This window comes from Lepisma saccharinum, chromosome 26 (genome assembly GCF_977018435.1).
Source record: "Lepisma saccharinum chromosome 26, izLepSacc3.1, whole genome shotgun sequence".
Lineage (NCBI taxonomy): Eukaryota > Metazoa > Arthropoda > Insecta > Zygentoma > Lepismatidae > Lepisma > Lepisma saccharinum.
Genome location: NC_139254.1, coordinates 32,375,166 through 32,436,113, shown reverse-complemented (window position 1 = coordinate 32,436,113; position 60,948 = coordinate 32,375,166). Strand labels below are relative to the sequence as shown.

Sequence of the window (60,948 nt, the reverse complement as noted above, 5' to 3'; positions counted from 1 at the left end):
ACATTGCATTTATTGCTCTGTCAACTCTTTCATTTCTTTAGAATACTCCTCTATCATTCTCATAGTCTCAATTAACTTAAAGAGGTAGAAAACAAAGTAAATGAAGAAATATTTGCAAAATAGGAAAGTATATACGATGGTGGTGTAGGATCCAACAAATTAAAAGTGTACATGATGAATGTAGACCTCCGTGGCATAATGGTTAGCGTAATGCGCTACGAAGACAGAGGTCAAGGTTCAGACCCTGGTTAGGTACGGTTGTAGCTTCTGTTTTTCAGCATTGAAATCCACTTTGTATACATATCAGAGAGACTTACGGTTTAATGTGCTATCCAAACTACTATGTACAGTCACCGCCAATAAATATTGGACACTTAGATCCTGAAATACTCGTTTCCCTGCAAGGCGTGATGTGTGTTGCCTAGTGTTGCCCACGGGACGAGACGGGACAGGCTTTTAAAAATTCGAGACGAGACGAGATTGATCATGTGTCCCTTTGACAAACGAATATTTTCGAGACGAGACAGCATTTCACAGCATTTCCACGAGACGAGACAGGCCACAGTCTCGTCTCGTGGGCAACACTAGTGTTGCCTAACTTTTCGGCACTGGTAGAAGTTTCCATTGAAAATTGGCTATTGAAATCCACTTATAGTTAGGCAACACACACATAACGCCTTGCAACGTAGATAGGATTACAGGATTTAGGTTCTCATTTTTTGTGGCCGGTGACTGTTCGTACCTTCCACCAGGTCTCGAGCTCGAAACCCCTTGATTACAAGACGACGTTATCACTATACTATAGTGGAGGTGTACCTTGCGTTTATAGTGCCACTTATTGCATGCGTTCTCCATTCATGATCATCGTCGCGATTAGAATAAAAGGGAGGAAATCGATGAAAAGTATTCTTAAGATCTTTCGAGGCGTGCTGACCTGCCTTAAACAAATGCAATGAATCTGAGGTTCGTAGTGAAAAACTATTTGTTTATTTGAATACTTTGCGAAACATAGACTTCACATAAAGAAAGACGTCTCATCTTATTGACCTTCCTGAAACATACAAGAAATTATCAGAAAAAGAAATATGTGTATACAATTCAACCCTGTAGTCTGAAGTCGGAAGATTTGCACGAAAGTGTTGGGTCACTTCTTTACCACTTGAATGACAAAGTTCAAGGCGACGTTATCGCGCAACGTTTAAAGGGTGTTCTGCAGTCCGTTTTGCAACAGACGAAAAGGATTTCGCCTCGAGCTGACAGCTGACGTCTTCCGTTGTGGTCATTCCGATTCTCTGCAACATCCTCGGAGCTAACCGAACAGTCATCTGTTTGCATAAGCTAAAACAGCTAAAACATCATGAAGAACAAGGTATGTTTTTTATAGAGGATTCTTATTCTTCAAGTCATAAACTTCATAAAAACAAATTTTGCGAAAGTAAGCTAAAATGTGTGAGAATACTACATACGTATATTGCAATAGTTTTGTTCTTTTCTGCTTTTTAACGTTGCTTTTCTATGATCTTGGATTCGGGATGACGATTGCTTAGATGAAGCTTATAAAGGAACTCTTTCCCAGGTTTGGATTCGAACCCGAAATCTTCGGTGACGAGATCCTAATCAGGCACCCACACAAAATCTGCGCCTTACGAAAATGCAAGAAACTCTAGTCAAAAGGCCGCGCTGGTCACTATTTAGTTCATATAATATCGCGTTTTCACCATTATTTGTCAAACTCTATTTGGTTTGATAGTGACAATATCTTTTATGAAGTATTCTGGTTCACTTAACAAAAAAATATGTTATATTACTTAACACATCTGGAGCCAACCCTCGTGTCACATCGCGCTTCGACGCGAGGAGTACCGGATTCGAATCCCTTTACATGGATGTTTTCGAGTGTTCATTCATCAATTTCATCACATCATCACTCATCCCCATCTTTGCAATTAGCCAAAAGTGACAGAAAAAGCAAAGTACAATGAACCAAGTCAATTACATCAGGAGTGAAGACATTTTTTTCTTCCAGTGATTTCCATTTGGTTGTCATGAAACTGAACAGGAAAACATCCTAGAATCTTAATTTTGGCATTTTCCTTCCTTCCAAAAATCATAGTGTCTTTGTGGTCTGGACACACCCACTGCTTATATGTATAGGCGATTTTAGAAATACGTACTTACATTCTACATACATAGAAATACTATGTAATCGAATACACTCCCGTCAATGGTCGCGCGGACAACAATTGTGTTCAACTGAAATATGAGTTGTGTGGCCGCGGTGGCTCAGTCGGTAACGCGTCCATGGTTCAATCCCCGGTCGGTTCAAATCCGGGAACTTTTCTAACGTTGGAAGCGGCCCCAGCGCCCACCCAGCCTCGAATAACATAGGTACCTGGGGGAAACCCTGGGGGGTAAAGACGGTCAGGGGCGTGATGCTGATCACATCACCCCAAATCACGACCGGATCAAGAAAGTGTGGCCCGTAACCCCCACACCCCCTATACGCCTTCAGGGCGTGTTGCTAAGCACAGGGCAGCACTTTATCTTTTTTTCTTCTTTTGAAATATGAGTTCCTATAACAAGTCAAAACTAGATATAGTATTTCAAATAACTGTTGAACGAGCACCGTTCCTGGCCGGTTCTAGGGGCGGCGGTCATTAGTGTTGTCAAACTGTAGTAGCACGTGAAAATATACCAGTGGATCACTGTTGTAAACCGCACGACTAATTTCAATGTCAATATGTAATTGCTCAGAAGTCAGAACATGTAAAAATAATCTAATTCACTTTCAACAGTTCTTTCATACCTTAGTGAAAATTATTACTTGGAGAGCCCGGTGAGCATTTTGAAAAAAAATACTAGCTTCCTAACAATAATTTTACTGGCATTTTTTATGGGTACGTTTTTAAATTTGATATTTGAAATTTATCGAAGTGCAATGCCTCAGATATCCATAAACCAAGGAGTTTATTTCGGGGAATAATTGAGTTATAAACATTTTTGGGCTTCAAGTCCCTCCACGTTTCAAAAGTATCTCGCATTTAACTTTAAAATAGCCATAAACAGCGACGACGGGACTCATTCAGCTGACCAAGTGTCCCCCAATAGAAAGAGAGTATCGCCTTTAGAGGTGTGGTACGAGGAAATCTATTTGAATATGACAGGAAAATGCCGTAAATGAACTCAGTTACAAATAAATAAATTGGTATAGGGTCATTCCACATCAAATCAACGCAAAAAAACAAACTAAGATTTTGACACCCTCCAACTCCGATTTCGATGAAATTTCGTATACACCCTTCCTTTATGGTTGAAAGAAACCCTCTATTTTTTCACTCTATCTCAAACGGTTTTCATTTTACAGCACTTTGAAATGTCATCAAATCAGTGTTGTCTGTCACTCTTGAGACCCTCGACACAAGATACCCTTGCATTTCAAAGTGCTGTAAAATTAAAACAGTTTGAGATAGAGTGAGAAAAAATTAGAGGGTTTCTTTCAACCATAAAGGAAGGGTGCATACCAAATTTAATTGAAATCGGAGTTGGTGGGTGTGATGACCTTGTTGAAATGGCGTGGAATGACCCTATTCTAATTATTGAAAGCAAGGTATGCAATACCATAATAATCATGGGTTGAAGAGACTGGGAAAGATATTTGTTCATAAAATCTATCAAAAACATTAAAAATCAAGACAGGAACACCATTCTATTAATATAATATACAACAATCATACATTTCATCGAATGCCCGAGCAAAGTGAAATAATAATCTGAGCAAGAAGTAATTCAAATAATATTATCATTATTAAAAATGTATGGTACTAAGTATATTTATAAAAATTAAAATTCAGAAATGCATAATTTGCCAAAGATTTGTAATTCATCTCATGACTAGAGAGCCGTCGTGCCACGTCTCTACCCTCAGAAGAAGCGCGTGCATCCAAAATATGGTTAAATTAACACAATTACGTACAGTCACGGACACTTCTGGGTTGTAATATTCCCATTGACATTTTATGGGATCGTTACAAGCCAGAAGTGTCCGTGACTGTACAAGGAGATTTGAATCTCGCAATCCTTCAATCCTACGGCCGTCTCAATCTTCGCGCGACATCCTCTGCTGTTCGCCACCTTCTTCCCAGCCATGCTAAACGTGACCCAAGTTGCGCATGCCTGAGGCTTTAATAACGTTTGGGCGGGAAACAGGGTATCAACGGATAGCTGTGCTCACCATAAGACACAAGTCACTTACCGATTTGTAATACCCGTTTAAGAAGTAATTCATGAGAAAAAAAGGTACTAGCTATTTTTGTGTTATTTTGGGAAGAACGAACGTAATATCTTCCTAAGTTTATGTAACAATTTGGATAGATGTGCGCCTTAAGGGCCATCCAGACTTTTAGTTATCGATTTCACTCCTTACGAAAAGATATTCCTTCTTCTCGCACACTTCTCTTCGTGCATGAGACACACAAGACAAGTGTTGCAATTTGACGTCGAAAAAATATTCTAGACATTGTGTTTTTTGTAAAACAAATATGAAGGGGAACTCATACCAGAAGGAGATATTTTACTTTTATATTTTAAAAAATCACGCAAAAAATCTATATATGAATTTCACTTGGAAATAGAATTCAGTTTGTTGTATTGAATTTTAAAGTTTTTTGATCCACATTTCAATTAGCTGATATTAGTGGAATTTTAGCGCTAACCACATATTAGTTTTTGATAACACTGGTTGTGGATATACCATGTTAGAGTGGCAAAATAGCAAACATAGCATAGCAAGGCGAGAATTATGTTTTCGGCTGTGTGTGTGGAATTTTTTGGTGTTGTTTTTAGTGAAGTGAAAGTGTTCGATAGTGTGTGAAAGGTAGTGAAGATGAATCTGATTAGTGAATTATAACATACACTGTCCTGCACGTCACCATTTGGAAATAAATTAAAATTTATCAACTTGTCCGGCCTACTCCTGATTTAAACATTGGTTATATTGAAAAAAAGGTGGACAAGGTGAGAGGCGTCGACGCCGTCGACAGAGGGAGATATTAACTCCGTGTCGGATTGGTTAGCACAGGGTGCTACGATGCCAGGGGTTCTGTGTTCAAATCCCTGCCTGGGCATGGGTGTTCTTTGTGAGCGTCCCTTTTCCTTCATCCATATCATTGTATCATCACTCATCCTTACCTTCGCGATTAGACACAAGTGATAGAAAAGCGAAGTTATTGATCACCAAATCAATCAGTCTTCTTAACTCTGAAATGTTTTCTGCTCGTAAACTTTAAAGAACAAAATGTAATTTAAATACCTCTTTCATTTTATTTCTATGACATACGCCATATAGTTGTTTTTTGATTTATTAATCATGTTTGCACTACCAGTCATATTAGCTGCAGGCCGCCACTGGCGCAAGTAATTCAGTAACATGGACATACTTTTTCATTCATTCATTCTATGAATCTAAATTGAAAACTGCGAAGAGACATGCAAGGCTACTTACTCCAATATCTGTCTGATTACCCTTCTCTTTATCTCTCTGCACACACACACACACACACACATACACACACTCACTCGCACAGCATATCCATATTTGAAGGGCTCTGATGTAAAACATGGTAGTGACATTTTGGTTATTTTTTAGTTACAAAGTAAAATGTACCATCCTTCAATTTTGGAGTGAAATTGCCTATCAAAATGAATGACGTACAAAATATGGAAGAGTAGCTATGTTTAAGCTAATTTTCTCTCTTTCCTATATCTATCCTTTGCTTGAAAAACTTTTTGTCATTAAGTTGTTAATTACCTAGCGCCGAAAATTTGATCAAGACAATTTTCAATCCTGGAAACTGCAACATTTTTATTTTAGTGTTTATGGGGTCTTATCAACTTTATGAGATATTATAACCTGTCCGTAAGTAAGCATGTACCCTCCTGTAGATGACTGTTCTTATGTTTGAGTTTTGTTCATGTTATGGCAATAATTACAATAATTATGACATCAATACTTTTGGCAGTGGGTACTGTACGACCTTCCCCTATACCCAGGCGTAAGTTGGTGGATAATAAATTATCATATTTTCTAGGGGGATCTCTCAGAGAGCTCTGTTTATATCGATATTTTTTTGAGTTGGTGTTTTAAGTCCACTTTATGCACAGTAAAGCTAATCGGGACTCGACCTACAGTTTTTAAAGTTGAATCCGAACCACTATGTGCCTCCACCGGGAATTGAATCCGGGAACACTTGATTTCAAGGCGACGACGCTACCACTGCGCCATAGGAAGCCTTATACTGTTATGCTTTATGATTGCTTAGACAATATTAAAATAGAGTAAAACAATATATGTTCCAATGTAGAGGTTTAAAATTGTAGATATTGTCCTTTCTTTTTGGCGCTCTTCCTTGTAGAGTTCCTGACTGACACTTCTGGCTTGCAAAAATTTTGTTAACTTTCAATGGAATCGTTACAACCCAGAATTGTGTCTAACTGTACAAAGAAATGACAAACGTCCATAGTATATGGTACAGTATACTGATTGATTTTTCTGATTAATCTACCTCGCATATCTGATAGTTTTAGTTAATCGCAAAGATGAGGATGAGTAATGACATAATGAAATTTATGAAGGAAAACTCAAAGAGAACACTCATGCTCAGACCGAGATTCCAACCCGGAAACTCTGGTATCGTTGCCCGCTGTGTTAATCATTCCGCCACGGAGACCGACGAGTGATCATATTATACGTATTGAGTTGATATGTAAACCTTGGTAGATATATTTTTGTTTTGCTATAATAGCATAACTTAGTTTGTAGTTTTAATAATAATAATAATTCCTTTATTTACCGGCCGAGGTTGAGCCGTAAGCAGCTCTTCCACCCAATCCTTGTCATGAGCTATATAAGAAAATATAAAGAAAGAATAAAAAAATAAAGACACCAATGTGAATATTAACATAATGTTGCCTACATATTTCCCGTACTTACAGGAACTTAATTGGTTAAACGTTAAAAATAGGAGAACATTTTTGGCATTGTCGTTATTGTACAGGATCCTCAAAAATAAGGGACCAAGATATTTATATGATCAAATTGCTCCGTACAGGAAGAAAGGAAAACAAATTATCCTTCGTCAAAAAACACAATTCACGATTCCTGTACACAGAACAACATTCTGTGGGAATTCTTTCATAGTCACCGCAATAAAAGAATGGAATGACCTACCCCCACCACTGACCTCAGGGGAGCTCCACCCTGCAACATACAAAATAAATCTAAAGAAGCATCTGCTGTCCAAACAATAGTGCCTGGCTTTGTCTTTTCTGTAATGAATGGGAATGAGGTATTGGTTGTAGTTTTAGCTGTAATAATTGTATTCTAATTGTGGTTTTTGATTTAACTCTGTACCTTCAGTACATTAATTGTTTACATTATAAATATGAATATTTTTTTACTTTTATTCTTTCTACTGCAACAATGATTTTCAAGAAGAGTAAAGTGTCAATTGTAATATATTTTTTTAAGGGTTTGTTGTAAGAACGGCCCGCGAGGCCGAAACACGCCCTCTCAATAAAGACGATATTATTATTATTATATTATTATTATATAAGAAGACTCGCGTACTTTCGACGTGGCCTTTGGCCACGTCTCGTACGCTCGCCGACGTGCTTGGCTTATTTGGAAAGTTTTGAACGTAACTTAATATGGTACAAATATTCAAAATACTATTGCCAATTTTCTTAATAATAAAGTGAGTAAGCAATAAACGTTTCAAGATAGTTAGATTTCTTGTATAAACAAATTCACTAGCGACACTAAATTGAAAAAGCAATATTTACGTCTTTTGTCATCTTCACATTTGTAAACGTAATTGAAAAATAATTGTTTTCCGTCTTTTCGCATCAAATTCTACCTCTCCTCTGTAATAAATTCTAATGCTCATGTTTTTAAATTTGAAAAGTCTAGCATAATTCTCTTACAGTAGTTTTGCGGTTGAAAATAAACTTTCTTTAAGTTCCCTAGCAACGTCCGTTTCCATGGACAACAACATGCACGGCTAGCTCTGAAGAATTGTTTGTTATTATACCCCTAAACATTTAGTTGAAACAAAGACGATGGAGATATTTTCGCATTGAGTATAATAATGTATGCGTAATTGTGTACGGACAGAATTTTCTTCTTATGTAGGTGCCACCCTTGTTTGAGGCACCTTTTCAAAACCAGGAGTTGATTCATCTGTGTGTGATCTGTGAGAAATATAATGTAGCTAGACAATTAAGAATTGAAGGAAACAATGTGAGCAAAAAAGAAAAGCCATGGAAACGGTTGCTACGGACGTGAAAAAAGGGCATTTTCACCATTAAAAAATGGCTAATTGAGCGATTTCTTAATTTTCTCGACCTTTTGGGACAATTTCATGGGGGATCGTAATCGGGCATTTTTCGCCTCCGGAGCTTCCTTCATTGAGAACATTTATGTCAGTGAGTCAGTCAGTGATGGGATTGGGGCTATATATAATATTGGACTCGCGTACTTTCGACGTGGCCTTTGGCCACGTCTTGTACGCTCGCATGATTGACCTTCGGCCACGTTGTGAATGCAATCACGTTATAGATGGGGTTCCTCAATTATCTTAATGACTTTGAAAATGTCTGCATGTTGTATTGGATGATGGGGAACATATGTATAACTTTGAAATGTTTAGAAAGTAACTTTATGTGTGTATGGGCTCTAATAAGGTACAAATATTCAAACTATTATTGTCTATTTTCTTCATAATGAACTGAGTAAGTAATAACCGTTTCAAGATAATTAGTTGGATGTTTTGCATCAACGAATTGAATAGGGACTAAATTGAAAATGCAATATTTACGTATTTTGTTATTTTCACATTTTTGAAAGTAATTGGATAATAACTGTTTTCCGTCATTCCCCTAAAATGCCTACCTTGCCTCTGTAATAAATTCTGATGCTCGCATGTTGAAATTCGAAGAGTCTAGCATAATTCCCTTACAGTAGTTTTCGGGGTGAAAATAAACATTCTTTAAGTTCCCTAGCAACGTCCGTTTCCATGGACAACAACAGGCACGGCAAGCTCTAAGGAATTGCATGTCATTATAGCCCCTAAACATTTAGTTAAAACAAGCACGATGTAGATATTTACGCATTGAGTATAACAATATATACGTAATTGTATCTGGGCTGAAACTCCTTATTATGTAGATGTCACCCTTGTTTCAGGCACCTTTTCAAAGTCATGAGTTCATTCATCTGTGTGCTATTGATCTGTGAGAAATATAATGTATCCCGACAATTAAGAATTGAAGAATTGAATGTGTGCAAAAGAAATGCCCGTGGCAACGGTTGCTAAGGACGTGAGAAAAGGGCATTTTCACCCTTAAGGAAGGGCCGATTGAGTGATTTTTAATTTTCTCGGCCTTTTGGGACGATTTCATGGGGGGTCGTAATCGGGCATTTTTCGCCTCCGGGGCTTCCTTCATGGAGAACATTTATGTCAGTGAGTGGTGGGATTGGGGCTATACATATATATGAAGATGAGGTATATGCCGTAGTCGAATGTTGAGAACTGTCAAGTTCGTTGTGACGAAGTGTCCAATATCTGTGAATTGTGTTGCGATTACACAATTTTTCAAATAAGTATACAGGTTTACGTTCAGTTTGCTGATCATGAATAAAAGATAGTGCAGTATCCTTCTTTTGGCCATTGTTAAAATATTATACCTGTTTAAGATGGGAAGGATTTGATCGCGCTTATCCAGGCCAAAAGTTTATCTGAAGCATGCATTTTGTGCGATTTGAATTTTCCTACTGAGTTTTCTCGGAAGTTTGGACACACATACAATGTCACAATAATTAAAAAATGATATAATTATAGATTGAACTAGTCTAAGTTTACATTCTGCAGGTAGTTGATCTTGGTAACGGTAGAGGTTTCTCAGAATGAAATATGCTTTTTTACATTGTGCATTGATGTGATACGTCCAGTGTCAGTCCAATTTATCGTTAACAATGAAGCCAAGATTTTTTGCTGAATTCTTACATGGGATAGTTTCACTACTAATTTTAAGTTCAATTAGTACAACAATAGAATTTATTTCGATTGTTTCGTTCCAATTAGCTTATAAAGTGATTTTTCAGAGTTATCTTAAGTCCATTTGATATACGATGTGTAAACATTATATAAATCGGTGTTGAGGGAGGAAATACTACTTTCTAGCGCTGTACGTCTAGTCGAAAAATACAGTTGTGTATCATTTGAAGGATGAGAAATGGAATACAATACATATTATAATTGTTTTGTAAAAAATTAGTTCAACTAATTAATTCCACCCCAATTGCGATGATAATTATGCACTCCCTGGTAGCCTCGTCAGATATGTAATCAATATGTTATCCCTGTGTTCCCACGGAAGCTTCCCTCTCCCTGTAGAGTTTATTGTAACGTTGTAGAACTTGTACAGTGCACATATTTTAGATAATCTTATTCTTTTCATGAGCAATGTTTTCTGTACTCTGTCACTTGCACAATTGATAATGGTATCTACTTCGCAAACATTTACCCTCAAACGATTGTAAGGGAAGTTTGCACTAGAAACAGGAAACATTACGATATAACCCCTAATTTAGCTTTGTTTATTTTCTTTAACTTTGTTCAAATAGAAGTTCCTTATGTGAACTTTACCTAACAAAATGTTGTCTTTCCGATAATTCTCTCCGATTGATAAGGAGCTACATTACGAATGTTAATTTGCTGTGTAACGTTAACATAAATTTAAGTAATATACAGCAGTATTTGATCCACGATATTTATTGATTAATTTGATTTACTTTACTTCGGATTTCTGCCTCTTATAGCGAAGATGATTTTTTTAATTGATTGAGTTGGTGTTTTAAGTCCACTTTGTGCACAGTAAGGCTAATCAAGAGTACACCTACAGATTAAAGTAGGATCCGAACCACTATGTGCCTCCACCAGGTATCGAACCCGGGACTCCTTGATTACAAGGCGACGACGCTTCCATTTCGCTATCGGGTAAGCCCTTGCGAAGATGAGAATGTGTGTTGATATGATAGAATTTATGAAGGGACACTAACAAAGAATACTCATGACCAAGTGCAGATTTGAAGCGGGACCCTGGCGTCGTAGCGCGCTGTACTAACCACTCCGTTACGGAGTTCGGCCATAACATTGTATTTCAGTATTATGTCTCTCGGGACGATAATAACGGATTTTGAAATGACCTAAAATACAACTTTTATGTATGTGTGTGTGTGTGTATATATATATATATATATATATATATATATATATATATATATATACGTATATGTATTTATATTTTACGAGAATTATAATCTCCGACTTGGCAAACAAATAATGCTAGCTAGCCTGTCATCTAGGCCGATTGGCCCAACAGTAATTCTCTTGGTATACTACTGTCTCAATTTACTCTTAGTTACTTTTTGCATAATGTGGTAACTAAACTAACAGTTATTTTGTTCTTAGTTTCTGTTTTAGTCTAGATATACTGGGATTCTGGTTCGAAGTTATCCTGATGGTAAACGGCTTTATGTGACTTTCTATCTTTTCACTTTCGCTTCACACCATGGTGTTAATTCGAAAAGAAGAAATGGCGAGTAGCAATATACAGAAAGTAACATTACTAAAGCTGCTCAACAGTACTTAGTCAGCAAAAGGCTTTGAGAATGAAAAAAAATTGATTAATTGATAAATCAGCTGGTACAGTGGGATCCATGAGTATTACCCTGCAAATTGTCCACGACTATTTTAATTAATTTTTCTCTTACATCCTATGTGTTTTAAAACGATGGATTGATATGTATGCTGGTGCAGAAGTTGTCAACAGCTTGTTTTGAGTTTTATTTTAATTCTTGAAGCTCTCATTGCTTCAAATAAAGTGCACGAACATGGTGATGGACAATTTGCAAGGTACTACTCATGGATCCCACTGTACAATATCTTGGCTTTATTAAGTAATTACTTAATGAGTCTTTAAATATGTATGTAAAGTCTAAACTTTTCCTGAAGTCGGAGTTAAATATTTCACAAATGTTTGGATCCAAATGTGCGCTGTAAGCGATAATTGTATTAATAATGATAACCTGTTGATATGTTTATTCATTTGCAGAAATCATTGCATATTTGAATTATTGAAAAATTTCATTAATTATTTAGAACATATTTTTATGGTGTTTGATGTGTATGAGTCTGCAATTTGTAAAACCTTCGTTTATCTGGTTAAATAAGTGTGTATATATATAAAGTTCCACTTTTGACATGTGTATTTATGTTTATATCAGGAAGATTAAGACATAACACACGTTCCACATAAACGAAGGTTTTATACTGCACACATTAAATCATACATAAAGATTCATAAACAAGGTGCATCATAGTTACTATGCACAGACTATTACATTGGCCATAGCTGCCAGATCACCATACATAATAATGCATATTTTGGTATGTAACAACGTGTCCACAAAATATTTCATTAACGGGAAAATAAATTATTATGAATATTATGATTTGAAGATGTTAATATGTTAAGACCGTATTATAAGTTAGATTCATGACTTCTAATTTTCCTATGACGCAATCATAATGTATTTTTCACACACAGCCTTCAATTTCAACGAGTATAGAACAGACAAAGCCACCACGGACCAAAAGGCCAGCGATTTCTCACTTTTCTGAAAAGAAATACGAGTATTACCTCCCGAATGAATGGATAGAGAGAGCCAGGAAAGAACTAGGAGAGAATCCTGACACAGTGCATCAGGAAATACAAAGGTTCAGAGAAAGAATACAAGGTTTGTGAATTTTCATACTTATCGAATAAAGCAAAGATAATGTAACAGGTGCTGATTGCCATAAAGGCACTTAAAGTTAATAATGCTTCATATTAACGATCTCGACAACTTTGGCAGTGATGCACGCCCCGTCCACCTTTACTCCAAGTGTTGGCCCCAAGTACCTATTTATTACAGGCTGGTGAACCCCACAGCTGCTTCATGCTGGATCATTGATGGAAAATTCCTATATTAGATCACCGGAAAACAAACCCGGATCTCCCACGATACGCACTCTCGAGTTGACAACCGAGGTTTCTTCCATGTTAGGCATTACCTTATTATCAAGGTGTATTGGTACTTCAAAAAATAGAACACGTTTGTTAAGACTGATTTACACGTAAAAAGGCGAGTCCAGCTTTGAATAGGCGGGAGAACCCCTACGGGCTGAACCTCACCATTCGTTAATAAAATTTAAATTTGAATAGCTAAAACGAAAACAACTTTGATGCAGGCGAACACGTGTAACAACTGTGTTTGATTTCCTTTTATCAGTGAATCAAATGAACACATGAGTGTTAATGATTGGAAATGATGATGCACTTTCTTATTTGCGGAATCTAATGGAATCCACAACTGATTTTCTGCTTGGTAATTAGTGAAATGGACTAGCATGCCGTATGACTTCACACTTTATTCCTTATGTTTAGATCTATCAAGAGCATTTTTTTTCTCTGAGCTGTAAATAAATATCATACAATTCGTTAAAAGATTCGTAGTTTTAAAAATGTACGAGTTATGTAAGTTTTGATGAGATGATAAATACTAGATATTATGCACACGTACAATGGCATATATATAAGTGTGTGTGTGTGTGTATTTATATTATAGCTATTTTCAGTTCTTACGGCGGGCGCTCTAGAAGCTGGCAAGGGAAGTGGGGAGCGGGGATTCCGCCGCAGACCAACCAGACAACAGCAGTGGGGCCGAGAGATATGCCGTGGCGGAAATAAGTACTACGTGAACCTCGGTCTACAAGCTGCTGCCATTCTTATCGCGCTGGATTGGTCGCTTCTCCGCTCCCCACTTCCCTTGCCAGCTTCTAGAGCGCCCGCAAAGAACTTAAAAGAGCTATAATACTGAGTACTATAGTGGTAATTCATGCTTAAAAATGGCAGAATGAATGATTTGTTAATGGTAATAATTGCTTTAAAAGAATAAATTCAATCATTGCATGTTAAATAAAAACATCAGGAATAAAAATATAGATTTGTTAATTGAAGACAGCTCATTCTTTATGTGCCTTATCTGCCATATTTTATTATAAGATTAACTTTCCAATGTATACAAGTGATATGGAATGAAAGCACAGAATATTAATATTTATAAAGTATTTATGTTTTTTAGTTGCATGTATCGGTAAATTACATTCCTGTTAATGCGGAATTTATGATGCTTGGGAAAGTTTTCTTTTAACGAAAGTTTGGAGACGTACATTATCCTTAACGGTAAATTTATTCTAACACGACGAGCATGTTTGAAGCACAATTTTGTTCTTGCTTTGCAGCTGAGAAATCTATAAGATCACGATTGGATGATTGTTTCTGTCTCGCCTTCCTTAGAGCTAGGAAGTATGATCATGATAGAGCATTTAGGCTGGTAAGTCACATTGAGTCATCTTCATTAGTATGTACTTTTAGATTGTAATGGGAATATATAATGTATTTTATGTTACAACCAGTAAGCAAGCTGAAAACAATACCATTCTAGTGTGTCCGATAGTTCTGTAATATCAGATATCTCAGAAATAAATGGAGAAAGCAACGCAACATTCACATATACTCTGTCCGGGTATCTCTGGAGCAAGAGAACAGAAACAACTCTCGGCGCAAGCAGTGAAGCCAGACGGCTCTACCAACGAATACGTGAGAGAGAATGGGATTGCGTGAGAGGGAGAAGACAACTATAGTCACAAGCCTTCGCAGTAGCGTGAACAGCTTCGCTGCACACTCGATTTGTCCCTCTCCCTTTATCCCGCTATGTACGGCCTTCCTCCACAAATCTGGGGAGAGAGTATAGTAGACTGATTGATTGATTGGCAGATTTGGTTTATTTAACTTGGCATTTCTGCCACTTTTGTCTAACTACAAGGATGAGGACGAGTGATGTTATGATGAAATTAATGAAGGGACACTCACAAGGAGCACCTGGCCGGGCCGGGAATCGAACCCGGAACCCCTGGCGTCGTAGTACTCTGTGTTTACCACTTCGCCACGAAGGCCGGCGCATAGCAGACTGGTAGGCCTATTTCGATGTGCAACAGTACCACTCAATTTGTCTCGATCAGTTCACTGCTTGTAAACAATGTGTGTATTAAACTTTTGTGCTTGGTGAGTGCCATATATTCTTAGATGTGCAGTTATTATTAAGAAATGTTGATATCTGCAAGGGATCACTAATTAAAACCATACATTTTTCATGTACTGACTAAAATCTTTTATTGTTCAACTTCTCCACACAATTTCATACGAGCATTTTTCATGTGTTTGACACTGAATTTAAATACTTGGAACAGACACATGTAATATTGTGTTGATGAGTTGAGTAATACATATTTAATCACTATAAAGAGAAATCAAATCTTTCATTAATGCTACTATAAATATGACTACATGGATAATACTTTTGAAAGAAGTAAATAGGCTTTTTATTGTTGTTAACAAAGTACAATAAAAAATATTGCATTGGAAACCTCATAATAACTCATTCAATTCGTCACATATATTTTGCGTACCCTTACTCTTGGCTGTCTTTATTTATTGAAGAAATGTAATTGAATTTTGAAAAATGAGTTCCTTGCACATTCTATTCCGAAACCAATTTTTAGACCAAGTTTTCAAATTAAATAATTAAAATATATTTTTATCTTTGATACATGTGAATTTACAGAGAAAAGTTCATAATTTTTTTGTGCAAATATCAGATCTTACAATGAATTTGATTTATTGATTGTCTGTTTTGTGACACTTTTAGCTAAATTACGAAGATGAGGATGAGTGATGATCTGATGAAATTTATGAAGGGATACTCACAAAGAACACTCTTACCCAGGACAGGATTGAACGCCGGGACTCCTGGTGGAAATTGTTTTGAATTTGGCGTCTTACATGCTCATTGCTTTACATTTATTAGAACGCTGCTATGTTTAAGCCAACATGAACTAAAATTCTTGAGAATTTCTTGATCGCAAGCTCCATATTCATATATATATTTAATTTTTCATTAGTTATATGTTGTTGTCAGCAATTGTGTACTTGTATAAAATGATTCTTGCTTAATTTTTACACTTGGGAAATGAAGGTAAAAATAATGGTTTTGGAGGGCATTTGAAAATCACCCCACTTAAAGATAAAAAAATTAACCCTACCGTCGGGTATAGTATAGTGGCCGCGGTGGCACAGTCGGTAACGCGTCTGACTACCATGCTAAAGGTTCAAATCCGGGAACTTTTCTAACGATGGAAGCGGCCCCGGCGCCCACCCAGCGTCGAATAACATGGGTACCTGGGGGAAACCCTGGGGGGTAAAGGCGGTCAGGGGCGTGATGGTGATCACATCACCCCCACTCATGACCGGATCAAGAAAGTGTGGGGCGTTACCCCCACACCCTCTATACGCCTTCATGGCGTGGTGCTATGCACAGGGGACCACTTTACGTTTTTTACCTTTTTCGTCGGGTATAGTCCGGCCATTATGGGGACAGCGTTAGAAGCACTTTTCGTGTTTATTCGCAAATTGTTTGTAAGGGTCAAAAATAAATTCCATCAAACATATAAATGTCTCGGGAACTAAACCTAATTTACACTTACTGCACTTAAATATTCGCCACATTCTACCTCAAAATTTCATCCCACTGTGCGTTATGCTTGACGACAATAGATTAAATTAGATTTAAATTAACCATAAGGTGGTTTCAGATAGTCCCAACACGCTAAGTATACAACAGCTTCTTTGGTGGTTGTATGTAAAGCTAATGAAATGAATCTGAGCAATAGTAAATATTGAGCATTTCTCTTCAGTGCGGGATATGTGTCATATCTCTAAGCTAATTAGAGATAAAGAGAGAAGGCTCGAAATCAAAGTCTCGGTAGAGTAGACATTGTCTTAATTTGTTGGTGAATCCCGATACTTTCTTTGGGAAGGTTCGACACCCTGTATATTTAACAATTTAATGATAAATAAATATATTCCAGAACACTGAAGTAATAAATGCAATTGTATACAGTAGATAAATGAAAGGTCGTAATGAGACTTGATGTTTTACAACTGTATGTAAGAGAGTAAATGTATTATGCTACAAAGACATCATCGCAGTTCTGATCCAGAATTTATCTGAGAAAGTTTCCAAAGGTGTTTTCTTGATGTGGTGCTGATCGAGTTACACCAAATCCATTGTAAAATTTCCTTGGGAGGCTTAAAATATGAAATATTCAATAGTTGCATCTTGTGCGAAAGGAAAAGGCTAAGAGTCGTAAATCGGTTATAGTGGGACCAAATCCTACACCATCTAATCGTAGAATCCTTCCCTCGAATTGCTTCTCTTTTTCATAGGAGAACGTAAGACAACGACAATGTTCCTAGGCACATCTAACTTTCGAGCTGTAAGTGCAAGAGCCATTCCATTTCTTACATCTTCAACCGTAAACTTCATATTTTCCGGCAGTCACCTGCATTTGAAGTTTTTCTTTTATAATTTCGTACCTTCTCCCTAAAGTAAACAAATAATAAGACAATTTTGAGCTTATTGATCAATATAATACTTCTTTCTGTTTTGGTAGTATGTGTGACTCACGAACAAAAAACAAGAAAGATAAGAAAAGTGTCGAAATTTAATGAGTAAAGTGCCTGGAAACGCCACAGGTACATATATTACTTAATACCTTCGATTCGAATCACTGCAAGCAAAGTCTTATATTATCATGTTGCACAGTCAAGGACACTTATGCGTTGTAGCGATCCATTGAAAGTAAATTATGCCATTACAACCCAGAAGTATCCGAGACTCTACATGACAAGAAAGCAGACGCAGTGGTTCATTTTCTCCACTTCGTTCCATCTCTGAAATTAAAACTTAGAAAACACAATTCTGATTATATATATGGCTATTCCTTAAGAATGTTACTAGATAACTTACCTAACTTATACACTCATTTCTACGCATAAGTGTATACGCAAAGCTTGTGGACATTGCTCAAACTTCATTCTTTGAATTCCAACTGACATTGTGCTTCGTTTACTTTTCTCAAGCGATTTACAGCTGGAAGATTTGAAGTGTCGGAATTTCCCAAATGTCGTGACTACCTCAAACCAGCCTATACCATTATTACTACAGATATATAATTTGATGACGGAAAAATGATGGAATACTACAGTGGCGTTTTTTTGAAAATGTTATATGGTGTACAGCAACAAGTCCTATTTATTGTATGTATTTGTTATCTATTAATTAGAAGTAAAGCATGGAAGTAAAACAAAAACAAAAAACAAAAACAAACCTACAATTATAAATGTTTGGGCAATATCTAAAATTGGTGTACTGGCAGTAATCCAGCTAACATGAGAGAAAAAGCACCTGGAATTATATTAGCCATTTGGACCCAAAATTTACCGTCGATCTTCTTAACAATATATAAAAGAATAGCAATTAAATTAAACGATAATAGCTGCATAACCTATATATAATGTACTGGATGGCAAGTTGCTGAGATATAAATTAAGATTTTCGAACCATTGCACCACTTTGTTCATGCATATCAAAAATGTACTTAATTCTACGGGCATATCAGTACAATAATAAAAACAGTGCCTTTGCAAACATTACAAATGGCATCAGAAGCCAAAATCAGAAACTTTCATAGTAATAGTTAGTGAATTATAAAAAAAGGTGAAATGTAATAATTGTGTTCGAAACATGAAAATGGAAACAATTTATTCAACTCTAGTGGTCTTTCAGAGCCCCAGTATAATGTATTTCAATGTTATCTCGTGAGTTATAAAAGCTTGATAGATGTGTGCTTAGCGTAACGACAAACCAGTCACCTTGTAACCAACTAGCTTCGCTTTCCATTCACGGTAGCCCGACCCTGTGGCCGAGTGGTTAGCACATCGCGCTACGACACCAAGGGTCCCGGGTTCGAATCCCGCTTGGTTGTTTGTGAATGTCCATTCATCAATTTCATCATTTCATCACTCATCCCCATCTTCGCAAATTAGCCAAGAGGCACAAAACGCGAAGTAAAATAAACTAAATCAAATCAAAATCAAACCATTCACGGTAGAGGTCCAATGTACGGTGTCTTGGATTCTCCATTAAACTATAGCCTACGTTCAGTCCCGATTAGGCTATCTGACCATAAATCTGACTACTTCTAATTAAATACTTTACTTAAGACTTTTATGTATAATCACTCAAATTATTATCTATAGTTATTTTTCTATCGAAATTGAAGATTACAGATTCACATAATTGAACCAGGCTGAGTTTACTGACCATATATTTTTTACTTAACACCCTGCCTCTTTAGATTATAGGTGACTTAAGTATGGTACATTTCGTTTACACTCCAAAACACGGTGCATAATGTTGATTCTCTTTCAAGATGTATTTTTAATCTTCAAACTTTGAGTTATTCTTTTACGTCTTACATGTTTACGTTAACTGCTAAAATTTATATCAAGTTGATTTTCAAAATGTCCTTTCTAGTTGATGTTCTCAGGTATACCATATGTTATAACAAGACAATTCGTCTATAATTTTAGTAAACATTAGTTTTCGTGGATATTTTTGTGATGGATATCTGTTAAAAATTTTTCTTGCTTAAAATGAATTATATGCAGTCTATGATAGCTAATGATTTTAGACAACTAGAGACGGTAATTACTTGAACATACGCAAAGAACATAATTACAGAACTAAATGTACTACAATATTTGTAGATTAAATAGTTGTTACCTGACAGTTATAGTAACATGTTGATTGATTGATTGATTGTTTTGGTTTATTTTATTTGCTTTTCCCACTTTCGGCTAATCGCGAAGATGAGGATGAGTGATGATACAATGAAATGATGAAGATATATTCACAAACAACAGGAACCCCTGCATCGTAGCACGCTGTGCTAAACACTCCGCCACGGAGGACCGCTATAGAAACATTTTATAAAATTGATAGATAATAAAATTCTAGGATATTACAAGGTAATTAAAAAAGTTCTTGCCGTTTTCGACGTCCCATTAATCATGCGCTCACAGAGAGGAAACGAAATGACGCACATGCCTGCCAAGCGATCGGGAGTTAGTCTGACCATCGACTGTCAGTAATACAGGCACGTGGCGCACACACAGCAGTCATAGCTCGTCCAGTGTCGAAGAGAAATGGAGGTATCGAAGCAGCTTGTTCGCGTGTGTTTGTTGTATGACTTTAAAGTGGGTCTGTCAGCTGCCACATCAAGTCGCCGCATTTGCCAGGCATTTGGGGAGAATGCCGTGAAAGAACGCACTGCCAGGCATTGGTTCCAGAAATTCCGTTCGGGAAATGTGAGCCTTTCGGATGAACCTAGCAGCGGACGACCACGTATGTTGGATGACGAGGCCCTGAAAGCAGCCATGGACGACGTTGGCAGTTTGCAAAGATAGCTGTAGCACTCAAAACGTCCACGTCGTATGAGCAGCGCTGGTTCAATACCCGGTGGAGGCACATGGCAAAGTAGTTCGAATTCCACTTCAAACTGTAGGTCCACTCCCTATTAACCTTACTGTGCATAAAGTGGACTAAAAACACCAACTCTAACCAAACCAAACTCGTATGAGCTGCGAAGTGTTATTCGCTTTTTATGGAGCAAGGAACGAACTCCCATCAAGATCCATAGGGAAATTGTGTCTCAGCTTGTGGCACACTCTCACGTCTGCAAACTGCCATCAGGAAAAAGCGCCAAGGGATTCTCGATGTGGTCAATGTGGTTATCCTCCATGATAACGCCAGGCCTCATGTGGCAAACAGGACCATCGACAGGTTTCAGTCATTCGAATGGGAGATTCTGGAGAAAGCACCGTATAGTCCAGACCTCGTCCCCAGTGATTTCAACGTGTTCGGTCCACTGAATAAGTTCTTGGCAGGACAGAGGTTCATTTGCGACTACGAAGCTATGGTCAACCGGCCGAATTCTACAACAGCGGCATCTCCAAACTAGTGTTGCGATTGGAGAAATGCCTGAACCGCTGGAGTGACTATGTGAAAAAGTACGTAGAACAATTCCTATATTTTAATTTCCCTGCATGTTTATTATTTCGGCTGGAAAAAAGGGGCAAAGACTTTTCGATTTTTATTGTCTGATCCATCGTATAAGCTGTGACGGTCTGGTAAAAGTTGACGACAACCCTAAGTTGACCGTCGTGGCATTGCATGCAGCGTCTCCTAAATGGAACCCGTTCGAATGAACGCCTTGACTACCACGATTCGTGTATGAACCGGAAAACGTTCACTGGCACCCAAATTCCCAAACTTGCAGCTGCCTAAGCATGAGAGACTTCTGCTCATGGGTACCGGTGTTCCGACAGGGTTGCCAACTAATATTGGTAGATACAATGTGCGCACCCTGTGTGAGTGTGATGTTGTGTTTGTGTGCGTGTGTGTGTGTGTGTACATACATACTATACACATATGCAATTCCTTCCTCTATTTCCTTTTGAAAACAATACAACATGATCAAAATTTAATGAGTTTTTGCAGATCTTTGAATCCTCAGTTCAAATGGTACCTGAAAAAGAAAACACCTCAACATAAACCTTATTTTATTTTTTTCAGCTGAGGAGATACTTTGACATAAAAAGGAAGACTCCAACCTTTTGGTATCCGATGCCACCATCAGAAATCCAGTACGTGTACCAACAACAGATTCTCCACATTTTCAAGGACAGGGATCCTTTGGGAAGGAAAACAATTGTTCTCAGATTAGGTTAGTTTTATCATACAATTGTGACACTTATTTTAGCTTTTAAAAGATGCATACTAAATTTGGTTGAAGGTATGTGAATTCATTAATGTCGAATGTAGGATACGTTGGAAACTTCTCGAACTAGTCCTTTCTAAAACGAAATCCATTTTTCACCTATTAATGCTCATTGCACTGTATTGTGTAGGCATTTATTTGTTATTTTTTCACTCCAAGGCGTATTAATATCAGGCAGAGCACACATTCCGTTCCTTTCTCCTTCCTCTATTATGTGTCTCAAATTACAGTTAGGCATTTTTCGTGACATCCACATTTAAATACGGTGGTTTTGGTGTAGTTACAGCTAGGTGGCTCCACCAGCGAAAGGATTTCAACGTGGAAGGAGAAGTACTTGGAAAGAAGAGACAAAATTAACACAAGCGAAAACTGATCAAAATTTTCAGAAGTTCTGATATATATCATAATCAGAATGTACCTCATAATTTCTATTTATATAAGCAACTTACAATGTAAAGCAATAACAAAAATTGTTATTATGCTTTATGAAAGGTAATAAAGAAATTATAGCTACATTACGCAGAGGGTGTATTGGAGACTGGAGTACATTTGGACACGCGTAATATCAAATAAAGTGCAGAAAATTTGTATAACTTCATTGATATGCACTGTAGTTTGATTGATTGATTGATTGATTGATTTAGTTTATTTTACTTCGCGTTTTGTGCCTCTCGGCTAATTTTCGAAGATGGGGATGAGTGATGAAATGATGAAATTGATGAATGGACAGTCACAAACATCCATACCCGACCGGGATTCGAACCCGGGACCCTTGGCGTCTGCACTGTAGTAAACTTATATATATATATATCTATTCCTTTATTATTGGAATTAAATTGTGGAATGTGCTGCTCCAATAACGGAAGTGCGCAAGAATCCTACTGCTCCCCTCTGGTATTGTCATTTGTAATGATTTAATTGTTTTAATAGTTCAATGATAAGGTAAGATATGCATAAAATTAAGCCATATTTTTATTATTTTGCATCTGAGAAACTTAAACTTCCTCCAACGGTATCAAACCACATGGTGCATCATACACAGGCGGGAGTATATTTACTTTTTTATGTATTACACGCATCCTTGCTTCCTTTAATTAATATATTTTTTTAGCATACTATTTATTATAGGAACAACAGCCATAATTTTAACAATGTCAATAATCAGGAGAAATCTTAATTCTGTTTCATATTTATTTTTGTTTGTGTGTGTGAAGGTACTTCAGTCCTTTTAGTATAGTTCTTTTAGTATATTAATTGTTTGTACAGGGTGTATCAGAAGTCCCTTACCACCCTTTATAAAATCCGCAGTGATGTATTTTTATGAAATTTGATATGGGCAATACATAATAGGCATTGGGAGTGACCTTGTGGAGTATGAAACGCGGACACCTATCATTTTAAATAAAAAAGTTGAATTCGAAATGGCGGCGGTCCAAGTGGCATACTCCACAAGGTGTCACTTTAGGCCTATTATGTATCGTCCATATCAAATTCCATAAAAATACATCACTGCGGACTTTACAAGGAGTGGTAAGGGACTCCTGATAAACACTGTACATTAGTAAGGGTTGCTTTTTTTTAGTTTGTTTGGAAGCCAAAAATTCGTGGCCTCACTACAAAAAGCACACGATTCATTCACTTGCTTGTGTTCTGTGTAGGGTGACCATACGTCCTGTTTTGCACAGGGACAGTCCCGTTTCAGAGGCGTGTCCTTGTAATCCCGTCCACATTATTAAAAAGCCACTATTTGTCCCATTTTATAAACGTCTAAGGGTTATCTTGAAAACGAAGTCTAAATTGTCTAAATTTGGGACACATTTCATGCTAAAAATATGCATTGATTTGTTTGTGTTCCGTTATTTATAGAGCAAATTAAGCATGCAGTTTCTTTACGGATTTGCAAAGAGAATTTAAAGTTTCTGTGTCTGGACACAAACTTAAAAGGTATATCTAGAGTTGTGTATCTGATATGTTGGGTAAAGTTTTCGGGGAGATTTATAAACGAATAAAGCTGCTCTCAAGAGCTAAATTCTTCTGGCATTATTCAACTTCATCGTAGGACTAACATCCAAGGTTGATCAGAAAGTATGAGAAACGCTATGTAAGTAATACCGAGATTATAATAATGAATACCTTTTGACAACGGGAGATCATATTTCATCTATTGTTTATGATGTACGTATCATTCTTGCGATTCACCCATTAAGAAATAATAACAACATTTTTATAATTACGCCTAACAGATTTTTCAGGAAAAGGAGGGGGTTAACTAATCTCCTTGGGATGTCCCGTTTTAGGGTCAAAATATTATGGTCTCCCTAGTTCTGTGTAAACATCAATTTCCAAAGATTTAAAACCATTAATATTTGTTTGACACAAATGTTGAAGCTAATAAAAGTACAAGTACGAAGCAACACGAGAATAGTACTTAATAATTACATTAATCCATTTCGTGAAATTTTGGCACACGGAAGAGAAGGAAAAGCCTAACTCTCTGGGTCCGACACTGACAACAACCTATATCCTTAGTTTTTACATAACTATAGCAAAGTGGCTGAAACATAGTCAACACTTGAAGTTCACACATGATATTCAAATAAATGCTTCCTCTTATTTGTGTAATGCCAGAAATAGTTTTTGTAAATATATTTCAAATTCTTCATAATTTTTGCACGTACACTATCATCTACATATATAATTTAAATAAATATCTGATGATACTGATTAAAATAATTTACAAGATTATTTTTCATTATTTCTATGAACGTATTAATCAAATTAAGAGCAAAATTTACCGAACTCTATTTGGTATTTTCCTGGTGAGCAGATTTCGTGCCAGGCGCAGACACTAATATAGAGTATTATTCGCTTTTTACTTATATTTATGAACAACACATTGAGTATTTAATACATTCTCGTTATTTAGCGTAACTTTTCGAAAACTTTTGTCTAATTTCGACAGTGAAGGTGAATGATTATTAAATGAAACTGATGAAGAGACAATCACGAAGAACACACATTCGCATCCCGTTATTCCAACCCTTGAACATTGGTGGTCACATACAATGTAGATCACTTGACGCGACTCGTCACCGAGCCAGTCGTAACGTTTCGTAATCTTCTCGTGTGCATCATCAGACCCCGATGCCTTGATTTGATGTGACTTTTCTTATTTATCGTCGCTTGTATACCAATTTTGTCTAACCGCCATGATGAGCATGTGTGATGATACTGAGTACTTTGCGATTTAAGCTTTTTGCTTTGGATGGGGATGGGGAAGGGGGGATTTGTCATTTCATTTTGGAAGGTAGGTTTTTTTAGATGTACTTTGGTTGGTTGAGTTGGTGTTTTAAGTCCACTTTATGCACAGAAAGGCTAATCGGGACTGGACCTGCAGTTTAAAGTGGGATCCGAACCACTATGTGCCTCCAACGGGTATCGAACCCGGGGTCCCTTGATTACAAGGCGACAACACTACCACTGTGCCATCGGGGAGGCTCTTTTTTGAGGTGTGCAAATCTGTATATGTTACCAGACAATAGAGTAAACCATTGCGTTGCGGTTCTAATTAGCTTATAACATTGTTTCTAAGGTAGACCATTAAATATTATAACATTTAGACGTAATTGAGAAACATTTAGTATATTTACATTCTAAGAAACCCAATCTCATACACAAAAAGATGTATCGAACTAGTAACATCGAAAACGTAACCATCTAAGCTTAAACGTAATGTCCATCAAACCTGCCTACAAGTTTCTTGTGAACAGTTTAATACTTGTTAAATATCAGCACTATGCTATGAAAACTTAAGTGGAAAGCAGCCTGTTCGTTGTCTCGGCTCGGTGAGGTTCGTCAGTTGCAGAATGATTCTTTTCTTTAATCCACAAGGCTGTGTACTTTTCAGTAGAGAAAATCTTTGATGACTGGACCAATACCCACCCTCTCTAGAGAAAGAGAAACGAATATATATATGATGGACACGAATGATCTTTCTGTTGTGTTTGTTACACAGTTAAGAAATGCTTTCAATTCAATTTTCTTTGAGGGAATAAAATCATCCCTGGCATGGAAAGAGATAATTATCTTTTGCCGTGGATATTTATCTGGGGGGGGATCACCGGCATCCCTCCCGTTAATATGCAAACTGCTCCTGAGGTTGTGGCGTGCTCTGTTAAATAATCACTCTGACACTGAGGTCAGCATTAATCACTATGTGGTTAAATAAACTGATTTTATGCGTATAAATATATACAGGGTGTCATTTTAATGGCGCCCACGGACCACGGAAACATATAGAGGACATCAAAACAAACAAATTTTCTCAGTAACATTTTTTTCGTTCGAACGTCGTTTCGGCGCTACAGTCGTTCAAAAAAGCCCGTTTTGCCGCCTGAATTCTGGCAACCCAACACAACATTTGATAGCATTTGTGACGTCATATCCCGTCTTAGAGCGATGCGTTACACGATTGCCAGGAACATACATATTCTGTGAAAAATGACATAGCTAAAATCAGCCACATTATGTACCGTAAAACAAAACGAGATAACACGTTCTGTAACCTAACAGGAAGTAAACAAACGATACGAAAAATGGTAGAAAGAAAATAGAATTCAAGTGGAAGTGGTCATATCGAATTTTGTCTCAGCTTGTGTTCGTTACTGATTCATCATTATGTTGTTACTGAGGTTGTACATGTTTTAGCCGTAATGTAACAACGTGAACCTCGGATACTTCCGTTATCAGCACAAAAGTACCACAAGGTATCTGGACACAAACCTGTAGGTATCAACCTTGCAACGAGATTTGCAAATATTTTACATGTAGCTGGGCGTAAACAGCCACATGTAAGCTGCAAGTCCAATAAAATTTATTATTGTTGATTTTTGACATGTAGGCTGAGACAAAATCCGATATTGACACTTCATTTTAAATACGTTTTTTACCATTTCTCATATCGTTGGTTAACTCCCCTTCCCCTGAGATAACTACTGATCTTGTGGCTGGTAGGCTATGATGTTCGGTCTACTTGCCGCGTTTCTAGCTTCGTTTTACAGCTAATAATGTGGTTGGTAGTTTGTCATTTTTCATAAAATTTGTGTGTTCCTTGCAATCCTGCCGTGCGCTGTTTCGCCGCAGGAAATGACGTCACAGATACGATCAAATGTTGTGTTGGGTTGCAGCATCCAGGCGGCAAAACGGTCTTTTTGAACGGCTGTAGCGTCTAATCGACGCACCAACGAGAAAAATGTTACTGATAAAAGTTGTTTGCTTTGATGTCCTCTATTCGAATCTGTGGTCCGTGGGCGCAATTAAAATGGCACCCTGTATATATATTCCTGGAAAGGGGTAATACTATAGCACATTTGCAACAAATTTGACCCTATGCACCAGGGGTCGGAAATCAATGGGTTTCGAGTTATTGCAGTTTGTAGATCTTCGTGACATATTCCGACTTGCGACCAAAAAACTACTAATTTTGAAAAAACTACTACACCCTGAGCACTTAATTGACACTTTGCTAACAGCTGATGAATGAGTGACTACTGGGAAAAAAAATCATGCCCGAAATTCCCATACCCACAGAAAGAGACAGTCATTGAAGCACACGTCATGAAGAAATTTGGAAATTATCATTTAAATCGAAGAGGATTACTCAAAAAAAAAAAAAAAATGGTAACACACTTATCGTATAAATTACGAAAAAAACTTCCTCGTTTCATAAGCTATCCAAAAAGATACAAATGTTGTTAACCGTCACACGGGTTGGGGGAAAAATCTGAATAAAAAGCAGAGAAGGCGCGTTGCATACCTCTTTGTAAAGTGAAGAGAAGTTGTCGGTTGTGAGAAATAAAGGAACGAAAATGAGTGAAGTAAAATGTTATTTACCATTTTCATGATTCCAGGTTGTCAGAATTATCTGCTAGAAAAACTACAAATCCTGTTCAAATTGCCTCCCCTGGTTACATATACAAATACTACTTCAACAAGAACTTGGCTTGACTCAATGGAAAGTCTGGTTCACTGTGCATACAGCATGACTGTGTCCATATCATTACACGCCAGTGCATGCTATTGAGGAGGGAGATCCTATCAGAAGGATGGATTTTTGTCGATTTTTACTAAATACCGACACTGAAGACACCCATCATCTGATAAGAATTCTGTGGACGGACGAATCCAAATTCGACTGCGATGGACGAATTACGAATTACGAATTTTCATAATGCACATTTTTGGGCCCCTAAGGGAATCATCCACAATCATGTGATTGGGCCATTCTTTCTGCCACAAAACCTAAACGGCGTTACTTACAAAAACTTCATAAGGCAAGAATTGGCGACGCTGCTGGATGATGTGCCGCTCGCTCGCTACAAGAAAAGAAGGTGTATGATTTTCCAACATGATGGCTGCCCAGCCCACTATTTCTGGGGTGTGGGATTATGACTGGACGACAATTATCCCATGTGATGGATTGGTCGAGGCCGGCGAGGAATCCGGATTTGACGCCAAGCAAAATTTACATTTGGGGTCACATGAAAAAGTTAGTCTACAGTACACCAGTGGACTCCCAAAAAGAGTTGAGAGAGAGAATTGTCGCAGATGCTCAAGTCATAAGGAACAGAATGTCAACGCGAGTGACTGTGTCTGAATTATGCTGCAGGCTGCGTGCTTGCATACGTAACCGGGGGAGGCAATTTCAACAGGATTTGTAGTTTTTGTAACAGTTAATTCTGACAACCTGGAATCATGAGAATGGTAAATAACATTATTACTTCACTCATTTTCGTTCATTTATTTCTCACAACCGACAACTTCTTTTCACTTTACAAAGAGGTCTACAACGCGCCTTCTCCGCTTTTTATTCAGATTCCCCCCCCCCCCCACTACAGGGCAACGGTAATTCCCATCCCTAAAAAACAGAACCTGGTTTCTGTGAATGACTTGCGGTCCATCAGCATTCTGCCGGTGCTTTCAAAAATCATCGAAAAATTGCAAATGATCAAATTCGAAAGCATATTGACAAACTTCATATCCTTCCCCAGCAGCAATCCGGTTTTCGCCCTCACCATAGCACACAAACGGCGCTCTTAAAAGTAACCGACGACATTTTTAAATCGTTGGATCAATCTAACGTAACGCTACTAGTGTTGCTCGACATTAGCAAGGCCTTTGACACTATACCGCATAAGCTCCTTCTGGCCAAGCTTCATTATTATAAATTCTCGCCGAGTGCACTAAAATGGTTAGAAACTTATCTTAGCGGGAGAAAACAGCGGGTTAAGACAGGAGAGCTATCTTTTCCATTTCACGTGCGAGCTGGGGTGCCTCAGGGCTCGATCCTTGGTCCGCTGATATCCACGCTCTCGGCCGCTGATTTAGTCAAGTCTGTGAAAATATGCAACGTTCACTGTTATGCTGACGACACTCAATTGTATATATCCACACGCATATCAAAATTTAAGGACGCGGTCGCACTATTAAACCAAGATTTGAAGAACATAAGCGATTGGTGCGCTTCGAATGGGTTAGTAATAAATTCAAACAAATCAATATTTACAATTATCGGAACAGGCAGTCTCTTGAAACATGTTGACATCAATGAATGCGCAATAATTCTTCACACACAGCGAATTAAATTTTCTGAAACAATAAAAAACCTAGGACTGATCATGAACCAGCGGCTCGATTGGTCTGAGCACGTGATACAACAATGTGGCAAGACGTATTCGATATTAAAAAGCCTCTATCTTCTGGTAGACTTTCTCGCTCCTAAGATAAAATTAAACCTAGTGCAGTCTCTTATCTTCCCCCTGTTTTACTATTGTGATGTCGTTTATGGGCTAAGAATAAGAAAAAAGCTTGCAATAAAAATACAGAAAGTTCAAAACGCATGCATTAGATATGTATATAGAACAAAAAAGTGTGAACATATTCTCCCTGTGCTTAATGAGCACGGAATCCTTTCCATGGCACGACGGAGAAAACTGAACTTGTTTTGTACACTGCACAACATAATTAATAGCAAGAGCGCAAACTACCTCTTTTCGAAATTATACTTCAGAAGCAAAATTCATTCGCATTCAACCAGAAACGCTGCCAGTTTCAGCTTACCTCGTTGCAGAACTTCAGCTTATCAGGCCTCTTTCAGTTACGCAGCACCCATGGAATGCACTACCAAATCTAACCAAAAATCAAAATTTCAGACATTTTCGCGATATGCTCCGTGAATCACTGATCAACGATCAGAAGCAGGGTAAATCAACTTCTGAATAATGATAAATACCTTGAGTTGCCAGAATTTATTTTTTTCTTACTATCAACTTTCTCGACTTCAGTTACTTTATTATCTAATTCACTGCCAATATTGTTCCAATGTATATGATTTTATTGTACTTTCTTGATCAATTTCTTTGTAATCTTGAATTTTATTTTATTTTAATTTTAATCTGTACTTTTTGGGGTTAGGTGGTAGACCAGCAACAGCTGAACCTCGCCCAGCAATAAAGTCAATTCAATTCAATTCAATTCACTTCAATTCAATTCAATTCAATTCAATTCAATTCAAGAAAGTATCGTCATATATATGCACAAATATGTATATACGCAAACTTATTATACATACATGTTTTTTACAGGTCAAATTGATGTGAATAACTTCAGTATAGACCATTTATTCGGCATGTTAAATACAACTATGGAGAAAATGGCCCTGGATCAAGTTACTCAAGTAGTTGGGATGGTTGTCATAATCGATCTACTGGACTTCTCCTTAAGGCATGCGGCGAAACTTGCCTCTAGAAAGAACGTTGCAACACTCGTAAACATAATACAGGTACGGTACTCGCTTCTGGTAAAATAATATTTTCTAGAATGCTTTTTGTTTTCTTTAACACTTTTTAATTGTAAGAGTTTATTTTTGAAAGTTTTGTTTAGCATTTTTGTCTTTTATTATAATCTTGTTATGTTTTTAAGTTTAAATTTAAAAAATAAACATTGATTATATCAATAATATACTAGGGCCTCTACGTTGTCATAGTGATCGTCACTTTGTTACCAAGAATTCCAGGTTGGATCATCGAAGAATTATATTGTAGAACGTTTCGGATTCCACTTTCAATTGTAGGTCTCATCATATTAGGTTATCTGTGAAAAAAATGGAATCAAAACAAATTATGTCAAAGGTGTGTTCAATTGATTTTAAAATTTGCACATTAAGGGAACTGTTCGCCATTACTACTTGGCAATAATAATGTTAATCAAGCAATCGGACATGCCGAATAATTTCTTTGGAAATATTATACTTTGTCCATGTGTATACCTAGTTTTACCATAAATACTGTCACAAAGTTTTAAGTAAATTGACACAAAATGCTGAACATTACTGAAATGGGTGCATGACAAATCAAAATCACAAATCAATATTCATAATGGCCGCCCTTAGCACGCACACATTCCGTAAGTCTTTGCGGCCACGCATCAATTGAATTACGCAACACATCGACTGGAAAATGAGCAACTGCCTTCAGAAGAGACCGACCGCTTTAAACTTTCAATATTGGGATGTCTCTTCTTGCAAGCCATCTCCTGAAGCTTGGACCACAATTTGTAGTCCAAAGGGTATAAGTCCGGACTTGAAGAAGGCCAATCCGAAGTGGAAATGAAGTTTGGAACATTTGCTATGAGGGCACGCTCCATTTCTGTGAAAAAGGGGTAAAAACATCAGCCAAAGTGTACTAGCAGACAGTGCTTCAGAGACTAGTCAAGAATGTCAACAACACTCTCTTCCATGGTCAGAACTGGAGCTTCCAGCAGGATTCAGCCCCAACATATGGGGCCCGAAGAACACAGCAGTGGCTGGAGGCAAATGTACTAGACTTAATTTCCACTTCGGATTGGCCTTCTGCAAGTCCGGACCTATACCCTTTGGACTACAAATTGTTTTCCAAACTTCAGGAGATGGCTTGCAAGAAGAGACATCCAAATATTGAAAGTTTAAAGCGGTCGGTCTCTTCTGAAGGCATTTGCTAATTTTCCAGTCGATGTGTTGCGTAATTCAATTGATGCGTGGTCACGTACTGCAAGGGCTGGACCCTTAGATGTGTCGTGCATGTAACGCAGTTTTAAATATTCGGCATATTCTTATTGAATGTCTACTTTGATTTCCACAGATAGGATTTTAACCTTCCCAGCTGTTTGCCATCCCTGTTGGGCGATGACAACAGTATTTTAGGATTTTTGCGAAGAGCTGGTATCTTTCATTGCATGTGAGGAAGCTTTTAGTATATTCTAACTTTTCAACGTATTGTTTTCAACCTTATATTTTTCTCCAAGAGGCTTCTTACAACCTTCGTTTTATCTCTTTTTAAGTTAGCATTTTAAGTAAGGGGATATTTGAAGTGTACAAAATGGCCTAAAGTGCCAAAACTTTTAATTCAATCAATCAAATTATTTGAACTCTATTTAGGATGAACAAAAGTTGATAAATTTACAATTTTTTCCTACTTGTGTAATTATACGCTGCGAACTAAGTTAGAAATTCTTATATTTCCTACAATTATAAGAAGGTGCATTTCTTTTTATAGGAAACGTTCCCGATGAGATTTGGGAAAATTCACGTCGTAAATACACCCATTTATTTCGACGCTTTGTATGCTCTCTTCAAAGTTATCATGACGGAGAAAATGAGGAGCAGAGTAAGTAGCCTGCAATTATTAATGTAAATTTAGATTATCAATCTTCATTTTTAGTCTGTGTAAGGGAGGAAATATATTTCTTATTTATCATATCCATGCAGTTCAATCAGCGACAATTTAGCAGTATTTTACTTTACAAATATCTGCTAATTATAATATTTCCGGAATATTTTTTTTTTCAAATAGAAGCAGGGATGTATGTTTTATTGTTAAACAAATACCATATTTTACGCAGAAAGTTGGTTATGCTAATAAAATGTGATACAATTGATTTTGTATACTTACATATGCATACACTGTAGAGAATGAGCTAGATTTAGTAAACTAATAAATCAATGTGATGTTCATTGCCAAACTAACCCGCTGGCGGTCCCCACAACTAATGTTGTTTTCTTAGAGAATTTCCTTGGTCATTTGGTTGTCCTAATCTATACAATGGAGCGTGATGCTGTGTACAAACCAAACACTATTTTCATCTACTTGAATAGTTACAATTATTTCATGAATGTCACACACATATTTTATCATTCAGTAAAACATGCACAAACAATATTAATTTTTTAACAATATTTTGTTTACATACGTGCAGCGATATATTAATTATAATAATTACAAAAAATACCATCATTGCCAACCAATGTTATACTGTCACTGGAATGAGTATCTAGAATAAAACTAATTCAAAGTAGGTGCCGGAGAGTCCCACCAAGTGAATTTTGCTCCATATGTACGTTACTTTTTTATATTTTATGAACAAGAGCAATACAGAAATATTGGGAACGCCATAGTGAACAATGCAATTTATTTTTTTATGAAACTTTTTAACAGTTGAAAACTGGAGAATATAAAAGTAGAGAGCCTGACAGTCCCACCACCTCACCCTTGGGTAAGCTAGGGTTAAGAAATGGCCAGCAATTGGGTAGTAAAGTTAATTGATATGCTTGTATATGTGATTCCAAATATGTATTTATGTAATTTGATTCTGCCTTCAGAATAATATATTTGGTAGCGTGGAAAATAGAGACCCGTTGCAATAGAAAATTTCAGATGTGGGAAGGGAACATCCACAACCAACCTGGCTCCTATAAAAGCGGCGCTTTTAGGTTACAGGGAGAGCAGAGCAGGTATGACGTTATGAGATCAGGGAGGATCTTCGTTGTCGACAGAAATCGTTGTTCAATGGGGAGAGTTTGTCTCTCGAATCTTCGTTTTTTAGGCCATTTATGACGGGCTAAACTGATTAATGTAAGATGTGGAAAATAGCGTTTGGTGTAAGTTAACCCTTGTTAAAATTCCCAAATTTCTTTTTGATTATTTTGCATATACGAATTATTAAGAGAACTCACCATAATATCTAGTGGCCTTCTGCGCAAAGATATGTGCTAGAACGCTCCTCCCTCCTTTGTTTTGCTAGGATCTTGTTGTCAGATTTCGGAATATCTTATGTTGAGGGTAGATCCGAAGAGATCGTTACGCTAATTCTGCGTTCAAGAACCGCCAATGGTAGAAAAGCCATCGAGATACATTTGTTAGAGACCTGGTTGATTTTGAGAAATGTTCCTGTGAAGCAATTGTAAACATTTCAGTAGAAAGAGGATAATAAAATTGTATATTTTCCACCTAAAAGGATAATGTTTCGAATTGACGAAGAACGCCCTGTAAGGCGCATGCAATTTCGTGTTTCCATGTAGCGATTTTCAGTAAATCGTTTATTTTGTAACAAATTTCGCTTTGAAAATCTCTACAATCTTCATCCTTCAAAATAAAAAAATGCTCTTGCATTTCAGAACTTGTGGTTTGAGCGACTCTTAGTAGTTGACTGAATGTCCAACAGATGGCAGCACATAGCATGCATCATTAGATGTTAACGCCACCTTTGGCATTTTTTGAAAGTTGTATAACACTTCCGTTTGCTTGCACAGTTCAAATTCACTCTGCAACGGGAATTCGACAAGCGAGCTGGACCTTCTGTTACGCGTTGGTAACGTACAAATGTGGAATTTTTTCACTGGACTGTGAAAGCATAAGATGTGCATTAGTACTTAAATTGACATGTCGTGATATCTACAAAAGGTTTTTGACGTATCAGGACATTCCTAAAATGCATAAAGAAAGTGATACGTGTTTGATAAATTTTTGATTTGAAGAAGCACATGTAAGTTTGACGTGTCGACACAAAAACTGATTTAATTTCCTGTTATTGGAAGTCGTCACATCATGTTAGGTGGAATAGCAATGACTTAAAATGTGTGTTTGAGTTGCATGAATATTTGCTGCAAATTGCTAACCATAAATTGTTCTTTAATGTGTTGGATTCACGTGTCTGAAAAAATAGGTGTGGCTTGATAAGCTAGTAGTTTGACCACGATGCTAAATGTAGGTCAATCATAACGTGTTCACAAATAGTATTTTTATTGTGCAGCGAAGTTAAATATTTGCCTCAACGTAACAAACAAGTTAATGATGAAAATTGTTACGAATAGTAAGTGTGAAGAAAACTACCACTTTTCAAATTGTTACGTAATTTTGCGTGGCAAATAACCTCATTAATGAATCGGGACATGTTTCCATACAAGAAATTGAAGGTTAAGAACATAAAGCAAAAATTGGTGAAAAAGAATCAAAATTAGAAATGCTAGAAGTTGAATTTTATGTAATTGCAGGTGGTAGGAATTGTTAGGTGACGCGTAATGCGTGTATTAAAAAAATGGAATGTGAATGATTTCGAAAATAAGTGTTTGAATATTGAAACAAATGTATGTCGACGTATCGCAGGACAATACTATGAATTAATTGTAAAATTAAATAAGCCAAATATAAATAGCAAAAGCAGGCTGTCGCTTGATCTGTATAGAATATTTAATTAGATTGATGTTGCTTGTGTTTTTTTAATGTTTATCCTCGTTGACGTCAACGTTAATGTTATAAGTGCACAAGGTGAATAATTTGTTATCAAATTTATGAAATCGTTACTGTTATTAAACATGCAAGATCCGATTATTTGTTGGCAATTGGATTAATTGAAAATTGGAACGCAAATATACCTGCGTACTTACAGGCATTTTTGAATATATGCACTGCAACGAAAGTTAAAATAAAAGATTGTTTATAATTGGTTAAAACTAATTCTATATCTTCTTATTTACTGAAACTAAAATTAAGGTATTGATATTACATGTAGCATACCATAATTTGAACAACAGGAGTGTATTGGTGAATCGGGTGCTAGTTTACGTATGCAAAATTATCTTTGTCTTACAGGAAACTCCAGTTATCGTCACAAGGAAAATGCAGGTTGTACTTTAAGTTTTTATGTGCATAATTTTCTTTTCAGGCATGTTTGCATCATACACATACGTACACGTATGTTCGCCTACTGTGATATTTTCATAAACTGTTTTGTTGTGGCCCAGCGACACGAAGTTCCCGCAGGAGCTTTGAGGTGTCTCGAAAAACGGGAAAAATACCTCATAACCTAGTACTTGTTCGTTTTACTATAATTAATGTAATTAAAACTCTCTGGCTTCTGCGGTTAAAATTAAAGCTTCCCTTGTTAAATAATTGGTCCGGCTAGTAGAACGTTACAACCATTCATAATCAATTTGTCAACCTAAGGACGAAGAAAATGGTAAAGAATGAAGCAATGTTCCGGTAAAGAAGGCAGAAAAAAATTGTGTACAAAAGTACCAAACGTTGTGAAATTTTGGTCTTACACAATTGCTGTACACTTACATTACTAAATATTTATTCTGCATCAATTTACAAGATCTTCTCTGAGTTACAAATACGCGTATTTCAGAACTGGTGTTGGAATGAGAGAAATTCCGAAAAAATACACACAAAGTGTACAGAATTTCGTGTAGGTATGATATGTATACACTATCAATTGTTCAATAATTTAATGTTACCGTACGCTGGTTCTTCTGCAGTGAGTCGCGATAACGTCGTCACTTTGTAGTCAAGAACTCTCGCGTGTTCGATACCCGGTGAAAGCACTTAATGGTTTGAATTCAACTTTAAACTGTAGGTCCCGTTCCGAGTAGGCTATAATGTGCATAATATAAACATCTAAGTTAATATACATTGTCGTTTTGCTAAACATATATTTTTCTAATACTTCTTTTCTGCCTTCTCTTGGCATTCAGCACATTCAAAATTATAATTCATATAAATAAGAACACCCTAGACGTTATGAGATGCGAAGCAGTAGATAAGATATTTTTCTTAATACATATTTCTCTAAGTAAAATCACATAATATATGAGGGCTACTTTTATATAGCTCAGCTGTGAAGTATGATATCATTGAATAAAAATGTAAAATGTAATGTTCCCCATGCACATAAAACCTTACAATGAATGTACATTTAGGGGATATGGGGAGGGTCGTAGGTCCCTTCCACATTATCGATCATTGCCATTTTTGGAGGTGATATGTTAAGTACCACACCCTTAGGGTTGCCCCAAGATTTCAATTAATTTGAAGCTGGGTGAGCCTCAGGGACATAGCCGGAACAAATCCGACCTTAGACACGCAGGGAATCGAACCCGGATCTCCTGTGTGGCAGTCAGATGCTATACCACATGTGAAGAAAAGTTAATTTGAAAAAAGATACGAAATTAAAAGAACAGTCGTATTGATTTATTAGTATTATTATATAAATTCCTTAAATTTGCAAAATTTAAGTAACATAAGCGAAATAGTCTCTGAAATTATTGACGTTTATTGAGTTCCGATATATTTCCAGTTTTTGACCACAATTCTAGTTTTTAAAATACTTGTTATTCGTCTAGGTGTTTTGACGTAATTTCTCTGGTTAAATCAGATTTAACGTGAAATTTAATGTAATAATAGGAGGTCCGGTATCTAATCTCCAATGTATTTAAATGGGGAACAGTTGCCTGTCAGAAGTGCGCAGACCCGACAAACATGCTTCATAAGCTTCACAGATAAATCAACATGTTGAAAAATGCATGCATCAGACAATATTGTTTTTCTTATTGACTAATGCCTGGATGCATACACTCTTTCTCCAATATATTCACATATATTAAAAAAAAAACATGTGGATTTTGAGGTCGCCTGGTGGATCGCCTTTACAGACATAGTTGCCTTGGTATAGCAGAAAAATATTACTATATCCTAGATTGGTATAAATACGAAATCATTTTGATAATATTATTTCAATTTTTCTAATGGTTAGTTTGAGATATATTCCAAGATTATATGATTTTGGTTGTAAATTTCCCAGCAAAGAACAGCATTGGGGTTCACCCTGCCTCAAATAAATGGGCTAATTGGGGCTCACATTATTTATACATTCATCCATTAAGAAAATCATTACAAGCATTCTTCTTGGAAACAGGTGATTCCAACATCTTCTTATCCAAAAGAAATGAAATTGTGCTGAAGTCAAGTCTCACTCTGAAGAAAGAATGAAGTAACACATTTGATCTTTAGGATAAAAAACTATAATTGGAATGTGTTATATTAACGGGTAATCCTGCGTTTATGGCAGCGAAGAAATTATAATGGTGCAAGGAATTTTAAAATGCTATCTACACAGGTAATGAAATGCAACATCTCATTTTTCTGAATTTCACTACAGCTGAGAAACACTACACTAATTACATCTGCAAAAATTCCTGAATAATTTTACGTTGCTCCAAATACAATTTCACATTCCATTTTTAATAGTTCTAACGAATAAAATCTGTCTTGTAGATGGTTGACCGTAGCGACGTTTTAACACGTCTTTTTGGAGAAAAAGTTTTCAGCTGTGTCCGAAGATACTGGCAGACTCTGTGCAATGTTCAACATGATATTCTATTTGAATGAATGTACAGTATTTCGCAACAAATACATCGGCTATGACATATATTTCTAGATATTGAAAAGGTCCAAGTATGTTACGAAAAAAGCTGTTCAACTACCGCAATTAAGTTTCATGAAATTGTCTGCAGCAGGATGAAAGAATAATCTCTCTTCTGAAAACCGTGTTTCGAAATGACTGTTGACGGCATCTTAAATTCTACAATACACAGTCCCTCGCCAATACTCTAACTCCTTCTCTGGTTTTCTCTCTTGATACTCTGTTGCTCCAGTGGATGCTAATACATTATACTCCTCAAATTTAAGTTGAACTTCTCGTGTTTTGTTTCATGAGCTTATGGACAAGTCCAATTCTATTTCAAATTTTCGCAAAATTTCTAAATGTTATCAAAGTGAGAAAAAGGTGTATAGAACTAACAACTTTCTAGCCTTCATAAACCCGAAGGTTCTTGGCTGCAGCAACACAGCCTTTCCATCTATCCCTATCCTGAGCAAGATCTATATATAATTTGCCATCCCTGTTAATTTCCTTTAGGTCCATCTAAACATTATCCATCCATCTTCGTCTTGGTCTCTTATCATCAGGTTTCCCAACAAGAATCCTGTAAACTCTTCTTTCCTCTCCCATTCGTGCCACATGGCCTGCCGACCTAAGTCTTCTTGATTTAATTATTCTAATATTATCTGGACATGAATACAAATTATGTAGTTCTAAATTATGTAACCTTCTCCGCTCACATGTCTCCTCATCCCTTTTAGGTCCAAATATTTTCCTAAGGATCATATTTTCAAATATTTTAAATTTATGTTCCTTTTTCAATTTAAGGGACCAAGCTTCGCATCCATATAATATTGTAAGCATAATTACTGTTTTGTATTTTTTAACTTTTAGTTTCTTAGATATTAAATGAGAAGACGAAAGTTTATGAAGAGAAAAGTAACATGCATTTCCTTAATTAAGCCTGCTTTTTATTTCCTTTTAATATCATTTTCATTTGTTAGTATTATCTACTCCTAAGTACTTGAATTTGGAAACTGGCTCAGAGGGTTGTTATCAGTAATTAGATTTTGATTATTACCTAACACTTGCCGGCCTGTAATCATATATTTCGTTTTATCTTTGTTAACTTCGAAACCTATCTCTTTAGCTTTATTAGCATTATTCTTAATTGTATTTACATCATTCCCCAGTAAGTCTACATCATCTGAATATGCTAACAGCTGAGTCCTTCGCTAGATTCTTTTACCTTCCTAACAACGTATTCAAAGTCAAAATTAAAGATCAATGGAGATAATGCATCTCCTTGTTTTAACCCATCATGAATTGTAAATTTGTCAAACATATTAATATCCACACGAATTTTACTTTCTCTTTCACTGGTGCATACTCTTATCATATTAACAAGCTTCTTAAGTATTCCAAACTCGACTAATATATTATATAATTTATCTCATCTGACTGAATCATATGCTTTTTTCAAATCAATTAAAGCTGATGGACATTTTGATTATATTCTTACTTTCTCCCACATGTCTGTCTGATGTGAAAAGTTTGATTTGTTGTCGATCTGTTACATTTAAATCCACTTTGATAATTACCTATAATTTCATTAGAATATGCGGTTAAACTTGTTAAAATAATGTTATATAATAACATTGAGAGTAGAAAAATTCCACGGTAATTTTTGCAGTTCATTTTATCACCTTTTAAAACACAGGAACAATTATGGATTCTTTCCACTGTTTAGGGATTTCTTCTTTATTCCATATTAAACAAATTAATTTGCGAATTTGGAATATTAACGAAATTCTACCATATTTAATTAACTCAGCTGGTATTAAATCAATGCCAGGTGCTTTGTTATTCTTTAGCCTTTTAATAGCATATTTAACTTCAGTCAAGTTAGGTTATGGAACTAAAAGTTCTGCTCTATGTACTTCATTAACTTCTGATTTACCTTCTCCATGAACATTTAACAGATCATTAAAGTAGTTCTTCAATCTAATTAAAATGTCGCCTGGATCAGCAAAAAAAGAGCTCTTATCCTTTATCAAGTTTACTTTAGTTTGCCACCTTTCTATATTCATTTAACCTTTATATAAATCTCTGGTATTTTTATTTTTGCTGTTTGTTTCAATTTGTTTGTTTTAATTTCACTTTTCAAGTAATCTTTTTTTATTTCTAAACGTGCAGTTAACTTCTCGCTTTATTCTATTATAATTGCTTAAGTTTGTATCATGAACCACCTAAGTCCCGCTTGATTTCTTATTTCTATTAGGTTATGACATTCATTATCAAACCATGACTTGTTTTTTCTTGGCTTATGGTATCCTATGCTTTCTTTAGCTGCTGATTGTATTGCATTAAGTATGTGCTCCAAATTCTTATTTACGTCTGTGCTCCCAATTCTTATTTACGTCTGTTTCATTTATATTTTCATCATCATTTAAATCCGGCAAAATATCGAATCTATTTGACAGTTTAATTTGGTAATCTTTCTTAATTCTATCATCATCAAATTTTCCTGTAATATATTTTAGAGCTTTTAGATTTTGTTGCTTATGATTTATCACTGCGAGTCTTTCTCTTAATTTAGCAATTACTAAATAATTGTCACTGGCACAGTCAGCACCTCTATGTGAAATACCGTCAGTTATATTAGTATCAATGAGAATATGATCTATCTGATTATGAGTTTTACCATCTGGAGAAGAGCAGGTATATTTATGGATATCTTTATATTTAAAAGTGGTACTTTTCACAATTAAATTCTTTGAGGTTGCAAAAGTAATTAATCTTATACTATTACCATTACTTAATTCATGAAGACTTTCTTTACCAATAGCAGGTTTAAATGCCTCTTCTTTGCCTCTAACAGAATTTGCATATTATACTAGGATAATGTTTTCAAAGACATGTTCTAACTCTTCATAAAAATAATCTTTAGTATTATCATCTTTATCTTCCGTTGGTGTATGAATGTTTAATAATAATAATAATAATTTACACCACTTACCTTGCAAAACTTCATATGATATCCTATCACTAATAAATTCTACTGTTTTAAGGGACGAGATAGTTCTATTATTTATGAAGAAGCCTGTTCCAAAATTATGATTTTCAGTACCACCATAAAAAAGTGTAACTTTTAGTTTTACAATTACCTTCTCCTCGCCACCTAACTTCCTGGACAGCTACTACCTATGTATAATTTATACTTAACTATCTCATTAACTGTACACTGAAATGCCCGAGGCCGGTAAAGACTCAGAACATTCCAAGTGCCTAATTTAATATCCTAATTCCTATTGTAGATCTTATTCTTAATCCAGGGATCTCCCAAAGTAATTCCCGCCCGGATATCCGAATGGGAGACTCTTTTACTTCCGGAACATTTTACCTTGGGAACATCGATGGCCTCATATTGCTGATTGTTGACGTGTCTTTTTACAGTGCAATATGAATGGATGACCGCACCTGTCGTTTGTCAGCGGATCCCTCGGATCTAGCTGGGACGATCACATTTTCGTCCACCAACCATATCCCACTTTTGCCAATTGTGGGACGCTCATAGAGCCATGAGAGAACAGCTCTGTAGATCCCAACAGAGCAAAATGCTGACCATTTAACTCTGTTGGTTGACTAACTGCAGTGAAAAAGTCACTGGGCGATGGGGTCGTCACATCCCTGAAAGAGTGTATAGGGTACTATTAAAGCAGAGGAAGCTTTAAAGAAATCGCCACCTACAAGAGGGTATTGTAACGTCATATGAATTATTACTTTGCTGGTGTGTCCGTGAAAAACTCAGAATTAAAACACCCACACACTCAAAAAATGACAAAGAGAAGATGTAATGAGCAGTGTAGTAATCTATTAAGCAGAATTCTGCTAATACCATCTAATTGTAATAATTAATTTCATATATTTTGCAGCTTTTTTTTACATTTTTAATTATTTATAGGTGGTTGTGCATGGTTCAGATTGGGATTCTCTAGCAGCCCACATACCAAGGGAAATACTACCGGCAGATTACGGTGGTTTGCAGCCAAAGTTTGACAACACGTGGTGGTACGAAGTGTTGAAGGAAGAAGAGGATATGTTTAAAGGTAGATTCTGCTCCGTATTTCTACATTTGTGTTGTGTATGCAGAGAATGGAACACATTCTGCATCGGACTCTTTATGTTCGGAAATTTTCATATGATATAGGTCGAAGGGCTTCAGAATGTTAACCTGGTGTTACGTCTGGAGTACATATTTTGCTTAAAAAAGTATTTATTTATTTATTTATTTATTTATTTATTTACGACTTTGTTTACATTGCGAAGTTAAGGCATTAATGCCTTCTCTTCCACTTAACCATTAATTACAGGGATCATTTTTTCTTTGCAGTAAATTGTATACAATTAAAAAATTAAAAAAATAAATGAAAAATAAAATAATAAAAGAAAAGTAAAGTAGTGAAAGTAAAATGAAACTAAAAATGAAAGCAATACTGTTTGAATACGAGCAGTCAAGCCCTGGATTAACCATTAATTACGTACATTGCTCATTATTTTTACTAACACAATGAAAAAAAGTAGCTTAGAAGAAATTAAAAATAAAAGCAATACAGTTTCTACATGCACACACACACACACAAACACACATTCACACACAAGTACCTACATAGAAAGCATATTTCGTGGGCTAAATGTATAACGTATTTCTTTCTGGGAATTTAATCTAGGTCCAATTGTTTAGCATGTATAATTTTAATTGTCTTTTGAATGTTACAATTGAGGAGGAGGCTTGGATTTCGGGGGGCAGTCTGTTCCAGTGTCCTGCAGAGGTAACGGTAAACGAATTGGCGTAGAAGTTAGATCTGTGGATAGGGATGGATAACAGAGATTTTTCACGTGATCTGGTGTTGCGGGAGTGAAAGTCCGAAAGATATTGAAACCGCCCGGAAAGGTATTTTGGATCTTTTATTTCTAGGGCTTTGTACAGTAGGACAAGGTTGTGGTAAATCCGTGTATCACTTAATTTCAGCCACTCGACCTTCGCATAATACGGTGTCAAATGTTCTGAATATTTTATGTCGAAAACGAAGCGGACACAGGCGTTCTGGATTCGTTGAAGTATTAATGCAAGTGAACGTATATTAACGAAATTATTTACATAAACAGTTATTGTTATGAAAAAAAAATCGTAACAAAATCCATGGGCTCTACAGGACGTAATTCTCTGCGTTCTCTGAATATTCAAGACTAATCAATTCGAGTAGAATTCACCTCTATTGTGCACGACTTAAATCTCGGTAATATAATTTTACTTTATTTGATTTTCGGCAATTTCAAGCATATTGATTTTGACACAGTTTACAGGTCTTTTGGTATTTGCACTATACTTCTGGAGCACATTTATTCAATTAGGACTTTAATTCTACTAAAGTTTTTTTTATCAGTTTGCGTAGGCTTTGAAAATTAATTTCTTGGAGATAACATTTTGCTATTGGTTTCCAATAATTCACTGAGCCCTTCAGCAATTTCGAAACATTTATTTTCGCAACAATTACAAGTAAACGTTGAGTACAATATTCCAATAGTAGATTTCATCAGCATCTCTTTCGTGCCTGTAACTTCATTATTATTATTATTATTATTATTATTATTATTATTATTATTATTATTATTATTATTATTATTCCGCACAGTAGCGTGCCCAGGGTTTTCGATAGAGGAGGTTATGTATATATCGTGTTGTAGCCCTAATGGCTCGCCATTAGCTTGCTCTTGTCCCCCAAAAGGACTGCGATGAGGTACACACTTGACCAGATTAAATATACGAAATGAAATATGTTTATGAACCCATATACGTCGTGATTGAGAATGGCAGACACACAAGGAAATATGGAAATTTTTCATGTTTGGGTATGTTGAGTCTCGAACCCCTCTTTCTGTCAAGACCTCCAGCTCTCCTCTCTCTCAAAGCAATCAGGCCCTTTTTTGATCACTGCCAGCCCTTCTTGTCCTGTTGTTTTACGCAATAGCATTGCATTCACCTCGGCAGTGACCGGACATTTACCTGAGAAACTCCTGTCTCATTATCTTTGAGTTGCGAGACTCATACTTTCACCGACAGACATTGGACGATACTTTTTGGTAGGCAGTCCTCATTTTGTCATCTTTTCCTGCCTTTGATGTTATTTTTCTTTAGGAGTGCTGGGCCAAAGGGGGAATTATGACCCCCCACCACCAACGCCCCTTCCCTTGTGCACACCACTACTTCCGCAACTAAAACAACGAAGTTCTCCAGTTGAATAGAAAATGTAGTATACTATAACGTACATACACAATGGTGACGAGATGTTTTATGTCCACTTTATGGCACATAAGGGCAATGAGGACTGGACGTAAAGCTTAAAATTAAATCCAAACCACTATGTGCCTCCGTCGTGCAACGTTTCTTAGTCTGTGTAGTCTTGCCAAGACGTCATTTAATCTTGTCAAAAGTTTGCCCTTATTCCTAGTTATGTGTCTATTCAGTAGCACTGCAACTCCTGATAGAGAAACATCAAGGCTACTTGGATATAAATTTTAACCCAAAAAACAATTTCTTTAAATTACGTCAGAGTATACTACACACCATCAGTGGCGAAGGAACGGTTGGAGGCACATGGGTACTGCATAGCGCATACAAATTTCCCCCTGAAATCCGTAGATGCGAGTTGTACCCCTTGTACCACGCCCTCACATAATTTGGCAGCCGCAGGGTGCTGCTGTTAAAATAACTCATTTTCCAATAGCTCAACACAAGACAAAGTTCACATCGGGTCACTCCTAAAAAAATCAAGCCACTGTAAACCTATTATACTACATTGTGGTACCATAATTCCATCCCGGGAATCTCTGAAGCAAAGTCGCTCATAACTGTAGAGAAGGGGAGAAAACGAGTGGGCAGTGCAAAGCAGTACACGCTGATCCAAACTGCTGGTAGTAAAAGTAGCTTTTTCCTCTGCATGCAAAGCTGTTCCAATCGCGCGTTTATTGTTCGAGCCCTCTCGAGTCATTACTTGCGCAGAGACATATTTTCGTTTGTTTTCTACACAGATTCCCGAGACAGAATATAGTTGCTTCACTTTACATGTGCTTTTAGAAATCATCCCAATGATATGAAAACTGTTTATGATGACTGTGAAACGATGGAATAAGACAACATTTAGTTTCAGGAAATAAGGCTGCAAGCTATTGCTCCTTTTCATAGGTCGGGGTACACTTTTATAAGAAGTAGTCGATTGGTGATAATATATAAATTTTCTTCACAAAAGTATGTTACTGACCTTCTTTCTTGTGATTTTTTAAAAATATTGGAATAGAATTATCCAATTGAATATGTCATGATCTTATCCAGTAGAGCTTCGCGAAGTGCAGCAAATTGAACTGTAAATTACTATTTTGTCAAATGTTTTACCAGTCCTTTAAACTTGGACCTCTCGCGAGTCGATCGGGAACCATCGCACCTCAGTTTTTTTTGTTTTCCACAACAAAACGCTGTAGCTCTCAACAAGCGCTCGAATAGCATTAAGTGATGAAGCATCCCGACATACATCAAAACAAGGCACAATTTTAGTGTCCGATGGAAAAGTTGTTCTGAAATACTCTGTATAAATCCGCGAAAATACAGAAATCATGGCATCCAAAAGAGATTAAATATGTTACAGATCCACCATAAATATTTTAAAAGTATTTTCATATGTAGCCATGGGGTTCTTAAATAACTAAACTGAACTGGAAGTCTATACTTATGACATATTTAGTAATAATTATCATTGCGGGCATGTATCATTCATAACGGGAAGTTGGGCTGGTTAAAGACATAAGGAGGGGTTAGTCACCTCAGTTCTTCGTTTCGAATCCCACCCTACATTAAAATGAATAATTGACGTAATTCTCAGTTCGGTACTCAACGACGCTTCATGGCCCGAGAGGAGGAAGACGACAACTTGGGCGGAGCGCCAGTAGAGGTCCTTGGTGTTCAATATGCCTGGATAGTAAAGACCTCTGGTGGAACCAGCCGGAACTATCTCAGTACAGAGAGTGCAGAAATTGAAGGATGTTGTGGCGTGTAGGGGGATATGGTGAAGTTCATGCAACGAAGCACAAAATGAGGTATACCTCACACCATCTAAATTATAAACGTCCCTGCGCTACTGCACACCACTAAGTTAAGTTAGGACAATCTGGATTCCATTACATTACACCTCTATCTATCGTTGCAATGCACTAATCACTCATATCCTGGTCTCGGCGAAAGAAGGCAGGGAGTATCTGCTCATTCCTCGCTTATTGGATTGGTTGATTTGCTTTATTTTACTTCCATTTTGGCTAATTTGCGAAGATGGCTAACGGCATGATGAAACTGATGAATTTAAACTGACAAACATCCATGCTGAGGTCGGAATTCGAGCTCGGGACCCTCGGAACATCGTAGCGCGATGTGCTATGCCGTTTATTCCTCACAATTAGGTGTCTCATAGAGTTAGGGACCGAATTTTATTTAGGGCATCGGCTTTTTTTACAAAATGCACACAGGCCTTACTTGATCCGATTTCGTACTCAACGATTTCAGCTAATAAAACGTTGGATGGTACACTCAAGCCGATACTGAATATCGGACGAGCGGCCGTATGTACTACCTTGCTGCGGTTACCTGAAACCGACAGGTAGGATAGCTATCTTTTACCTACCCTTTTTTCCCTTCTTGGGCTGAATCTATTTTCACTGCAACTTTCGTCTGGAATTCCTTTCTTTTTACTGCACCATCAGAAGTGTTTTGACAGTTATTGACCGGGCGAGAACGGTGACACAATCAAGATTATTAAAAGTATAGAGGTTGTAATAGATGGGAGTGTTGTTCTTGTTATGACGTGAAACAGCATGGACAGCTGGTTTGAGATCTACTAAAGGAAATATTTACAGAATTCAGTGTTGAGAGTCATATATAGATAGATTATGGCACTGACCATACGGCACAGAAAGCAGCTTGAAAGGGTTCCGTAGTCTTCAAAAGGATTTATCAAGATGGAGTTCAATTTTAATTTTTGAGAACTTGAATAATAATATACTAACGATACTTATGTTTTCGTCATTTTACTGAATACACTTTGAGGCCCTCTTAACAATTCAATATTTATTTTTGCACCATAGAATCTATTAAAATCACTCGTACATTCTCCAAAAAAACACTTTCTGAAGAGAAATATCAAAAAGATTTAAGACGGCAATACCTCATAAAGAGTGAATTCAAAATTGTGTCTGACCTAGACCTGACATACAGCAGAAAACAATAATTTCACAAAGTCCACAGAGAGTAGATTAACTTGTGTAGGTTAGCCTCTGGAACAAAGCAATTTCAGAGAGCACAGATTATAACTGCGGACACAGTTGTGTGATATGTTATTGGAAAACAACTCGATTTACCCTTTCGAACTTATTAAAAGAAAAAAAAGCAGTCCTTGGATCTTTTCTGGCATAAGTTGACACTTTAAATGTCTAAAACTTCAACCTTTCAACACTGATCGTCGATACATCTTTTAAATTAATCGACAGTGAACGGAGATAAAGAAGAAAACTATTGTAAATGCACCTCCCAAAGGGAGGAAGGGTAGAGTGAGGTCCTCCATGGGTCAACTATGCCGTAGTGAATTCGTACCTCCCTCCCTCCCCTTCCTAACAATGCAATATCCACGAGGAGACTAGGCTTCTAAAAAGGCCTTCAAATTGTGCAATCACGTTCTAATAAAATTGGTACATAGGTCGATTATCATGTGATTCTTTGTAATTCTGGTAGATAATTTTGACGAGTATCAGAAAACGATGTCCCGACAAAACGTACCAGCGACAAAACGTGCCACTCACTTGGGTTTTCGCGACGAAACGTACCACTCAGATAAACAGCTACCTGTGAAGGATACACTAATAACTTCAAAATATTTACTCCCCGACAAAACGTACCACTTCAAGGAAAACGCTTGAACTTGCCCTTGACATGTCAGACATTACAGCACGGTGCGCTATCCAGCACCCAGCCAGGTTATTCGTTTTACCTCATTAGACATTGCGACTTTGATCTCTTAGGTGGAATATTCAGTTGGGAGCATGAACATGGAAATAGAGCTAAGTGTTACTAATATAGCTTTCATGCGAATTTCCTGGTTGATTGTTTTCATATTAGTTTAGTTTAGGTTAGTTAGAGTTTGAAACGCTTTACTCATTTTTTCATGGATGGTACTTTTAACTGCTGTAGTAAACAATTTTCTCAGATTTACAGCATCCATGCAGATTTTGGAAGCACTGCTGAAGAAACACATATCAACCCCGTAGATTTTGCTATATTGCCCAATAAGGATAGAGAGATTTATATTCACTTGTTTCGACTTATCATTCTGGCTGTTCCGAAGTCGAAACCAGAAAGAGTCAACGTGGATTTTAAATTTGCAGCCATATATGCGGTTCGCCAAGTGTTTCATTCGACAGAAATCAGTGGGTGCTTCTTCCATTTTAAGAAATGCCTTTGGCGTAAAGTTCAAGATATAGGACTTTCAAGTGGTACGTTTTTTAGCATCGCAAATATTTTAAGACTCATTAGAAGACCCTTCGCAGGTGGTAGGTACGTTTTGTCGCTGTACGTTTCGTCGATGGTACGTTTTGTCGCGTATTCCAGAAAACTACAAGAACACATGGAAGGAAAATCCTAAGGATAAACCACTACGGTGAAGGGTGAGGATAAACACATATTATTGTTTCCTATTTTTATCAAAGCCACAGTGGAGGTGAATATCGGGATGGGAAGATAAGGCAATTCGAGCCTGAAGGACGTACGACAAAGCTTTCTTACGACCAATAAGGGATAGAAAGCCCAAGCTCAAGTAAGAGGAGTTGAAACCTGGATATATAAGGTAAGCACCTTCCAGTCCTAAAGTAGAAGATTATTAGCACACTAATACATTCAAGCACACGCCAATATTATTTCACCGAGTCAAGGGAGAAGAAGAAATCTGGAATGTGACGTCTGAGTTTCTTTCTTGAGTACACACCACTAGATGTGAACAGTTCAAAAGTTCTGTAGATGGAATATAAATGATGGAATTACCTACAGACTGTGTACCAGGTTCCCGAATTTGCAAACTTCCCTAACGACAGTGGCTCTTTTTATTAAGTCCTCGCTTTAAACAGCAAGAGGAGCAGTCTCCAGTACGATGTATTTCATTGTTGATCCATCAACGTAGTTTTATTTTACGAGTTTACTTTTCAAAGTAAGAATAATAAGATCTCAATGCACAATGTGGAGAGTACAATTTACATTTTGTAATTGATTAATAGTGTACAATGTGTGCTGATACATTACATCATACTCTGAATGTAAGTAACCAGGAGTTTCTTAAATCTAACATGTTGTTAAGTTACCGGTAAAGTAGTACGTATAAGAAGGTTGATTATACAGTAATGTGTATATAATGTGATCGTAAATATGTATACCGAAACATTAAATTTACAAGATATTCTTGCAATGAACATTTGTTTCTTTAATAATATTGTAAATATTTTAAATACGTATCAAATACAAAAAATATTAATAGACAAATACTTTTGAAACTTTTCATACAAGTTCAATGTTTTAATATTTGTTGTAAACTAAATAAGATAATGTTTTCAGAATTGATCAGAAATGTTTACATCCTATTGATTGGTTGATTTAGATTGTGTTTTAAGTTCACTTTATGCACAGTAAGGCTATTCGGGACTGCACCTACAGTTTAAAGTTGGATCCGAACCACTATGTGCCTGCATCGGGAATCGAACTCAGGAACACTTGATTACATTTTATACAACCTATTAATTTCAACATTTCAATATTGATGATATTCAACACTCCGTGACGGAGTGGTTAGCGCATTGCGCTACGACGCCAGGACTCCGGGGTTCGAATCCCGTCCTGGGCATAGATGTTTGTGAGTGTCCAATCACGAATTTCATCATATTAGATTCAAATTAACCAAAAGTGGCACAAAAAGCGAAGTAAATAAATAAAATCAATCAATTAATCAATCAATATGCAACAAATATATTATATTGTTATATTATTTGATAATTAAACCCACAAAATATCTGATAGTCAAAATTAAATAACTAACTAACTAACTAACTAACTAACTCCCTAGCCTTCTTAAACCCGAAGGTTCATGGCTGCAGCAACACAGGCCTTCCATCTTTCCCTATCTTGAGCAAGTTCTATATACTCTTTTCCATCCCTACCGATTTCCCTTAGGTCCATCTCAACGTTGTCCCTCTATCTTCGTATTGGCCTTCCTATAGGTCTCTTACCATCAGGTTTCCCAACAAGAATCCTGTAAACTCCTCTTTCCTCTCCCATTCGTGCCACATGGCCTGCCCACCTAAGTCTTATTGATTTAATGATTCTAATAATATCTGGACATGAATACAAATTATGTAGTTCTAAATTATGTAACCTTCTCCACTCACCTGTCTCCTCATCTCTTTTAGGTCCAAAGATTTTCCTAAGGATCTTATTTTCAAATACTCTCAATTTATGTTCCTCTTTCAATGTAAGGGACAAAGTTTCACTCCCATATAATACTACAGGCAAAATTACTGTTTTGTATATTTTAACTTTTAGTTTCTTAGATATTAAACGAGAAGACAAAAGTTTATGAAGGGAGAAGTAACATGCATTTAGCCTACTTTTTATTTCCTCTTTAATATAATTTTCATTTGTTAATATTACTTCCTAAGTATTTGAATTTTGAGACTGGTTCAAACGAGTTGTTATCAATAATTAGATTTTGATTATTACCTAACACTTGGTTTCGGCCTGTAACCATATATTTAGTTTTCTCTTTGTTAACTTCCAAACCTATCTCTTTAGCAGTTTTGAAAAATATTTTAGCATTATTCTCAATTGTATTCGCATCATCCCCCAGTAAGTCTACATCATCTGCATATGATAACAACTGAGTCACACCATTTAATTTTAGTCCTTCGTTAGTTTCTTTTACCTTCCTAACAGCATATTCTAAGGCAAAATTAAAGAGCAAAGGAGATAATGCATCTCCTTATTTAAACCCATCATGATTTGTAAATTTGTCAGACATATTAATACCCATACGAATTTTACTTTCTGTTTCACTGGTGCATATTTTTATCATACTCACAAGCTTCTTAGGTATTCCAAACTCTACTAATATATTATATAATTTATCTCTTTTGACCGAATCATATGCTTTTTTGAAATCAATGAATAGCTGATGGACATTTCGATTATATTCCCACTTTTTTTCAAGTCTCTGTCTGAAGTGAAAAATTTGATCTGTAGTTGATCTGTTACGTTTAAATCCACATTCATAATCACCTATAATTTCATTAGCATATGGGGTTAGTCTTGTTAAAAGAATGTTAGATAATATTTTCTATGTTGTTGAGAGTAGAGAAATTCCACGGTAATTATTGCAGTTCATTTTATCACCTTTTTTAAACACAGGAACAATTATGGATTCTTTCCACTGTTGAGGGATTTCTTCTTTATTCCATATTAAACAAATTAATTTATGAATTTGACATATTAATGAATTTCCACCATATTTAATTAACTCAGCTGGTATTAAATCAATGCCAGGTGCTTTGTTATTCTTTAGCCTTTTAATAGCATCTTTAATTTCAGTCAAGTTAGTTTCTGGAACTAAAGGTTCTGCTGTGTGTACTTCATTCACTTCTGATTTATCTCCTACATGGACATTTAAAAGGTCATTAAAGTAGTTCTTCCATCTATTTAGAATATGACTTGGGTCAGCTAGAAAATCACCGTCTTTATCTTTTATCAAGTTTATTTTAGGTTGCCACCCCTTTCTAAACTCATTTACACCTTTATATAAATCTCTGATATTTTTATTTTTGCTGTTTGTTTCAATTTCGTTAATTTTGCTTTTCAAGTAATCTCTTGTTTTACTTCTAAACGTGCGGTTAACTTCTCGCTTTATTCTATTATAATTGTTTAGATTTGTATCATCAGAGTTATTTAACCACCTAAGTCTAGCCTGATTTCGTATTTCTATTAGATTATGACATTCATCATCAAACCATGGCTTACTTTTTCTCGGTTTATGGTATCCTATACTTTCTTTAGCTGCTGATTCTATTGCATTACGTATGTGCTCCCAATTCTTATTTACGTCTGTTTCATTTATATTTTCACCATCATTTAAATCCTGCAAAACATCAAATCTATTTGACAGTTTTATTTGGTAATCTTTCTTAATTCTTTCATCAGTAAACTTTCCTGTATCAAATTTTAGAACTTTTAGATTTTGTTGCTTATGATTTTTCACTGAGAGTCTTTCTCTTAATTTAGCAATTACTAAATAATGGTCACTGTCACAGTGAGCACCTCTATGTGTACGAACATCAATTATACTAGTATGCCTTCTCTTATCAATGAGAATATGATCTATCTGATTATGAGTTTTACCATCTGGAGAAGACCAGGTATATTTATGGATATCTTTATGTTTAAAAGTGGTACTTTTCACAATTAAATTCTTTGAGGTTACAAAAGTAATCAATCTTATACCATTATCGTTACTTAATTCATGAAGACTTTCTTTACCAATCGTGGGTTTAAATGTCTCTTCTTTGCCAATCTGTGCATTACAGTCACCTAACAGAATTTTCATATCATACTGAGAAAATTTATCAAAGACCTGTTCTAACTCTGTATAAAAATCATCTTTAGTATTATCATCTTTATCTTCCGTTGGTGCATGTATGTTTATTAAAATAATTTTACACCATCTACCCTGTAAAACTGCATATGATATCCTATCATTAATAAATTTTACTGTTTTAAGCAACGAGATAATTCTATTATTTATGAAAAAGCCTGTTCCAAAATTATGATTTTCAGTACCACCATAGAAAAAAGTATAATTTTTAGTTTTACAATTCCCTTCTCCTGGCCACCTAACTTCCTGGACAGCTACTACATCTATACTTAACTATCTCATTAACTGTACACTGAAATGCCCCAGGCCGGTAAAGGCTCAGAACATTCCAGGTGCCTAAGTTAATAGCCTTATTCCTTACGTAGATCTTATCCTTAGTCCAGAGACCTCCCAAAGTAGTCCCCACCCGGAGATCCGAACGGGGGACTATTTTACCTCCGGAATATTTTACCTTGGGAACATCCATGGCCTTATATTGCTGTTTCTTGACATTTTCTTTTTACAGTGCAGAGTTGTCAGCTCTACGCCTAACCCCCGATATGAATGGAGGAACTACTACACAAGACAAACACAAACACATTAGACAGCACAATTACTACACAAGACAAACACAAACACATTAGACAGCACAATTACTACACAAGACAAACCCAAACACATTAGACAGCACACTACTACACAAGACACACACAAACACATCACAACTATAATACAATATAAACACAAACACACCACAACTACTACACAATATAAACATAAACAAACTACACACCACAACATCTACACAAGACAAACACAAACAAATTACACAGCACAACTAATACGCAAGACAAAACAAACATACTAGACAGCACAACTACAACACAAGACACATACATACACATCACCGATACTACACAAGACAAACAGAAATACATTAGACAGCATAACTACTACATAAGATAAACACAAACACACTAGACAGCACATAATACTAACAAATCTAATTTCATGATCGTTTTGACATTTTTATAAGAGGTGTTAACACTACATAAAAAGAAAAAAATCAATGTCAAACTTACCTAACATTAAAAAATAAATAAATAAATAAATAAATATAATCAGTTTCTAAAATAATATATTTCCTTAAACACAGTTTTCACATTTAGATAAAATATAACAATAAATATATATTAAGTATCATCTAAATCACAAATTGAAAAATTTTATGTGGTTTATAATATGTTTGATATATTTTAAGTTTTGAATATCATTTTAATCAATTTGGATAATCAAGCATAATAATTTTTCTTCTAGAAATGAGAATCTATGGATACAAATCTCCAGGTGAACCAGACAGTGATGAAGACATTACATCAAGCACTGAAGAATTAGTCATGGGAGAAAAGACTGTTAGTTATTTCAAGTGTGTAGACTGACTTCTTACATACTGAACATTTTGATTAACAATTTTCAGTTAGTACATAGTTTCAGTCATGGATGAAACGAAATTCAGAAGTTGTTAATGAAATTCTGCACTGTATAAATTTATGAAGTAGCGTAAGTTATTAACTAAGAGAACAATAATTTATGGGAATCTAATTTTTGGGGAAATGTTATAATTAAGAAACATTGTTGTTCATTTTTGCACCAATGGATGTTGTGTAAGTTGGACTGTGATGTAGATATATATTTGAAAAATGCTTTGATGATGATATTTGTTCAAACTGTTTCTTCCTTAATCAGCGCATATTTTACAATTAACCAAGTTCTGATAATTTTGAGAACTGATATATCTAGACAAAATGTTTGTAAAATACAAATATTACAAACCATGTATCAACTGAAGTATTATCTAAGAAAAGGAGTATTTTCATACATATTCCTATGATATAAATCTCTATGCTCTCATACTTATTTATAAATACTACTTTCAAATTGCCATTTATTTAATAAATTATGTTTGTGTAAATAGTTTTCAATTCATTTACTATTATAATATTATTTTCTTACAAAATGATCATAATCATCACCAGGATAAAAATTAATATTCTCTTGTGGGTAACTATGCCATCCACACTTAAGTGCTCGACCATGTACCAGTAATTAAGCATTCATTTTTAAAGTTAAGTAAGTAGGCAATGTGCAAGCCTAGGAACACGAGAAAATAATTGGCAACACCGTACAACTCCCGATTTCTGTCGTGTGAACAATAGTCGGTTCGACAAGGAGAGTGTCGTCTGTTATCTAGTTAATATTGTTGGTAGCACATATTTTCACTTGTTTTCTTGTCAATTTTGTCAGAGGCAAGTGTAACGTATCTTAACAGTTAATTCATGTCCTTTCTGTTTATTTGTTTTCATCATTAGCCTACTTCAACATAATGTGTTAATATTTTTGAGAGTTTTAAATCTAAGACTTTGACTAACGAGTTTATTAACCCTATGTCGAACACTGGGACACACATATGATGAGTGCTCCGAAGTTCGACACCCCTGTCGAATACTGGACACGCTAAATAAAACTAGTTCACATTAACAATGACCAGTATATTGAGTGAAAATGAGTCAGGTCTAATATTAAGCTTCCTACGACACTCTGATCAAGTATTCGACTACACCCGGTTGATTACTAGTGCATTACCTGTCGAAAATAGGTGGTCGCGTTTAGATGTTGTTTATTGACTCCGGGTATTTAACTACATGTCACAAAGTGAGTTTACAGAAAATGAGAAAATGTCCCTTTGGTAAATTTTAAGGACATCGAATGTATTGTGGAAACTAAGGTTTTTAACGTCCGGATGGTCGATATTTCTACAAGCGCCGTTTGAAAAAGCCCTTTGTTTCCTTTAGTTACTGTAAGAAAAAATGAAGATAAAAGGCTATTACTGCTCAACGACTGCATCTTTTTGAAAATTTTAAATTCTAAATGTAAGAATGAGTAAAGTGCGACATTTTAAGTAACATACGACAATTAAGGGTCCAGGAAAAAAAGCGAAGTTCAAAATTTTTCGTAATTACACGAAATTTCCGAACGCCGTAACTTGTGTGTTTTCCAAAACGTGAGGCACGTGAATTACACATCCTCATAGAGTGGTATTTTGTGGTGCTCCCCTCCAAATGTGGTGCATCCAGCGTCCATAGGGCGGGCGCCAGAACCATAGATGCGAAATTCTGGATATTGTCTCGAAGCTGGCAACACGGCCGCTTTAAGTAATGTTATCTTTTACTCAAGAAGTATCAGTCTGATTTCAACGGAACTTTTCACGGTTGTAGAAGTGTACCATCGCTACATACTACATTCTTTTACTCACTTCGATCTATTGAGAGGGACACAGAGGTAAATTTATTTTTTATAATAATTTTCTTCTTCTTCCTTTATATCACTAATTATTGGAGGCACAATGTATAAATTTTACCTACGCTAAAAGCCCTGTCTTTAAGAAAGAAAACAAAACCAATTTCATCTTTGTACGACAATTAGCTCTCGACCCAAGGAATATAGAGATTAGGTAAAGCCATCCGAAGATTGACGATCTTGCACGAACGCGTGACGTCACCGGAGAAGCAGTGAGCTCGGCTGAAGCAGACGGCCCCTAGCATTTATATGGGAGATTCAGAGAGCGAAAGTATATTATTACTTTTAGGAGGGGGAAAATAATAATTGTCATCCTCCAAGATGGTATTGAGGCATCCTTTTAATGATTAGTAACATAATTGAAAACGCGCTACTTTTAAAAGGGGGCAAAGTACATGTGAAAAAATGTATTTTGAAAATCCATATTCCTGAAACTTTCTAACCGATGCGCTACAAATAAAGTTGCGTGTTCTCCTTTTGAATTTCGTCATTTTACAAATCGTAATATAATTTTAACAAAAATGTGGCATGCTAAAGAAGAATTAAAGAGTTTAAAAAATAATTGATTAATAGACTTTGTTTATTTTACTTCGCTATCTGTCACATATGGCTAATCGCAAAGATGAGGATGCGTGATGATATGATGAAATTGAAGAAAGGAAAGTAGACCCATGCCCGGGCGGGGATTCGAACCTGGGGGCCCTTGGCATCGTAAAGCGTTGTGCTAACCACTTCGCCACGGAGGTCAGCATTACAAGGAAATAAACAGAAATTTGCATCTATGTTTTAATATGCGAGAAACATTTGCGAGGAGGTTATTGAAATAACAAATAATTATTACAAGACATTGTGATGAAAATTATTAATATATCTGATATATCGAGAGTTGACCTTGTAGTCTCTAAATGTACTTTCAGGGTTACGCAAAACCTTTACTCAAAATTGATAGTGTAAATTTATAAGCTATTAAAATTTAAAACTTATTCCTGTTCGAAATGAGAAACTGCCAAGTCAAATTAATATTTCGTAGAAATACATATATTTGTCTTTCATGAGGCCAAGAGAGTATTTGGAGGGGACGCTGGCTTGGGAAGGCTATAGCCCCGGACCTCGATCTGCAAAGGGGCTTCCAGTTGGAAAACATTCCTATGAAATAGTCCAGAAGAAGGGGCGAAATAATTTTTTCTAAATGGCTCAAGAATACAAAGATATAAGTGGATATTTGACAAGCTTAGTCTAAAACTTACAACTGAAGTCGTACGTGTGTGTGTGTTGGGGGGGGGGGTGGCTACGTGAGGTAACACAGTGGAATATGATTCACAATACTAAAATTAAAATAAATATGTGGGAACAATAGAAATCAAAATATGTTGTAGCTAGTGACGGCGCAATAGCAAAGATGGAGGGGTAAATCATACTTTCCCGGGGCAATCATTTTTATTATTCCGTTACATACGACACAAAATGCACATTTTGGCATTCATTTATTCATTTATTTATTTTGTCGTTTTACTGGGGGCAGATAAGAGAGAGAGAGAGATAAATTGTCGAACGAGAATTGGGGGGCGTTCCTGCCCCCCCCCCCCCGTAGTGTGGTCACTGCCTATGGCTATGCTGGAGAAGAATGCACCAATTAATACGCTATTAAATAAAACAGATACTTTTAAAACTTTTAATCAAATTATTTGTGAACTATGATTTAAATTTAGAGAGAGCGCATACCTGTTTAATTTAATTTGGATGAGTTAACTTCTGAAGCCTGCCATTTCCGAGCCTTCTTCCGGTGTAGCTACACTGCCCTTTGAGCCGTAGCTGCTGCGTTCAGGTGGCGGAACGAGCTGAATACTAATTAAAACAAATGTGACAAATATATATATATAAAAAAAACAACGTGTTGAAGCTATTGACGGCGCCAAAGAAAAGACAGAAGTAGAAGAACGTGGAGAGTGCAGTGATATTTTACGGGAAGCAGCAGGCACGTATCCAGGAATTCCTTTCGGGGCGGCGGCTGAACACCATTTTTTAAAGGGGTATCACAATTGTATGTTTAAGGCCAGTGGTGGCAATTGGGTTCCAAAATGGGGGGGGGAGGGTGGACAAGGATACAAGCATTAAGGGGCCATAGTGTGATAGTGTGGAGGCAAAAGAATGGGGAGCAACTATCTCCTAAATCGTCGCCACTGTTTAAGGCTGTCATTTTAATCAGAACGTGAAATCGGGACATTTTCTACCACTCAACTCCTCTGTTTCCATGCATTAATATTGTGTGCCGGAACCATCTCAGTATGTATGTTTGTCCATTTCTTCTCATCAGGCATCAAAACATCTATGTACCAGAAGTGTTTTTACGAAGGTGTTACACATGCACGGAATGCACAATCCACTCGACAACGCAAGATTCAAACTGTGTGCAGGGAACTGGAGGCAGACAGTTCACGAATATTTCTCTCTCATTCGAGCCTGAACACCACTAATGTGTCTTGTCCTCCCAAGTTTGCGCTCTTATAAAAGCCGAAACCCACCAAATTGTTCATATTCATGCCTAAGCACTCGCAAGTGTCCAAAATTGTCTGTTGAGTGTGTGTCGAACCCAGTAGCCTTAAACAAAAGTATTTTTTTATGCCATGAAATTCTCGGACTGCATACACAAAATTTGGTCCTGGCACAACCAAATCATCACTTAAAACTTTGATTTTCAGTTGATCTGTGCAGCTTATTTTTTTTTAATAAATCGCTCCAATGCCCAGCCCGATACTGCCGAAATATTCACTTTAGAGAGAGAGACCTTCGATCTCTTCGTCTTTCGACCCGAACTACTCGTAGCACTACTCGAAGTTCCGCTGTCGTCAATGTTTTTAGCTTTGGGGGGACCGAACTGGAACTAGTGGTAGACTCCGTTACTGTACGGTATTTAGTCCATTTCATTTTCGAATCACTAGATCTTATAAATCAACCAATGGACACTGACTGATCACTAATCGACTGTATGAATTGTCACACTTACCTCTGAAGTCTCCACCTATTCTGTTGTACAGATCAAGCGGGAATTGAAGCCGCGTATTAGTATCCTCATTATATTCTATAACGTTTCGCAGATATCACGATTCGTAAATATTGCCAGTAGTTCGACTCCTTCTCTTTTTCAAGAACGTTCCCTCTCGCGCTTTCCAGAGATTAAAAAATTACAATGAATCCGAATCGCCCTACCTGCGGCGCTACCTTTGTTGTGCAGCTTCCAAATGCTGACAAGTCTCTTCTACATATTGTTCAAGTTCGCTACGACAACACCGAAAGCGTTAGAAAAGTTTACGTGCAATATTATCAACAACAGGGTTATAGAACATTCTCCGTCTTGCCTTGATAAGTATTTCTCTCCTAAAATTATCGTCACATTATTCAAGAAGACAAGAACCTAATTTTATCTAGTGTAAAATGAAAACTTTTCTGGTGGGGGAGTCCACGAGTTACGATCCCCACCTTGGATACGCGCTATTAACAATAACAGGGTTATAGAACATTCTCCGTCTTGTCTCGATAATTATTCCTCTCCTTAAATTATCGTCACATTATTCAAGAAGTCAAAAACCTAATTTTATCAGTGTAAACTGAAAAATTTCCTTGGGGAGCGGGGGAGGGGGGGCCTCGAACCACCTGATCCCTACCTTGGATACGCGCTATTAACAATAACAGGCTTATAGAACATTCTCCGCTTTGCCTAGATAATTATCTCTCTCAAATTATAACCATATTATTCATGAAACCAAAAACCTAATTTTATCTAGCGTAAACTGAAAATTTTCTGAAGGGGGGCTTGAGCCCCCTGAATCCCACCTTGGATACGAGCTGTTACCAATAACAGGGTTATAGAATATTGTCCGTCTTGCCTCGATAATTATTTCTCTCCTTAAATTAACGTCACATTATTTTATTTGACACCACAAGAAACAAAAAATCTCATTTTATCTAGTGTAAACCGAAAACTTTCGGGCGGGGGCTTGAGCCCCCCCCCCTTGGATACGTGCCTGGGAAGCAGTCACGTTTATTACACCCTTACATTTACATACAATATTTAAAGTTCTGCTTTTAGATCTCGCACAATGCCTTTTTCATAAAAATTGGCAATCTCGCATTTTTTTATATCAATCAAGCTGTGATATTTTAGTTTTCTTCCGTTAGTTTTCTGATAATAGTTTTCACAGCTTTCCATAGCATTTAGGCATGATTTCAGTTGACAAAAACAAAAAAATCTTATTTCAAAACATAAATCGTGAACGTAAAAAGACGCCGGTTTCAACGGAAATAAACCCGCGAAATTGTGAAACAAGGGGAAAAAATTTGTGTAGCTATAAGTAAGAAAACATTTTCCCAGTCAAGAATTTTTAATTGTACAGTGGGATCCATGA

General features: G+C 36.4%; 1 protein-coding gene across 1 annotated transcript; it reads left to right on the top strand.

Annotated features, from left to right (window-relative positions):
* The first annotated feature begins 1,258 nt into the window (after positions 1-1,258).
* Positions 1,259-55,160, top strand: LOC145979428 (clavesin-2-like). The gene is made up of 8 exons (XM_083112312.1): positions 1,259-1,369; positions 12,661-12,856; positions 14,403-14,494; positions 21,698-21,848; positions 30,545-30,741; positions 32,492-32,602; positions 42,397-42,541; positions 54,506-55,160. Exons 1-8 carry the CDS (start codon positions 1,358-1,360, stop codon positions 54,625-54,627), a joined length of 1,026 nt encoding a protein of 341 aa, XP_082968438.1. The 5' UTR covers positions 1,259-1,357; the 3' UTR covers positions 54,628-55,160.
* Positions 55,161-60,948: the final 5,788 nt, after the last annotated feature.

Bases quoted from the DNA above. Each gene is read 5' to 3' on its own strand.
- LOC145979428 (XM_083112312.1), top strand. The intron at 12,857-14,402 runs GTTTGTGAATTT...CTTGCTTTGCAG, and splicing joins GTTCAGAGAAAGAATACAAG to CTGAGAAATCTATAAGATCA. The intron at 32,603-42,396 runs GTAAGTAGCCTG...AATTATTTATAG, and splicing joins CGGAGAAAATGAGGAGCAGA to GTGGTTGTGCATGGTTCAGA.